At 35.7% G+C, this 72,089-nt stretch overlaps 2 protein-coding genes and 1 long non-coding RNA gene across 3 annotated transcripts; 2 read left to right on the top strand and 1 right to left on the bottom strand.

Moving 5' to 3' along the window:
* The first annotated feature begins 13,903 nt into the window (after positions 1-13,903).
* On the top strand, positions 13,904-17,024 carry LOC136821476 (uncharacterized). The gene is made up of 5 exons (XR_010848748.1): positions 13,904-14,532; positions 15,139-15,188; positions 15,585-15,645; positions 16,048-16,120; positions 16,692-17,024. It is a non-coding gene; the product is annotated as an uncharacterized lncRNA (long non-coding RNA).
* A 24,696-nt stretch (positions 17,025-41,720) lies between these two features.
* On the bottom strand, positions 41,721-61,669 carry LOC136821490 (uncharacterized). Its single transcript, XM_067077722.1, has 10 exons — positions 59,787-61,669; positions 59,139-59,260; positions 52,736-52,930; positions 52,264-52,377; positions 50,155-50,190; positions 49,664-49,782; positions 47,929-48,178; positions 46,866-47,085; positions 43,482-43,628; positions 41,721-41,734 (listed from the first exon to the last, which is right to left on the bottom strand). The coding sequence occupies exons 1-10, from the start codon at positions 61,513-61,515 to the stop codon at positions 41,721-41,723; spliced, it is 2,946 nt and encodes a 981-aa protein (XP_066933823.1). The 5' UTR covers positions 61,516-61,669.
* Positions 61,670-63,202: 1,533 nt separating this feature from the next.
* LOC136821472 (uncharacterized) lies at positions 63,203-69,281 on the top strand. Its single transcript, XM_067077707.1, has 3 exons — positions 63,203-64,842; positions 65,050-66,350; positions 66,575-69,281. Exons 2-3 carry the CDS (start codon positions 65,528-65,530, stop codon positions 68,602-68,604), a joined length of 2,853 nt encoding a protein of 950 aa, XP_066933808.1. The 5' UTR covers positions 63,203-64,842; positions 65,050-65,527; the 3' UTR covers positions 68,605-69,281.
* Positions 69,282-72,089: the final 2,808 nt, after the last annotated feature.

Below are 72,089 nucleotides of genomic sequence, written 5' to 3'. Positions count from 1 at the left end.
AATAGCAAAAAAGTTTAAAGAAACAACAATATAGAAACAAAGCAAGTTATTTCCGTTGTAAAGAGTGCTCGATGTCAACAAAAAGTCGAAGAGCTGTATCGATATGTACTAGTTATCGCACGACTTCGAGTGCAATACGAGAAATATTTTACGAGTGCCGAGATTTTTCCGTAATATTTTTCCGAGCCTTTAGGCGAGGAAAAATATCGGTAAAATCTCGGAACGAGTAAAATATCGAGTATTGCACGAGAAGTCATGTGATAACTAATTTATTGTCGACTCAAAAAAATTGTCCTGATATAAATCTCTTTTTGTTTTTGTTTTAAAACTTACTTCCGCCTTGCTTCTTTCTTCTGTGTAGTTTCGAATGTTTTCATTCGAAAATCTAATTCGAACGTTAGATTCGAACAAAAAAATTCGATATATTCCCGTAGAAAATATTCACACAAAAACAAAACAGAAAAGCATTTTTCGATCATTTTCGATCCAGAAGTCTTGTTTTGAAGAGTTGCAGATTTTTCAGAGATGTAAAGTTTCTAGATTGATAATTCAAAATGCAGATGGTGTACAGTATTGTTCAGGGCCGGCGAAACCGGGGGGGCTAGGAGGGGGCTGTAGCCCCCCCACTTTTTTGCAAAAAAAAAAAAAAAAAAAAAAAAGAGTAGGAGAGAGAAAGAGATGGCCCGAGAAAAAGAGGGCGAGAGAAAAAAGACCTGGCTACGTCCAACAATGAAGCCAAAACGGTTTAACAATCTTTCTTTGCTCCATATCCATAAAAATCTAACGGATAAACTTGATTTGGATGAAGTTGGTAGAGAGTTTGTGTCGACTCGAGAGCATCGCTTTAATTACTTTGGACAATTTTAATTTTTAATACTGTATGCTTACTGTCTGTTAAAGCATACTCTCAATCTAATTTTACTTGTGAATTTTGAACATGTAAAAGTCCGCTTTATTTACTTATAGGTTCATTTTGTAGTAGTATATTCTTTGGTGATTATCAGTATAAAAAAACGCCTAATTTCTTTGATTTTTTCATTCCAATAACTTCACAAAAATTAAATTTAGACCACTTCTGGGCCAATGTAGAGTACCATAATTTCAAAAATTTTCCGGCCCGTCGGCCCCAACCATGATGGGGCCTCCTTAGTCACTATATCATTTAGCCCCCTCACTTTTAAAACCGATTCGCCGGCCCTGTTGTTTCGATAGACAAGAAACCCTTCATCATTGGATTAATCAGATTGATAACATTCAGTCTTTTTCTATGTTTTTGTTTCGATGCATGGAAAAGAATAGCAGAGGAAAGGAGTCCCATGATGGAAATGTATGCTTGTAATAATGGTTAATTAAAGAACAACATTTTTTCAAGAGCAATACAATTTGGATACTTTCTTGATTATCGTCAAGCTTTAAATGTTTTGAATTTTAGAAGGAAGATGTAATGATTGTTGAGTTGAAAATTCAATGACGTACCTCGTCGAGAACGAGAATTAGGAGAGAACTTTTATAAAAATCACTCGTCATTTGGTTTAATACAAGACATTTCACTTCCCTTGTTATGTTATGAGAAATTTTATTGGAAAACATTCAAGAATCTCTTTTTTTGTATGCATGGTCCATGGATAAAAAACTGTTTGGTTTTATCACACGAACGAATTTTATACGAAAAGCTGAAAATATTTTGGTGGTCTCAAGTAGTTTTATAATTTCTTAGTTCATCAGATTTGATTTTAGTGTCTTTTATGGAAGAACTCCAAAGTAAAAGTTAATCTGAAAATATTTTTGTTGCGTTTTCCCTTTGACTCCCAAGTCAGTTTCTCCGAAAGTTAGTTCTTTTCGGCTGTTTTGTTTTGATTTTTCTCCCGCCGCTTACCCAGTCCCCCAAAAGTCAACGCGGTCATATTTCCATACTAGAGAAATATGAAATATCGCAAATATCTCGATGCTCTCGACCAATCAAAACGCTGATATTTTTTTGGGTCGGCAATAACATAATTTTATTTGTCAGTAAAAAAAAAATAATTAAAAATTAAACTACTGTCAGTTTCACGCTGAATGATTGTCAAGAACAACAATATAAGAAGATGAAAACACTAAACACACTCAGGGCATTTTGAAAATAAAAACAAACTGTACCCTTATAATCATAAAGGTTGGTGAGTCCAGTCAAAACACAGATTTGATCTGTAGCATCACGCTTCACCTTTACAAAAAGGCGGATACCATAAAATTTTCTCTTTGAAAACTTGACCTCTGATACTCAGGGTACCGGTTTGCGTCAATTCAAATTTTTGGAAAAAAAATGAAAATTCAAAAAAAGAAGAAAGAAATCGTGTTGGACGGTGATGGATGAAGTTTGATCGCCATCAAACATTTCATCCAACATTTGCGGCGAGATCAAAGAAGCTCTCTCATTGGATTGTGTAATTTTTCGTGTTGGATTGGTTTGGTGGTACTTTTTTCTTTACTTTTTGAATTTTCATTTTTTTCCAAGTCATGTTGGTTTGCCCCGGCCTTGATTTTTGCTTCATCCAACGCAAGTTTTTCCATCAAACATTTCATCCAAAATTGGAAAATCATGTTGGATGAAATGTTGGACTGGTTTGCCCTGGCCCTTAGTTTAAGTCAGTATAAAAACAGCAAGAATAGGAACTGCCCCCTCCTCACAAACCCACTGGAAAATTGGCTTACTGTATCAAAGAACGACATATCACACATCCACAACCCCGACAGAAAGTGACTGTACCACACAGATTCATTCATCATTGTTTGTCACGGGAATTAACTACCGTTAGATTGGGTAACTTGCTTGCATCAGTGGAGGCTAACATGCATTGCCCTCAAATGAAAGACCTGGCTGGTCATTAAAATACAAAGTTAAATCAAAACAAAAATTGTAGAGTAAAGATGCGCGAGCAGAGCTGCGTAGTTGTATTTTAAAGACCAGTCAGGTCATTCATTTGAGGGCTATGCATGTTAGCCTCCACTGATGCAAGTTACCCAATCTCACGGTACATGTGGTTTAAAAGAACGCAAAACTATGAATGCGTACAAGTCTCTATTAGGGTGAGCTGGTTGACAAACAAAAATTTTCCATGTTTTAAAGGCTTGTCAAAAGTGTGTTGACAACAAAGGTTTTCCACGTTCAAAATGCACAAAGAAAATTTCCAGACGATGTCAATCGAACGGAATCGAACGAAAATTCCAATCGAATCAAGCGAACGCAATCGAACGCAATCGAATGGTTGCGATTCGATTGCCGAACGCAATCGAATATCAATCGAACGTAAAATTCTGGGTAAAATTCGATTGATTCGATTGATATTCGATTACGTTCGATTGATATTCGATTACGTTCGACTGCGTTCGACGGGTGGTCGATTAAATTAGATTCCAATTTACCTCAATTCCTTTCAATTTCGAGCGCCTCTTATTAAAGTAGGTTAAGTATCGATTCGATAGATAAATCAACGCAAGGAACGGGCTTTGACACACAACCTGCAGTAAACATGTGGGCCTGCATGATCTGCATTTTCTAGAATCCAGGCTAAAATGATTCATATCATCTCGTTTAACTCTTCAAATCAAATGTTGAACGAGAATCATATCAGCGTTAATCAACAGAATCAATTAGTCGAACCAGTCAAATGCATAAGCCAACCGAACGTAGTCGAATCAATCGAATCAATCGAATCAATCGAACCAATCGAATCCAGGCACTAATCGAACGCAATCGAATCAATCGAGAAAATCGCGGTAATATTCGATTGGCATTCGATTGCGTTCGACAATCGAACTTCAATCATTCGATTGCGTTCGATTGCGATTGCGTTCAATTGATTCGGCGTTCGATTCGTTCGATTGACATCGTCTGGAAATTTACTGTAAGAAGTTGTGCATAATCTGGGTTCTGGGTTCACCTCGATTCAGCCGGTTTACCAGATGAGTTCACCTCCGTTCTCCTTGGCTCCCCTAGTTCACCTTTTTCTAATTCAGTTAAGTCAATATTGCAGAAGAAGAAGATTTTGATCTAAGGTTGAGTGAAAACTAACCTAAGTCAGTGAAAATTACAAAATTGTCCTTTTTTTGCAAGAAATTGGCATCTCTCATTCCAACCATCAAAATGGGAAATATTTGATTCAGGAAAGAATGATAAGTACACTACAACATAAGCCATTTCTTGTGACAATCATACAAAAATCTTGATCTAATTCAACTCATTAATAGCATGAACACCAAAGACAACAAAGTAAAAGAGAATAGCAACAACCTTCCAAGTTCCATGTTTGTTTTGATTTTTGAAAAAGTATAATGGCATCACTTTCGCTTTACAATAGATTCAAATAATATCAATTTACTATAACAGAGGTAATTTGTTTTATCATTTCCCGGGATGTTCTTCACGTTTGTTATCTCCTAAATAATGACTTAACGGGTCACGGAGGGTTAACTCGTTCTTCGTATCATTCTGACGTATACGTCAAATTTAATATGACGGAGATAATTTATATTAAATTTCCCGCATTATCCTACATATTTTATCCCCTAAATATTTTGGTGTCGCGCGACTCGGAGATACGAAACGTTTTTCCCCTCTCCCTGCCTTATAGAGAGTCGAAAGGATAGATAGTTAAAGGTACGCCCACACGATAGCAAAACTGCTTCGCTCATGTACATTCGCTTCGCAATTATGATGTTACAGTGTGTGCAAATCACACTTCTGTATACTAGGAACAAAAAGTCTATTGACGGGTCACGTGACGTTAATCAACCGATCAATTCTCTCAAAGATGGAATCACTCGAATTGCAGGGCTTTAGGTGATTATTGCACTTTTAGTGTACCTCCTGTTGACGTCAACACAGATTGCTAACCTTCTAATGGGCTATTCTAAAAAAAATTATACAGGGGTATTGACGAACTTTTTTCACTAGCCCCCCTGGAAATATTGAATAGCAAATTATCCCCTGGAAATTGAGATACAAACCCTCTGGAAAACTAAATTTTGTGAAAAAGGGCTGGAAAACAACTGATGTCAGTTTATGAGGGGAGAACTCCCTATAAACCTTGAATAACCCCCTTGGAAAAGCTGAAAAAGGAACAAAAACCCCTTGGAAAATCAAGGCTTAGACCCCCCCCCTTGAAAATTTCGTCAATACCCCTGTACAGTTTAAAAATGGAATAGCCCAATTTATTCATACTTAAAATTTAAAAACCTCTTTTGGCACTTTTATTACGTCGATTGGGGTATAAACAATTTTTTTAATTTCAAAATTTGAAAATCAAAATTTTTTTGTATTTTCATTTTTCAAATTTTGAAATTTGAAAATTTTTACTTCTTTTGAAATTCATTTGGCACTTTTGTTACTTCGATTCAATACACATGACGATATGCACAACGCAGAACATTAAAATACTAATTCTTCAACGCAACATCATCTTTCACAACCAATTAACTTTATCCAAAACATATGTTATTCTTAAACTTGTAAAGAGTAGGCAATTCCTTCAAATTCCTCAATTTACTCATAGTTACAATCTAAGAAAAGTTTGAAAATCTCTCATGGATCAGAACACTACCCTCAACATAATCTCAGCAAAAGCTGAAACATCATCACACCCCAATTGCTCGACCGACAATACCAACAAATATGATACAAAACAACAAAACATTCAAACAAACAATTATACAAAGAAAAAGGAAATGGCAAGATGAAGACAAAGCCTAGAGTCAGGTGTGGTACCAAGAGTAAGCACTCTCTGGCGCCCGCGAGCCACCCGTCATCTTTACCAAAGAAGAAATAGTGTTGATCAGACACTATTTCGTACATAAGAAACAGAGAAGAGGGATTAAAATAAAACAAATTGTAAACAAAAAAGTTTAAAATTTCTGACCATACAGTGAAGTACAGCAGAAAGAAAGAGAAAAAGTTGAAAGGTCGACCGAGAGCCCGGTTCGGAACCCCGTAACTGAGTGGCCGTACACATTGGAAACGAATTAGGAAATGAGACAAACTCAACAAACTTAGACATAAACTACAAATATACTGGACAGAGAAAAAGATACAACACATTGAAATATAAAACGACTCTATCGATTAAAAAGAAATGAAAATTAGTAAATTAGTAAAAGAAACAGTGACAAGTCCAAAAAGAAATGAAAATTAGTAAATTAGTAAAAGAAACAGTGACAAGTCTGGAATCGCTCGGGCCGTCCTTAGTGTTTTTGCCTACGGCTCGTAGTGATGTTGAAAATCGAACGACGGCCCGATGAACATACAAAATCAAAACAAAAAGCCAAGCGAGCGGTAGGCAAAAAGTAGTAAAATGGCTTCATCAGTATTAATTAGTGCATATGATTTGGATTTTTTTGTTAAATTTTTAGAAGAAGGCTTGCAAGACTTTGAATTTGCTTTGGAGGAGGATGAGAATGATTTGGTAAATTCTTTTTTCTTGATATGGCAGAGATAGTGGCAATGTTTGTATAAGGAAAACATTAAGTGTAAATTTTAAAAATATAGTCTCTTCTTATGTCTTATTCAAGTCCTCCATATATAGTAAGTAGCTTTTTAGAAATAGAAAAAACAGGTAATTTATTTCTGCTTGTACCTATTTAATATGGAAAGATTGCAAACTTCAAGTCAAGACAGTAAACAGTTTTATTTTTGCCCTCTTAGATTGGTACCCCAGATGAGAAAAGCAGAAGTATTCTCATTTGTAAAGATTGTCAAAAACAGTACAAAACCAAAGGTGGTCTTGAACGCCATCTGAAGGCAAAACACGAAGAAACTATTCCAAATATGGACATTTTAATTTTCAAGTCAATTTTGATCAATTGTATAAAAAAATTGTTATCTGACGAGGTGACACCAGTAACAGCTAAAGAACAGTTGTCCCAATTTAATATTTCTTCCGAAGAGCTTCAACAAACTGGTTAAAATTTAAACAAACTATTTTGTCATATAATGGAAATGCTGAAAAGTTCTTTTCAAAAATGTTTACATTCACACTACCTTCTTCCACAGCTCCAGTCTTCCCAAGACTGACCAAAAGAGTCGCAAATGTGCTGTGCAACGAGCTGTCTAATCAGTGTCTGGAGTATCTTAACAAACCTTGTGCTTTTGCCAAGTCGATTCCAAAATTCCAATGGACTGACAAGGCAAAAGAGGTTGTAGAATACCTGGCTGGGTATTGTTTCCGTGAACTTTATTCAAGACTTCACCGGAAAAAAAAATCATTAGAAATCAAAGAATTTATGACAATTCTTTTTTCCGTGAAAATTGACCCTGAGAGCTATTTTGGTCAAAAACAAAAACTTATCAGAATTCATGACAGGGGGGGTTTATGGATGGTTGACAACAAAGCATATAGAATTTTTGAGATCTGTGAAGAGCATTTTCACTATGCTACCTATGGGTTTAAACGTTTCATTGACGCTAATCAAATGACAAGATCAATGATAAAAAATATCCAAGTGTCAATAGTAACTATCGTAACATTTGTATTCAAGCAAATGTTGTCACCAAAAAAGAATTAGCAAAAAATTTGCTAGAAAAACTGATCCAATTATATTTTCGGGTGCGGTCACATTCAAAAGCCAGACAGAGGAAAGAGGTTGCAAAGATCGAAGCAAAAACATGCAAGCAAAAGTCATTAAGAACAGAAATGAAGCGTGAGGAGGAAGACAAAAAGTGAATGTAATTTAGTATTTTTTTTGTAGAAAACTAGAAAAAATTCTAAAAAAGTTTCAACTTATTTTTATACGAAAATTACCAAATAAAAAGTTTTTCTTGAAAACAAAAAGTAGATTTAAGTTAGAGTTACTTATTAGAATTTTTATTAGCTATATTTTTTAGTGTCCTGTGCAAGGTTCACGCAGGAATCACACTGTAGTTAAAGTTGAGACTTGTTAGAAGCAAACTAACTTTGTAGAATGAGTAAGTAATTATTGTAGTAATTGTTAGATTTTTTATTTTTTGATGTTTTATATTAAATTAATGTTTTTATATAGTCTCCTGTGCTAGTTTACACAGGTATAGATTCTGATGTATTAATGTGCACACAATTTTATATTTTGTGTATGCCTTTACCAAAGAAACTTTTAATTTTATTAAAAAAAAATTGTAACTATATTTTCGCACTTTGCTTTAAACAGATTCAATATTGTAATATTTACAAGATTAAGAAAGATATGTTATGTTATTTCTCATGCAATCATCCTTGAAAATTTTGAAAACTTGCAAGGGTGAAAGACACTAGAAATATATTAGTACAAATAGATTTTTGTATTATTTAAAATAAATTCATACAATTACAAGTGTATTCATAATCTTCAAAACAGTTTCTAATGTGATCCATTCAATATTATCATTTTAATAACAAAATAAATTTATAATTTAAAATGCAAGTAATGTGATTAAAACTCTGATATATGTGATGACAGACTTAACTGAACATGCGTGGTGATGAAAGCATCATGCACTAAAAATCATGCATTTTAAACAAAAACTAACCAAAAAAATATTACGCAAAACAAAACCAACAAATTTTAACAGCTTCAAAAAAGTATATTATAAAAGATGGATAATATTCTCATAAAATTTCAATATAACAAATTATCAACCTTTAATTGACAGTGCTAATAACAATAATGACAATTAAAAAGTGTAAAACAATTATGTACAAAATATAAAAATATGACAAAATATAAAAGTAGAAAACGTTCTAAGTACGAGGTTTCTTGGGGACAGGCTCTTCGCTGATTGACCATCGTGTTGTTGTATTTTTTTCACAATTTGTGCCATTTGGTGCAACATGTAGTGATGATTTTATAATGTTGTCATTGATTCGTACTTGTTGGTGGCTTGGATTATCTTTCCTTCTTCCAATCGATCGTTGCCAACCAAAGTAGTTTTCTAAATCGTCTTGATTGAATTGTTGGTCAGAACATATTTGATTCCATTCTTCAAAAGATACTTGGTACAATGGATAAGAGACATGGTGGAAATCTGAAATCCTTCGTAAGTTTGCCAGCTAATAAACATTCTACCTTTAATTTCAGGTTTCATGCCTGGGTGTGTGTTGTTTATCCACTTGAGCCAATCTTGAAAGTATTTCAAAAATTTATTCTCCAGCCAATCAAAACGTGCATCTGTTAACGAGTCAAAAGGCTTCTGATCAGGTTTGATATTTCGTTCATGTTCATCAGGGTGTCTAACATTACCACAATCAAACCATTTGTCAACTAACTCACAAAAAACAGCTGTTTCTTTTGAGTCGTCCTCGCCATATTCTTTAAATGTAGTGTCTACTTTAGCACTCAACAATTGTGCAGCCAATTTTACATTCATTTTTGAATAGCTTGTCAGAAAAATATGGTCTGGAGTGATTTTATTGAGATCTCGGTAGCAAGATAAAGAATCCTCCATGTAGTAATCTTTTATGTGTTTCCATAAAATGTGTCCACTATCTTTAAGCATAAATCTAGTGTGTCCTTCAGATCCAGAGTGCAATAAATTATTTCTAAGAGTTTTCAAAAGATGAGGTATATCAGAGAAAAAATAAATGAAGGTTGTTAGGCGCACGCGTCCCTAATGACTGCAAAAAGTCATCTCATTTTAATTGCATACGTCATTTTATTTAAACGCACAAAACAATTAAAAATATTTATTCATTTCTTTGTATCATTTATATCATTTATACCTTAGGGATTTTTCTAGCATTTCAAAATTACATTCAGATTTTTTCGTATCAGTTCAATTTTTTCATAATCAATTAAGTGTCTGCTGAGGCATCATATGAGGAAAATGTGAACTCATCTCTAATCAAACTTTTCAAAATCAAGTCTTCAAACTTTCAACATCAATTTTCAATTTTAATTTATTGGACAGAATTTACACCACATTTATTTCTGGCAAGTTGGTAAGAATTTATTTAATTTATTAACTTAGATTTCTTTTATTTTCCTCTAAAATACTTTGTCAATATTTTCATTATTCTTCATTTTTCTCACTTTGTCACATAGATTAAATCTTGTCATTTTTTTTTATTCATTCAGTTTGAACTCTATCACTAAAGTTACGAACACTTGTGTCCAATCATTTTCTGTCCGACTACAAAGGTGTTCTCATCTTCAGCGTAGATGTTTGGTGTCCTATAAACCCCTGTGTCTCCAGAAACAAAGCCTTTGTGCATTTTGAAAAAGTTTCTATTTGGTGAGGCCCCATCAGAAGTTGCTGCAACAACACGTAAGTTACAGGACATCTCAAGCAAACATACAGCCTTCCAAAATAAAGGAAAGATTTGGAATGAAGTTACTCCTTTTGTTGCAAAAGTTGCAAAAGAATATGATAGTGGGTTGATCACACTTTTCACAAGAAAAACCAAAACATGTGTGGCAAGATCATCACAGTTTTTAAGAGTGGCTTCATTGAGTGATTCATCCCCAAGGTCAACATAACCAACAAGTTCCCCGGTACCAAATCTTCCTGGATTTTCATCTCATCAAAAGATAGAACAACAAAATGCTCTTGATCACTGAATTTTTCTGTTAATTTAGTCAATCTCTCTATAGTTTGTAGCCTGGATATCCAGACCGTAAACTATTTCACCGTCTAGTTTTATTTAATAATTTGTCTCTGGTTTACAGTCTGGTCCAAGTAACTCGTCTGCAGGGATATCTGTCCCTGCATATGCGAGTGTCTCTAATTGGTCAGTACGCGCCCAGTCACTGAGCAGAATTTTCGCGGGGTTTTTGATATTTTCCGATGCGCGCGCATCATTTATGGAAAAAGCTGACCTTGCAAAAAAAGATAAACAAATGAAAATGAAAATGCAGGTTCATTTCTAAACAAAATGGCCGTTGGAAAGGAGCCTTTATAAATGTGGCTGATGTTTTGATGTAGCTTAAAGTAGTTTTGAAAGTTTTTTGAGTTTGTAAAAGAGGTTTTATAGTAAAGTTAATTATGTGTGTCTGCCTGGGTTTACACAGTTTTGATAGTCTGTCGACAAGGGTTCACTCACAGGCAGTATCAAACAAACTGTACCCAACTTTTTTAGTTGCACTAGACTCTAAAATTTTAGAAACTTTGTATGTTGAGGTAAGAGTGTTTTTTTCTGAAATTTTGAGTCAGGATACCCAGGCTAGATAGTTTGCTAATTAAAACCGGTCTTAGGACGGATGTAATTACGATAATCTCTCAGTGTCCTCTGTGAGGGAAGGATGAGTGCCCCAGTTCCATTTTCTCATCGTATCGAAAATATTCGTAGGCTGAAGGTGACTTGGCATACATCGTTAGACAATATTTGATAATCATGGGATGGTACCTCACCTTTAAAAGTTAAATGTTTTAGAGCTTCATTTCATAAAAAAAAATTTTAAACAAAATTCATGTATGCGAATGATAAAATTCTAATCTTGTTTCATTACAACTTGAACATACAGGTCTAGATAGTGTATAGCCATGAAAAAATAATCCAAGAGGATACTTTTATCTGAAATATAACATCAATTATTGCAAAAATAACATAACTTACTTGAGTTGGGTGTTGCTTTAAATAATTCATTTGCTCTTCCCAAAACAATCTCATAAATGGAGAAATCCTGCGATGATCAGTTTGATCGAATATAGATTTTAGATCTTGATGCAATTCTTTGTTAACAATCACAGATTTTTGATCAAGTTCTTTTTGTAAATAGCTGATCTGGTTTGTTAGATATTTATTTAGGGCTCTTTGTTCTAGAATTGTCGCTTTCAACCTAGCTACTGATGTTGCGGTTATAGGAGCTTTGGGTGGTATGGGTTTCGCTTGCATATTTTGCTTCATTGTTAAAGCATTCAATTCTTTCTTCTCTAAAGAAGTACAGTGTGCAAATTTTAAGTTGGTGTTCAACCAATAGAGAGCAAAATGGGCTTCTGTAAAAGTGTCTTTCAACAAGGTTTTCAAAAGCATCAGGAAGGTCCGATTGTTTTATTGTTTGTATCTTTGAAATTGTGTGATGCCTGATTGTATCGTTGTTGACCAACTCCAAATTACTGATTCCCACACACAAATTCATGGCTGCAAGCTTTGTTAACACTGTGTTGATTGGCATAGACATTACAGAAAATGGGCATGTTACCTAACATTAAAAATATAATTTACTAATGATTGGTCATGCATGGAATGATTTATATATATACTTGAACTCAAAATTGAACATTCTGGATCTCGTGCTTCTTTTTTAAACCTAGATATTTCCATCAACGACGGGATTTTTATTTACAAGTGTTTGATAAGCGCGACGCTTTTCCACATAAAGATAGCAACATGCCTGAATCCATTTTTTATTCTTCGTTTGTTGGTGAACTTCTCAGGATTGCTCGATCAACGTTACTTTTCGAGGACCTGAAAGTTAAAGCTAAAGTTTTCATTGAAAGAATGCGCCGTCAGGGTGCTGATAACGCAAAGCTAGATTGCAGTCTTCGTAGGGTGATTGTCTGTCATATTTCAGAATTTGCAAGATTTCAACTTTCTCAAGATTCAGTCGTTCGCCAGCTTTTGCGGTGAGCGGTCACGGGTGTACGGGGCTTCGAACCGGGTTCTAGTCCGACTTTTTTTTAAATTCTCATTCTTTTCCAACTCTTTCCATCTTCTTCTTTGAACTGTAAAATGTGTGTGAGAGCCACAGGGTTGGACAGTGGCGATCCAATCCCAGTTCCTTCCCATTTAGTATGCTTTCTACAACGTTGTGGCAGAAACGTGTCAAAGGTGTGGCAACTTTGTCTAGTAGAAAGTACACTTCTTTTTTCATTGTTATTTTAGTTTCTTCGGCTGGTTCCGTGGAGTTTAAGTTTTAGTTTATTTTATACTAGCCGTCCCGGCGTCGTCCGAGACGACTCTTTGCATGTAGGTTAAAGCTCGCTGCGCTCGCTTCTATCAGTAAAATTGGAGTTTAAGGGAAGCGTGCAATTAGGTAGAGAAATTTGGGCCATAGAAAATTTCTAGGTTGATTATAAAATAGCTATCTCATTACATCCTTTTAACCTTCAAAGGAAAATGACAATAATGCGAAGGGAAACCAATCAAGAATGAGAAAATAATAAAAAAACAACAACAGAGTAACTCAAAAAGAGGGCAACTCTCATACTAAAATAAGGCTCAAGTTGAACAATAACAAAAGCTTGAATTGACGATATTGGCAATAGAGCTAACAAAAGCAAGTTTGTTAGCTCATGTTGAGAGTTGCCCCCTTTTCGACAGTTATAGAATAGTGTTTTGCGCCTGGCCCAGGACGCGAATAAACTTGAGATCTGGATCTGGATCTGGATGTTGAAGTCTTATTATTTTCAGTTTTCAGTTTTCATCGGCGACGTTGTTGTTGTTGCCGCCGCCACTTCTGTGCATAACCGAGCTCATCCTTGCCGCCATTTAATCGCCAAAAATGATGAGCATTTTCAGACTGACTTCCCGGATTGTTCCTACGGTATCTTTGAAATGCTTGGAAGGTCAAATCCTGAAAAAGTAAAAAAATGACATGAGTATATTAAACATCAGTGTTCAGTGCTCCAATAACAGCATAGGGCCTTTCTTTGTGAAAAAACTTTCTCTGGTTTTAGTGCATTTGGCCTCAATCCGCAAAATGAAGTTCCCGCAAAATTTCTAAATGCTAAAAAGAAAGGTCAAATAATTCACATAATGGCTTTAAGTTTTGTTAAGGTTAAAAATCTGCAAAAAAAGTTGTACGAAATCTTGAACTGAAAACCACAAATATTAGTTATCTTAGGAAGTAGCTAATGTAATAAGCTTACAGGGTATTGCTCATCGTCGCTATCGTCGCTAGATTGGTGGTAATTGGGCTGAGCCGAATCAATTTGATTGTCTTGTTGATCGTCTGGTTGATCGTTGTCCTCTAGCATACCCAGTGGGCACAGAAAGTCCGGAGGACGACTATATGACGTCCATATCACGTCCGCCCGTCCAAAGCCCGTCCCCGTCCAATTGCGACGTCCTTAAGACGTCTTTAACGGACTTGATTTTTACAGGACGTCTAAAAGGCGTCCTTAGAACGTCTAAAATTATGTTATTGAGACCAGCGATTGGAAGTCTGGTAACGAGTGAATACAAACATGACTGTAGCCGGGGTGCAATATTTCATGACTTTGATTTTGTAAATGCAAATAATGGAGCGTTCAGCAAGAATTTCACAAATATAACAATTTCATTTTCATATCTTTTTAATTCAGACATAAAAAAAAATTTCATATTATTTTTACTAACTGTCAATTAATAAACAGTTAGTTCTAATAACCCCCCGACTACTTTTTGAAAATAAAAATGAAATACAGCAATCTGATTGGCCCGTTATAAAAGTTCTCCATAATTTTTTTTGAGGCGACAGAGTATTTTTCAAAGCAAAACTTCGTGAGCAGGTGAAGAAAAGATGGTCATGGGCAATCCTTTTTCAATATTTCTGGCAATTTGACATCTTCTTTTTATGGTTCAAAAGATTGCTAAAAGTGGAGGATGCAAGTAAAAAGATTATAGAAGAGTAAGTGGCAAAAAATTTCTTCTTTCTGTTTGTTTTCATACAGTAGTAGCGTAACACAGGCTCGCAAACCTACTAGCGTCCTAAAGAAAATTTGTTTCTTGTTGCATTTTGGTTTCTGAACATCCTGGTTTTTTCTTCCACCGCTGATTTTGTCCACCGTTCATTTTCCATTTCGAAGTTTTGAGTGTTCTCTTTCCACTTTTGGTTTAAGCTTTTCATTCTATTTTGCAAACAATAAGACACAAGAAATCAAGACTTCTTGAGATAGGCAATAAAACAAGGCCTTATTTTCTCAAAACGTTTGTCTCTGTAGTTTGTGTTTTTTAGGCATTTTTAATTTGGTTTAATTAGCTAGCGTTTGGCCTTTTCAATTTTTAGAAAAATATTTTCTCTAAAGTGCATTTCGAATGTTTTGATTTAGAGACGTTCTTTTTTTTAAAACATTCGAATACGAAATTCGCTTTGAACATTCGAATCGCAAAATTTCGAATGTTTTGTTTTGATTCTTTTTATTGAAACTTTATTGTGAGCGAAGCATGATGTGGTGCTCTTCAGTTAATAAAATGTTGGGATAAGATTATTATTTTTGCCACTTTCATTTTTAAGGAGCTTATGCTGAAAAGATGTAGCAAAGACTATAGATTGATCATTTTCAGGTGAGTAAAATTTCTAAGATTATCTTTTCTCTAATAATTGGCTCGAAATTTCTGCAAATTAACTCGCATCATAATGAGTTTCTAAAGTTTAATTTTTTTGATAAGTTCTTTGGGAAGCAAGTACAAAATTTCCTTTTTTCTGAAAGAACAGAGACACAAAAGTGTTTTGTTCAAAAAGAGACCGGTGAATTGCAATAACTGTGACTTTTGATTAGTTGACAACAACCCATTTCTGTGGTGGAAGACAAAATCAGAGAAAGATTTTTGATCAAAAGACGTTATTATTTAATCAAAATAAGGGTCTTATTATCGTGTGGTATTGTATGGGTTTTCTTTGAGAAACTTTAGTTTCATACGTATCAGAATACCCTGATTGACTGTTACTTTACCTTTTAGGTTCGTACCCATCCTACTGGCCCTCTGGACAATGCAAAAATAACTGATTGTTCAAAGCAAGGTATGCTATTCTTTGGTGTGTTTTAGGTACCACAAGTCAACTTTATTATTGACGAATAATACACCCCTCTTTCAGTGATCCGGTGAGAAATTCTTAACCACTTAGGAATGAAATGAAGGAGCTAATCGAGATAACATCAGATTAAAGTTTTTGGTTTCTTGACCCTCAATAGTCAACCCTGCTTTCTGTTTTTATTTTAGGACAAGATTGAGATATTTTAGGCTCTTTATCCAATTTTACTCTTGAATTTCTTGCAACTCAATTTCAGCTTAGCATTGTTCTTAAATTTTTGTAGCTTCATTACTATCTATTATAAAAAAGAGCTTGTATTTATAAAGTTTTTGAGGGGTTTTCTACTCTTTCCCAAAATCAAAACTTTTCTTTCCTAATTTTGTTTTCCAGATTCGATGAGCACTAATTGCGTAAATCTAACTCGTCAGTCCAGTTGAGCCAAAATATCATCAACATGTTACAGGTAAACCTCATAGATACTCATATGATAGAAATGCTTAGATTCATCCATCGGATTGGGATCATAGTTTCTAAATACCCTCTTTATTAAGTACCGAGATTTTGGGTAAAACCTTTCAAGGGAGGCACCTGTACCCTCAACTGCATATCAATAAAGGTGAAATGGAGCTTACATCATGATCTCAAAAAGCTTGCTTTGTAGAATACATTTTTTCAGCAAGTGGGGATAAAATTAATGGACTAAAACTCGATGGGAATTAATATTCCCATATTTTTTATGGTTGGGGATTTCAATTCTTTTGTTTTTAAGTCAGAAAATTCAGTGAGGATGAGAAAAATAGCATAAAATTTTGCAGTGAGGATCGGTTTATTTCATTATCTTCAATGGGGACAATAAGTCTCTACTTAAAACTGTGACAAATTAACACCCTTTTTGTCCCATAGGTTAATAAGTTATTATGGCACACTGCTATCCGGAGGGTTACAGTCAATAATTATCCCTAAAGAAAAGACATTCCTTTGATTTTGTCATACTATTTGTAATTATTTTCATAAATTATTATTTTCCTTTCAAGGTTGTGCATTAAGGAGAAAGGACTTTCAAACGTGTGTGTTCGCAGATCGATTTCATCAATGTCTGACTGAGTCGACTTGAAGGAAAAGAAGATAACCAAATTTAAAATTAAACACAAAGAAAAGCATGTCAAACTTTAATGTTACCAAGTATTTGAAGACGTCCGATGTATTCACAAGTAATAACCAGAATAGAAGTTAAAGACTGTTATTAGACTTTTTTAAATCATATATATAAATTATCAAGGCGTAAAATTTGTATGTAGTTTTTTTTTCACCCTGTTCCGATACTTGTTTCAGTTGTTTGCTTCAGAAAATAATATTTTTGACAAAGTACAAAACCTTTCTGTCTACTTATCTAATACCTTTGTTGTTATTTAGTGATATATTGTCAACTTGGAATAATTTAATAAACGAAATTGAAATTCTTTTGAAAAGAGACATAAATACTATCTCTGAAGGCCGTAAGAGAATTTTCAATGCTTTAAAGAGGAAAGCTGACGATAAAACCTTCCAAGGAGAAAGTTCTGACATCTAAATTAAGTCTGTAAAAAGGTCAAAGTAATGAAGTCACTCACTCGTACTGGCGTCTAAATGAAGTCTGTAAAACGTCCTTCAGACGTCCAATTAATTAAGTGGCTCACTTCAGCGTCCATATGACGTCGGTAAAACGTCCTTTAGACGTCTAAATTAAAAACAACGTCCAAATACCGTCCATTTCACGTCCAATTAGGACGTCTTTTTCGGACCAAACTCGGACGGACGGAAGTGACTTCATTTTGCACGTCCATAGAACGTCCAATAGACGTCCCCGCTAGACGTCCTCCCGTCCAAAATGGACTTTCTAAGGACGTCCATAGGACGTCTTGTGCCCACTGGGTATCATCATCGTCAAGGAGATCAGGATCTTTTGCCTCCCTCGAATCTTCAGTGAAAAGATTCTGTAATGCTAAAGGGATTTCAAGTAAAGGGGGCAAAGAAACTTTACCATTGTGACAACAATTGAAATGTTTCTCATTGGGAAATTTAAGTGCCTGACAAAACATACATAAATTATCAAAGGTACCTATTAAATGAGTGTCAGGAAGAGTTGATAATTGAGGCCTTAAGTTCAAAACAAAGGGTTCATCCGCCGGTTCAACCTCTAACTCATCATTGAGTTCAAGAAGTGCATTATATCTATCCTCACTATAGGGTACAACCGCAGGTTGCGCATAAGCCTGTTCAGATACTAACCTGTTTCTATGTACAATATACAAAAGACGTACAATCTTTTGCAAGTGAGACACTTTAAAAAAAAGCAACCCCCCCTCCCCCAAAACAATGTTGTTTATGGAATCAAGCTGTTACTGCACTCAACATTGTTTTGGGGGAGGGGGGTCTTAAATTTGCTATATTTGCAAGGTGTCTCATGATATTTTGCAGAAGATTGTCTGAATTTTTTCAGATATGGACTTAGTAATTTATGCGAAAATTTTTTTTCAAAACTTGAACTTTTACACGTTGCAGACTCTTTAGGTCATATCTATAGAGTGTTGCTCTGCAGAGGGGGCATGAGAATACCTCTGCCACATTGGTCCCCAGTGTGTTGTAGAAGTCAACTGATGGGGACTACAAATGGTAAACAGATGTGTATTGTATAATAAAGTTTCTTTGTAATAAAATACCTTTAGCGATTGGAAAAAAAATCAATTCATGAATTCGTAAAAAACATCAAAATACTAGAAAATTTCTGTAAATAAAATGCTAATACTTATACAATGCATTATTTTGTTTACAAAATATTACAAATAACGCGACTTAAACAATTTCCCGTAAACAGTATTTTTAAACATAAAAATGTTATAAATAACGCTACTTATCAATTTCCTGTAAACGATACTTTGAAAAAATTATAACGCGACACGACACAATACACATCTTTTGTCATTTGTTTTTAAACTTTAATGCGGAGTTATCATTTCCTTAGTTATACTGTTTGATATAAGAATTTCACTTGTTATAATGTTATATTCTTTTCACATTAGAAAAAAATGAGTACTGACACAAGTAACAAAGTAACTGAAAGAGAATCACTTTATATGAGACTTTTGTACAAAGAGCAAAAACTTTCAATACCGCAGATCAGAAAACAATTTCCTCAGTATAGCCGCGCTACAATATATCGCCATGTTAATCGCTCGTTGGAGGACAAAGCTGACAAGCGCCATGAAAATAAAGGGAGACCGTCCAAAGTTACCGACCATGATAGACGTCAGATTCTCCGGAAGGTGCCCCAGCTACGACGAGATATTGGAACATTCACTGTAAAGCGACTACAAGTGGAAGCCGGAGTTATGCATATGTCGCCTGATACTGTTAGAAGAGTCCTGAACAAAGCCGGTTATAAGTATTTACAGTCGCGGAAAAAAGGCTTGATGACAGCCAAGGACTTGCGCAAACGCCTTAAGTTTGCTCGTCAGAACATGCGCAAGAGCAAAGAATTTTGGAGGGAAGAGATAGGCATGTTTATCGATGGAACATCATTTGTTTTTAAAACAAATCCACATGACCAAGCCCGTGCACCCGGGGCAAGAAACTGGAGAAAACGGTCTGAGGGCCTTGATATTGACTGCACAACTAAAGGAAGGAAGTCGGGTAACGGAGGAAAGTCAGCCGCCTTTATGGTTGGCATATCGCACAACTCAGGTGTCGTATTATGTGAACAATACGAGGGAAAGCTCAACGGGGCTAAGCTCTCACGGATGATACGGAGAAAATTCCCAGAAGCATTATCACGCTGTTCTAATAAATCAAAACTTATATTACAGGACAATTGTCCCGTGCAGACCTCAAAGGCAGCCGGAAAAGCCTTTGCTCATATCGGTTCAGAGTTATTTCCAATACCTGCACGGTCACCTGATGTAAACGTTATTGAAAATTGCTTTAAGATCTTGGCGACAAATTTAAAAGAGGAAGCACTTGCGAAAAGGATTGTAAAATAAACTTTTGAAGAATTTAGTACACGAGTAAAGAACGCCATAATGAACTTGAGCCCGAACTATATAAACAAAACTATTGAATCACTAAACAAGCGGATGATGGAAATTGTGAGAAGAAAAGGTCAGAGAATATGTTATTAGTTTTTTTTTAACTTTTTGTTTAGTGCTCTCCCAACCAATGGGTAAACGCCTTTGCGGTCTCCGTAATTCTTTAAGATTATGTTTTGAGACAAGTCTCAAATCAGAAGCAGAGAGGACATTTCTCCAAACATTTCTCCAAACATTTCTCCAAACATTATAACACTGACAGAGGGCAAGTTGCAACATTTCTCCACATTTCTCCACTGCTATTTTTAAGTAAGGTTCCAATTATAAGGTTACTATATTTAATGTCGGAGAAATGTGGAGATATGTCTGTGAAAGGTTGCAGTACCAATACTTTTAATGGAGAAATGTATGGAGAATTGTGTGGAGAAATGTATGGAGAAATGGGATGAGAAATAATCTTTTTATAAGTTACAAACAACAGAATTAAAGTTCTCCCGTTAAAACAAGTTTTGCAAAACAAACACCACACGGTGGAGTGACAACTTGCTCATGTTTAGAAAAAATGTGCGTAAACGTAATGTACTTCCAACGGCTGTCCATCATATCCGTTGCCATTATGTCCAACCTGTTTGCACGATCCACTTTTTCAATTTTTACCCCGGATGTTGCAAAGACCGGAATATCTGTAACAAAGAATTCATCCTTTGCTTGCTGATTTTTTGGTGCCGGTAAGTGAAGCTTGGCACCCTCTAGCAGTAGTAAAAAAGATTTCCAAGTAATAAGTTTTTCAGTGAACTCAAAATCCTGCATCAAAATGCACTCCTTATCATTAACCCCTACCCAAGCATATTTATCAGCAGCAGGATTCAAAAAACAATCAAATAAAACATCAAGGGGCTGCAAAATGAAGGATTTGGCGGTGTTCGACTCACCAAGTATCATTAAGTTGTTGAATTTTGACCGTCCAGCTATAAGAAGGGTGCGAACGGCATCTGCAAAAATAACTTCATGGATGTGATTTTTATGTAGCAGGTCCAGAGCGAGTTCTAACCACCTGCCATTACATTCAGGAGAACAAGCTTGAATTGCTGCTAATCTAATCACATCCATGCGGTTGCGCTTCTTCTTGGCAATTTTTGCTTTTGCATTGCGCGCACGCCAAGCCTGCTCAAAAATGCTTTCAAGCTGTGCTGAGGTTTTCCCTGCGCAGAAGTCAGCGAGATCTCTCTGACCCTGTACTCGTTGCTCCTCACCCAAAGCAAGGAGTTCATCTGGGCTATTCATCCCACGGTCACAAATAAGAACCTGGACATCTAAAGGGCGCAATGCATTTCGGCGACTATTTCTATGACGGGTTCTTTTGGCCGGTGGATCAGCTGAAGTTGATTTGGATGAACAAGGAACTTGTCCATCTCCTTCCCGCCTTTTCTTTCGATGCGCAGCTATGGCCTTTTTGGTTTGCGAAGGGCGTACGGGTTTCTCGGGGTGATCATTGCTCGTAATAAATTGGTCGTCTTCCTTCGTTACATAGTCATACGTGTCCCAGTAATCATCATGACCGTCACTAAAATGAAGTACAATTCCATTGTGCTCCATCAATTGGTTCTTCACACTAAGCCACCTTTTCTTTGTAGAAAGTTTAAGAACCAAATGATAGTGGAGTCCAATTTCTTTGTGGGGTTCACGGCAACAAGCCCACTGCATCACACTGATTTTAGACCCAAGGGCAAACGCATGGACAACTGTCAGTGCAAAGGATTCTCGGCTTGGGAATTTTTCCAGGTTTGCTCTTGAATAGGTGACAAGATACACTTGCCGTTGAGCTCGGTCATCTAGTGATTGTGATTGAAAGCGGTCGTTGGGATCCATTTCTAAATTTTGTTAAAAACGCCCCGTTAACCTCTCAGCCTCTGGATGTTTTTACTGTACTTTACATTGTAAATAATAACGCATACTTTATTCATATTTACATTAGGACATAGTATTCTATTTATAGGAGTTGTAGGAAAGTGTCTTCTGCTTTTATTTTATTTAGGATAGATTTTAGGAAGAGTGTACATAATTTTATTAGGAGATTTTATTTGTCTTTTTCAAAGGTTCAGATTTTAAGGCGTAAAAGTATTGTTTACTTACCTTTTTGCTGTGATTTCTCTGTGGTTTGTTTTGAACTTCCCGCTATTTTTGTATTTGTTTTGATTCCATGTAATTTATACACGAAATAAGAAAACGGAATAAGATTTGGATAAATTCGGGAAATCGGGAAAATCGGGAAATCGGAATAAACAAACCACGTGGAAGCTGCAGGCAGGCCCCAAATTGATGCCAGAGTGTAAATGAGCTATGCAGGCACTGTAGAAAGCGTTTTCAAAAATTTTTGGACCAATGGTAAGGGCCTGCCCTTTTCAATTTTTTTTTCAAAATCAAGACAATCTTTTGCAAAATATGTGAGACACTTTACAAAAAAGCAACCCCCCCTCCCCCAAAACAATGTTGTTTATGGAATCAAGCTGTTACTGCACTCAACATTGTTTTGGGGGAGGGGGGATCTTAAATTTGCTATATTTGCAAGGTGTCTCATGATATTTTGCAGAAGATTGTCTGAATTTTTTCAGATATGGACTTAGTAATTTATGCGAAAATTTTTTTTCAAAACTTGAACTTTTACACGTTGCAGACTCTTTAGGTCATATCTATAGAGTGTTGCTCTGCAGAGGGGGCATGAGAATACCTCTGCCACATTGGTCCCCAGTGTGTTGTAGAAGTCAACTGATGGGGACTACAAATGGTAAACAGATGTGTATTGTATAATAAAGTTTCTTTGTAATAAAATACCTTTAGCGATTGGAAAAAAAATCAATTCATGAATTCATAAAAAACATCAAAATACTAGAAAATTTCTGTAAATAAAATGCTAATACTTATACAATGCATTATTTTGTTTACAAAATATTACAAATAACGCGACTTAAACAATTTCCCGTAAACAGTATTTTTAAACATAAAAATGTTATAAATAACGCTACTTATCAATTTCCTGTAAACGATACTTTGAAAAAATTATAACGCGACACGACACAATACACATCTTTTGTCATTTGTTTTTAAACTTTAATGCGGAGTTATCATTTCCTTAGTTATACTGTTTGATATAAGAATTTCATTTGTTATAATGTTATATTCTTTTCACATTAGAAAAAAAATGAGTACTAACACAAGTAACAAAGTAACTGAAAGAGAATCACTTTATATGAGACTGTTGTACAAAGAGCAAAAACTTTCAATACCGCAGATCAGAAAACAATTTCCTCAGTATAGCCGCGCTACAATATATCGCCATGTTAATCGCTCGTTGGAGGACAAAGCTGACAAGCGCCATGAAAATAAAGGGAGACCGTCCAAAGTTACCGACCATGATAGACGTCAGATTCTCCGGAAGGTGCCCCAGCTACGACGAGATATTGGAACATTCACTGTAAAGCGACTACAAGTGGAAGCCGGAGTTATGCATATGTCGCCTGATACTGTTAGAAGAGTCCTGAACAAAGCCGGTTATAAGTATTTACAGTCGCGGAAAAAAGGCTTGATGACAGCCAAGGACTTGCGCAAACGCCTTAAGTTTGCTCGTCAGAACATGCGCAAGAGCAAAGAATTTTGGAGGGAAGAGATAGGCATGTTTATCGATGGAACATCATTTGTTTTTAAAACAAATCCACATGACCAAGCCCGTGCACCCGGGGCAAGAAACTGGAGAAAACGGTCTGAGGGCCTTGATATTGACTGCACAACTAAAGGAAGGAAGTCGGGTAACGGAGGAAAGTCAGCCGCCTTTATGGTTGGCATATCGCACAACTCAGGTGTCGTATTATGTGAACAATACGAGGGAAAGCTCAACGGGGCTAAGCTCTCACGGATGATACGGAGAAAATTCCCAGAAGCATTATCACGCTGTTCTAATAAATCAAAACTTATATTACAGGACAATTGTCCCGTGCAGACCTCAAAGGCAGCCGGAAAAGCCTTTGCTCATATCGGTTTCAGAGATTTATGTAAAACGTTATTGAAAATTGCTTTAAGATCTTGGCGACAAATTTAAAAGAGGAAGCACTTGCGAAAAGGATTGTAAAATAAACTTTTGAAGAATTTAGTACACGAGTAAAGAACGCCATAATGAACTTGAGCCCGAACTATATAAACAAAACTATTGAATCACTAAACAAGCGGATGATGGAAATTGTGAGAAGAAAAGGTCAGAGAATACGTTATTAGTTTTTTTTTAACTTTTTGTTTAGTGCTCTCCCAACCAATGGGTAAACGCCTTTGCGGTCTCCGTAATTCTTTAAGATTATGTTTTGAGACAAGTCTCAAATCAGAAGCAGAGAGGACATTTCTCCAAACATTTCTCCAAACATTTCTCCAAACATTATAACACTGACAGAGGGCAAGTTGCAACATTTCTCCACATTTCTCCACTGCTATTTTTAAGTAAGGTTCCAATTATAAGGTTACTATATTTAATGTCGGAGAAATGTGGAGAAATGTCTGTGAAAGGTTGCAGTACCAATACTTTTAATGGAGAAATGTATGGAGAATTGTGTGGAGAAATGTATGGAGAAATGGGATGAGAAATAATCTTTTTATAAGTTACAAACAACAGAATTAAAGTTCTCCCGTTAAAACAAGTTTTGCAAAACAAACACCACACGGTGGAGTGACAACTTGCTCATGTTTAGAAAAAATGTGCGTAAACGTAATGTACTTCCAACGGCTGTCCATCATATCCGTTGCCATTATGTCCAACCTGTTTGCACGATCCATTTTTTCAATTTTTACCCCGGATGTTGCAAAGACCGGAATATCTGTAACAAAGAATTCATCCTTTGCTTGCTGATTTTTTGGTGCCGGTAAGTGAAGCTTGGCACCCTCTAGCAGTAGTAAAAAAGATTTCCAAGTAATAAGTTTTTCAGTGAACTCAAAATCCTGCATCAAAATGCACTCCTTATCATTAACCCCTACCCAAGCATATTTATCAGCAGCAGGATTCAAAAAACAATCAAATAAAACATCAAGGGGCTGCAAAATGAAGGATTTGGCGGTGTTCGACTCACCAAGTATCATTAAGTTGTTGAATTTTGACCGTCCAGCTATAAGAAGGGTGCGAACGGCATCTGCAAAAATAACTTCATGGATGTGATTTTTATGTAGCAGGTCCAGAGCGAGTTCTAACCACCTGCCATTACATTCAGGAGAACAAGCTTGAATTGCTGCTAATCTAATCACATCCATGCGGTTGCGCTTCTTCTTGGCAATTTTTGCTTTTGCATTGCGCGCACGCCAAGCCTGCTCAAAAATGCTTTCAAGCTGTGCTGAGGTTTTCCCTGCGCAGAAGTCAGCGAGATCTCTCTGACCCTGTACTCGTTGCTCCTCACCCAAAGCAAGGAGTTCATCTGGGCTATTCATCCCACGGTCACAAATAAGAACCTGGACATCTAAAGGGCGCAATGCATTTCGGCGACTATTTCTATGACGGGTTCTTTTGGCCGGTGGATCAGCTGAAGTTGATTTGGATGAACAAGGAACTTGTCCATCTCCTTCCCGCCTTTTCTTTCGATGCGCAGCTATGGCCTTTTTGGTTTGCGAAGGGCGTACGGGTTTCTCGGGGTGATCATTGCTCGTAATAAATTGGTCGTCTTCCTTCGTTACATAGTCATACGTGTCCCAGTAATCATCATGACCGTCACTAAAATGAAGTACAATTCCATTGTGCTCCATCAATTGGTTCTTCACACTAAGCCACCTTTTCTTTGTAGAAAGTTTAAGAACCAAATGATAGTGGAGTCCAATTTCTTTGTGGGGTTCACGGCAACAAGCCCACTGCATCACACTGATTTTAGACCCAAGGGCAAACGCATGGACAACTGTCAGTGCAAAGGATTCTCGGCTTGGGAATTTTTCCAGGTTTGCTCTTGAATAGGTGACAAGATACACTTGCCGTTGAGCTCGGTCATCTAGTGATTGTGATTGAAAGCGGTCGTTGGGATCCATTTCTAAATTTTGTTAAAAACGCCCCGTTAACCTCTCAGCCTCTGGATGTTTTTACTGTACTTTACATTGTAAATAATAACGCATACTTTATTCATATTTACATTAGGACATAGTACTCTATTTATAGGAGTTGTAGGAAAGTGTCTTCTGCTTTTATTTTATTTAGGATAGATTTTAGGAAGAGTGTACATAATTTTATTAGGAGATTTTATTTGTCTTTTTCAAATGTTCAGATTTTAAGGCGTAAAAGTATTGTTTACTTACCTTTTTGCTGTGATTTCTCTGTGGTTTGTTTTGAACTTCCCGCTATTTTTGTATTTGTTTTGATTCCATGTAATTTATACACGAAATAAGAAAACGGAATAAGATTTGGATAAATTCGGGAAATCGGGAAAATCGGGAAATCGGAATAAACAAACCACGTGGAAGCTGCAGGCAGGCCCCAAATTGATGCCAGAGTGTAAATGAGCTATGCAGGCACTGTAGAAAGCGTTTTCAAAAATTTTTGGACCAATGGTAAGGGCCTGCCCTTTTCAATTTTTTTTTCAAAATCAAGACAGTCTGAATTTTTTCAGATATGGACTTAGTAATTTATGCGAAAATTTTTTTTCAAAACTTGAACTTTTACACGTTGCAGACTCTTTAGGTCATATCTATAGAGTGTTGCTCTGCAGAGGGGGCATGAGAATACCTCTGCCACATTGGTCCCCAGTGTGTTGTAGAAGTCAACTGATGGGGACTACAAATGGTAAACAGATGTGTATTGTATAATAAAGTTTCTTTGTAATAAAATACCTTTAGCGATTGGAAAAAAAATCAATTCATGAATTCATAAAAAACATCAAAATACTAGAAAATTTCTGTAAATAAAATGCTAATACTTATACAATGCATTATTTTGTTTACAAAATATTACAAATAACGCGACTTAAACAATTTCCCGTAAACAGTATTTTTAAACATAAAAATGTTATAAATAACGCTACTTATCAATTTCCTGTAAACGATACTTTGAAAAAATTATAACGCGACACGACACAATACACATCTTTTGTCATTTGTTTTTAAACTTTAATACGGAGTTATCATTTCCTTAGTTATACTGTTTGATATAAGAATTTCATTTGTTATAATGTTATATTCTTTTCACATTAGAAAAAAAATGAGTACTAACACAAGTAACAAAGTAACTGAAAGAGAATCACTTTATATGAGACTGTTGTACAAAGAGCAAAAACTTTCAATACCGCAGATCAGAAAACAATTTCCTCAGTATAGCCGCGCTACAATATATCGCCATGTTAATCGCTCGTTGGAGGACAAAGCTGACAAGCGCCATGAAAATAAAGGGAGACCGTCCAAAGTTACCGACCATGATAGACGTCAGATTCTCCGGAAGGTGCCCCAGCTACGACGAGATATTGGAACATTCACTGTAAAGCGACTACAAGTGGAAGCCGGAGTTATGCATATGTCGCCTGATACTGTTAGAAGAGTCCTGAACAAAGCCGGTTATAAGTATTTACAGTCGCGGAAAAAAGGCTTGATGACAGCCAAGGACTTGCGCAAACGCCTTAAGTTTGCTCGTCAGAACATGCGCAAGAGCAAAGAATTTTGGAGGGAAGAGATAGGCATGTTTATCGATGGAACATCATTTGTTTTTAAAACAAATCCACATGACCAAGCCCGTGCACCCGGGGCAAGAAACTGGAGAAAACGGTCTGAGGGCCTTGATATTGACTGCACAACTAAAGGAAGGAAGTCGGGTAACGGAGGAAAGTCAGCCGCCTTTATGGTTGGCATATCGCACAACTCAGGTGTCGTATTATGTGAACAATACGAGGGAAAGCTCAACGGGGCTAAGCTCTCACGGATGATACGGAGAAAATTCCCAGAAGCATTATCACGCTGTTCTAATAAATCAAAACTTATATTACAGGACAATTGTCCCGTGCAGACCTCAAAGGCAGCCGGAAAAGCCTTTGCTCATATCGGTTCAGAGTTATGTAAACGTTATTGAAAATTGCTTTAAGATCTTGGCGACAAATTTAAAAGAGGAAGCACTTGCGAAAAGGATTGTAAAATAAACTTTTGAAGAATTTAGTACACGAGTAAAGAACGCCATAATGAACTTGAGCCCGAACTATATAAACAAAACTATTGAATCACTAAACAAGCGGATGATGGAAATTGTGAGAAGAAAAGGTCAGAGAATACGTTATTAGTTTTTTTTTAACTTTTTGTTTAGTGCTCTCCCAACCAATGGGTAAACGCCTTTGCGGTCTCCGTAATTCTTTAAGATTATGTTTTGAGACAAGTCTCAAATCAGAAGCAGAGAGGACATTTCTCCAAACATTTCTCCAAACATTTCTCCAAACATTTCTCCAAACATTTCTCCAAACATTATAACACTGACAGAGGGCAAGTTGCAACATTTCTCCACATTTCTCCACTGCTATTTTTAAGTAAGGTTCCAATTATAAGGTTACTATATTTAATGTCGGAGAAATGTGGAGAAATGTCTGTGAAAGGTTGCAGTACCAATACTTTTAATGGAGAAATGTATGGAGAATTGTGTGGAGAAATGTATGGAGAAATGGGATGAGAAATAATCTTTTTATAAGTTACAAACAACAGAATTAAAGTTCTCCCGTTAAAACAAGTTTTGCAAAACAAACACCACACGGTGGAGTGACAACTTGCTCATGTTTAGAAAAAATGTGCGTAAACGTAATGTACTTCCAACGGCTGTCCATCATATCCGTTGCCATTATGTCCAACCTGTTTGCACGATCCATTTTTTCAATTTTTACCCCGGATGTTGCAAAGACCGGAATATCTGTAACAAAGAATTCATCCTTTGCTTGCTGATTTTTTGGTGCCGGTAAGTGAAGCTTGGCACCCTCTAGCAGTAGTAAAAAAGATTTCCAAGTAATAAGTTTTTCAGTGAACTCAAAATCCTGCATCAAAATGCACTCCTTATCATTAACCCCTACCCAAGCATATTTATCAGCAGCAGGATTCAAAAAACAATCAAATAAAACATCAAGGGGCTGCAAAATGAAGGATTTGGCGGTGTTCGACTCACCAAGTATCATTAAGTTGTTGAATTTTGACCGTCCAGCTATAAGAAGGGTGCGAACGGCATCTGCAAAAATAACTTCATGGATGTGATTTTTATGTAGCAGGTCCAGAGCGAGTTCTAACCACCTGCCATTACATTCAGGAGAACAAGCTTGAATTGCTGCTAATCTAATCACATCCATGCGGTTGCGCTTCTTCTTGGCAATTTTTGCTTTTGCATTGCGCGCACGCCAAGCCTGCTCAAAAATGCTTTCAAGCTGTGCTGAGGTTTTCCCTGCGCAGAAGTCAGCGAGATCTCTCTGACCCTGTACTCGTTGCTCCTCACCCAAAGCAAGGAGTTCATCTGGGCTATTCATCCCACGGTCACAAATAAGAACCTGGACATCTAAAGGGCGCAATGCATTCCGGCGACTATTTCTATGACGGGTTCTTTTGGCCGGTGGATCAGCTGAAGTTGATTTGGATGAACAAGGAACTTGTCCATCTCCTTCCCGCCTTTTCTTTCGATGCGCAGCTATGGCCTTTTTGGTTTGCGAAGGGCGTACGGGTTTCTCGGGGTGATCATTGCTCGTAATAAATTGGTCGTCTTCCTTCGTTACATAGTCATACGTGTCCCAGTAATCATCATGACCGTCACTAAAATGAAGTACAATTCCATTGTGCTCCATCAATTGGTTCTTCACACTAAGCCACCTTTTCTTTGTAGAAAGTTTAAGAACCAAATGATAGTGGAGTCCAATTTCTTTGTGGGGTTCACGGCAACAAGCCCACTGCATCACACTGATTTTAGACCCAAGGGCAAACGCATGGACAACTGTCAGTGCAAAGGATTCTCGGCTTGGGAATTTTTCCAGGTTTGCTCTTGAATAGGTGACAAGATACACTTGCCGTTGAGCTCGGTCATCTAGTGATTGTGATTGAAAGCGGTCGTTGGGATCCATTTCTAAATTTTGTTAAAACGCCCCGTTAACCTCTCAGCCTCTGGATGTTTTTACTGTACTTTACATTGTAAATAATAACGCATACTTTATTCATATTTACATTAGGACATAGTACTCTATTTATAGGAGTTGTAGGAAAGTGTCTTCTGCTTTTATTTTATTTAGGATAGATTTTAGGAAGAGTGTACATAATTTATTAGGAGATTTTATTTGTCTTTTTCAAATGTTCAGATTTTAAGGCGTAAAAGTATTGTTTACTTACCTTTTTGCTGTGATTTCTCTGTGGTTTGTTTTGAACTTCCCGCTATTTTTGTATTTGTTTTGATTCCATGTAATTTATACACGAAATAAGAAAACGGAATAAGATTTGGATAAATTCGGGAAATCGGGAAAATCGGGAAATCGGAATAAACAAACCACGTGGAAGCTGCAGGCAGGCCCCAAATTGATGCCAGAGTGTAAATGAGCTATGCAGGCACTGTAGAAAGCGTTTTCAAAAATTTTTGGACCAATGGTAAGGGCCTGCCCTTTTCAATTTTTTTTTCAAAATCAAGACAATCTTTTGCAAAATATGTGAGACACTTTACAAAAAAGCAACCCCCCCCTCCCCCAAAACAATGTTGTTTATGGAATCAAGCTGTTACTGCACTCAACATTGTTTTGGGGGAGGGGGGATCTTAAATTTGCTATATTTGCAAGGTGTCTCATGATATTTTGCAGAAGATTGTGGTTTAGACTTTATTCAGCCTTTGTTTTGAAATTTGAGGCCCGTCTACATTTAGATTTAGTAATTTTAATTTCTGCCTAGGCATGCCCGTTTTTTGATTTTCTCTTTTCTTTTGTTTAAATTCTTTTTGAATGTAATTAACGATCATATTTATTAATGACATTCGAATTCTTTTCAAAACAAATTCCTTTTATAGAAAAGAATAATTCAAATATAAATCAAAACATAACGATCAAAAAGTTTGTCCAAACAACGACAGCATTCAAAAGGCTATAAAAACGGTTAGTGTAAAACGCAGGTCACAGGTCACAGGTCGCAGGTCACAGGTCACAGGTCAGTGATGACAGGTTAACTCTAATCAATGTCATTGCAGAGGAAAATGTTTGGAAAACACAAAGAATTATCAAAAACATAATTCTCAAGCAATTTCATCCATATAAAACCATTTCAAACATCAAAATTTAACCATGTGCTTTTATCGATCTTTCAAAGTTTGCGCCGTGTATAACGCAGACCAGAAAATATTTGAAACCATATTATACGTATAACAGGTATATTACATATTGCAATGTTTGTAATGTTATATGATGGTTACATATAATAAAACAAATCGCTCTGAAACTACCTTCTCAGAGAACTCACGAGCTTCTGATTGGTGTAATTTTATATCCAGCCATATTGTTATCATCACATTCGGCATGCTGAATATTTTTGGTGTTTTTTTCTTGTAAGACATGATATTTTGTAATTCTGTCAATATTTTTTGTCAAAAATTGTCATTAAGTCATTAAAATGACAATTGAATAATTAATTAGTTTCATCCTTCTAAAAACCGCTCTCTTAGGGACCTCGCAAGCTTCTGATTGGTGCCGTTTTATATCCGTTCACACTATCTACATCACATTCTGTATTATAAATATTTTTCGTTTTATTGTCTGTTCTTGCATCATATTTTATGATTCTGTTAATATTTTTGTCAAAAATTGTCATTAAGACATTAAAATAATAACTGAATAATTAATTAGCTCCATCCTTCTAAAACCACTCCCTTAGGGTCCTTGCAAGCTTCTGTTTGGTGCCATTTTATATCCATTCACACCATCACATTTTGTATAATTAATATTTTTCGTGCTTTTGTCTTGTTAGGCATCATATTTTATGATTTTGTCATTATTTTTGTAAGTAAGTGTCACAATGTCAGAATAGGTTGTTATTCTATTCAATTGTCATTTTATAATATCTAAATAGCATGTATTACTTTTTTGTAATTTAATGCGCTATGTATTGATGTTATGTTATGTATATGTTATGATCTTATTTTTTTTTCCGGTCTGCACTTTGTTGACCTGTGACCTGTGACCTGCGACCTGTGACCTGTGACCTGGGTTTTACACTAACCNATAATTACCGTGTTACGGTTGTAAAAAATATTAATGACATTTTGCATCGTAAAAGTGCAATTAAATAAAAACTGCTTCATTGCAACCTTCTATTGGACAGAATCGATCACGTGATGTATATTTTTCCAAAATTGGGTTAGAAAAAAGTGTATTTTCCTATAGGCAGCCTCACAGAAGGAATTTTTTAATTAGAGATTATTGTTCTATAAACATTCATCTGTTTATTTTGTATCAGGCACCTTCATGCACTTTTCATTCGTGAGATATCGCACTTCAAATCACACATATATTTTTCAGATAACAGCATTTTATGAGCGTTTATTTATCCAGATGAAGATAAGTGGTATCAGGCCGATCCGTAGTCGATTTGTCTAAAGATTGGTACCTTTATCTTTTGAAAACAATTCCAAAATTTGCAGTAAATAACAATTCAAATTTTCTATCAATTCAGTGGATGTCAAAAAGTGTGTCAAAATCTAGCTAAAAGCATAACACGCACTGCACACAGAGCTTTTTAAAGGAGTGCTCATTTCAATAGGAAAACAATGGTTGTTCTCTTGGGAGGAGTGCCTTCTAGAGGTAGTTGGTTATCTATTATTTTTACATCGTTGATTCAAGTCGTCGTTACTGTCAAAAAGTGTGTACGTCATTTTACATGTTTAAATTTGAAAAGTGGCTGCGTTTAGACCAACTGGCATTTGTAGTGTGGCATTTGCTCATGAGGGATTCGATTTTAATGGCTTTTCCATTGTATTTTCTGTCATGGCATTTAAGGAATTTTTAGAGTCATTACTGAAAAGGTGATTCCCTCAAGTTCAACTTTGACAGATCAAACAATGAAAAGCATGGAATCTTTCAAAAACTGCAGTCATTAAGACTGAAACTTTTTGCCGTAGGGCTAGGCTATGGCAAATCTTGCAAATTTTACAATCTATAGAAAGAACTGAATAAAAAACGTGCAAATACTTTAAAAAATCAAAAATGTCATTTTTTCTCTTTGTTTGGTTTCTTTGTTTGATTTGAAATGCCAGAAGAGGGGATTCCTTTGCTCAAAATGGCATTTCAAATGCCAACGACAAAGGCATTTGACAAACCGAACAATTTACAAAATGCCAGGCTGGTCTAAACGCAGCCAGTTATGAAAAGGGTTTAAAAAAGCAACTTAGAATTGTCTTATTTTTTCCATCTGATAAAAACAAAGAGTTGCACTATTCTTTGTGACTTTCCCACTTTTTCCTGAAGAATTGTCATTTCAACTGGACGGCATATTCAGAGTTGTTTCAGACGACACTGGTACAGTAAACGATTCTCTTCCTGATAACTTTTGACTTAAACAAAAAATCTATCTACATCCAAAGGACTTTTATTGCGTTCAGCTACAGCTTAACCGGCGTGCGAGGTACGCCGGGTACCGGCTAGTTGATTTTAATAAGATAGTAAAACGTTCAAAAATGTCATGAAAAGAGAGAAAGACTGAATGAAATACCGCTTGTTTGCTAATTGGTGAACGACATACCATATATTTAACGTGAAAAATCGAATATTGAAATTATTCGATATCATCGCAAACTCGACGTTATCAGAATCAATTGATTGGTCATTGATTAAAAAATGTATCAAGTGGGCGAGTCTGGTTAATGAGAAATGGAAGTCAATCAAAGTTGATGATCGACCGCTCAAAATTGTTAACGTTAGTATAATTCCATGTCTCAACGGTATGGATCCGAGGCAAACAACAGCAGTAACTAAGTTTTAGTTTTAAGGAAGGAGTTTATGCAGATAGAAGTTGGCCTTAAAATTTACTTGAAATCCAAACTTAATTTCCACCAATTCAAAATATTTTATGTACTTTCCAAATATCTGTGCTCTATCAAGCTTAAACTAGTCATAGCTTTCACTAAATGCCCCCACATAAAGATCATGTCATGCACTTATAAAGCTTTAATGCTTTAAAGATTAAAACATTAAAAAATAATCAGGAATAATTGATTGATTTAATTATTGATTGATTGGTTGATTGATTGATTGATTGATTGAGGCTGATTTGCTTGAAAAAAAATTATATTCCATTAACAAAATACTTGAAGAATTCGCAGCTTGATAATTTAATAAAATTTAAGGAAAAGCTGGAAAAGCTTCTCAAAAATATATTTCAAAAATTATGGTATCATTAGCTTACAGGTTTTCACATCTCCTGTTTGTTTTTTTCTCCTAGTTTCTTTCTTACGACAATATATATCGTGATTATTATTCACTAAATAGACCTTTTCTGATAATGCCGCAGACATCTTAGATTGTAGGCAAAATATATAGTGGTGAATAAATCAACAAGGTAACCAATCAGAAATAGCTTGTTTTTTTCATTGGCTGCTACACGTTTTTTTTTTATAAGAACAAACTATATAAGAACATAAGGGTTCGAGGCCCAAAAATTTAAGAACATTCTAAGAACATTCTAAGGCTTTGGAGACTTAAAAACATGCATTTTCTTAAGAGATTACATCAAAATGCTCAAAAAATGCTGAAAATAAGAACATTTTAAGAACATTTTTAGGCTTCAAATCCAAAAAATTAAAAACATCCGAAGGCTTCGAAAATTTTTGAGGTTCTTATAAAAAAAAAACGTGTATATTTCAACAATTCTCTATTGCAACTTTGCCTAATAAAATATAGTCAAGAGGATACTGCGTATGAAATTTATCAAAAAGTTCTGCACCATCTTAAATAGGGTGAAATAGAAACCAATCCTAGTTAAGGCCCGGCCTCCACTTGCGTACGCTGTGATTGCACTTCTCAAACAAAATCTTCTATTTTATTGGTCAAAAGAAAAATAAAGGAATACCATTGTGGTCCATTCAGACGTACAGTCGAGAAAAGTTGAAATGCGCCTAAATTTTTTTTCAAGTGCACAGTACTTTTTCATGATGCAATCTTTTCTCCGAGCAGCGCAGACAATGAAGAGATGCGCCTTCAGGAAGCTAGACTTTTTGAGTTTATAGCTATATATACTTTCACTTTATGGTGTTTCTGTATGACTGTCTGTGTACCTAGTCTAACCAGCGTTAAATGCCTTCGGGAAGGTCCATCTCTAACTTGGAAAGCCAGAATTGGAGCTATTTCACCAAACCACTCTGGAGCGTAAGTTATTTAGGCTATCACAACTGCATTAAAAAGTTGAATGTGCGCATGTAAAGTTAAACGAATGTAAACAAACTTTTTGCAGGCTTTTGAAAAAGATCTACCACACTGAAAAAACAGTGAAAAAACTCTACGTGAGGTAAATCTATTTTGAAGACCAAAAGAAAAAGTTTGTTTACATTGATTGACATTCAACATTAATTCAACCACTTTTGGATTCAACTTTACATATGCATACATTCAACTTTTTTGTATTTAGCCGGTATCTTGTTGTAAGAAGGACTTTCTCGAGTTACGACCATATGATGGTATTTAAAGCTTAAGAAGCTCTATAAACAATGGTTGTTATTAATAAAATAAAAGACAAAGATAAATTAGAGTTTTCAACAAAAATATCAAATGTATATACATTTGAAAACTTGAGCAAATTTCTTTAAAGATTCCGGAAAAAGAATTGAAATCATTGCTGAAGTGAACTTCTGACTAAATTACAGTAGTTAGTATTCAGTTTCAAAGACAAGAAACAAAATTTGACATACAAAACACTTTTTCCAGTCAATGAATCAGCTCATCATCATCATAACCAGTCTGCCATTTTGTTTGTTTTGATTTGCAAGTAATATTGTAATTCGTGTTATATCATACACTGTTATGATTTGCATCGCGCACTGACTATCGTCGAGGCAAATTTTTTTTCCGTATACGGGCGGAAATATCTTTAATGGTCGGAAATATCATAGCGTAATGGTCGGAAATATCATTTGATGGTCGGAAATATCTTTTGATGGTCGGAAATATCCAAAACTCTGAAAATTTGAAAATTTAATGGTCGGAAATATCATTTGATGGTCGGAAATATCATTTAATGTTCGGAAATATCTTTTGATAGTCGGAAATATCATTTGATGGTCGGAAATATCATTTCATGGTCGGAAATATCCAAAACTCTAAAAATTTGAAAATTTAATGGTCGGAAATATCCCGCGCTTTTAAAAATGCTTCATCAGCAAAAAAATGTAAACAAAGATGGTAGCAAAGGTGGTGTTGTGTGGCCAACTTGTTGTGTGTGCCAGACAAGCTTTTTAGGGAGATAAAGTGGTATTGACCTTTTTATTCAAACACGACTCTTGTCTTTTTTATATCCTTTCCTCCTCTAGCCCCCAATGTAAGGGTCATTTTTTGGCAAAATTTTCTCTGCATTCACTGCCAGCTGGATGCACTGCCAGCTGGATGCACTGCCAGCTGGATGCACTGTAAGGGTTCGATTTTGGAAGCCACACAACAAGTTGGCCACGCCACACCACCTTTGCTACCATCTTTGTTTACAATTTTTTTGCTGGATGTGCGGGATATTTCCGACCATTAAATTTTCAAATTTTCAGAGTTTTGGATATTTCCGACCATCAAATGATATTTCCGACCATTACGCTATGATATTTCCGACCATTAAAGATATTTCCGCCCGTCTACGGAAAAAAAATTTGCATCGTCGAGGTCAGACGTGCTCTTGCGTACGCAAAAAAGCTTCTTACTTCCTTGAGTGGGTTGAATATTTTGATTGAACTTTTGTTACAATGACGAAAACCAAAGAACAGCAGCAAAAGAAAAACCCAGAAACTCTCTTCCTCTTCAGTAGACGATCAAGAAGTCGATGATTTAGCTTCGTGGATTAATACTAACAGCGATGAAATTTCTTCTGATTTTTCCAAATCGACCATTACACAAAAATCCCTTTCAGATATTATAAAAAAACTCAAAGATGACCTTTCTAAAGAAATCAGTAATGCTAAATCCGACATTATATCTCAACTAAAGAGTGAAAATGAAATTTTGTTAGCTGATGATAATGAATCTTTGAAATCAAACATCAAAGATATCAAATCTCGACTTATCAAAGTGGAAAGTGAAAACCTTAACCTTCAACAATACGTCCGGAGGAACAACATTGAAATCTGTGGAATCCCTGATGATATCGAAATCGATAACCTTGAGTCCAAAGTAATCGCTATTGCAGAAAGTATTGGTGTTAAAATAGAGGAAAATGACATTGAAGCCTGCCACAGACTTAAAAGAGGTAAAAAAGATAAATCTGCCAGAACAATCGTAATATTTTTGAACAGGAAAAAGTGTGATAACCTTCACCAAAACAAAAAAAAACGTAAATCCGCTTCAGATAAACTGAGAAAGGCTAATCTAGAAGGCAAAATTTTTATCAACTGTAACCTTGCTCCCTATTCAAAATTTCTTTGGAGTTCCTATAAGAAATTATTTGATGAAAGATTGATTGACAGATTCTGGGTTTATAATGGAAGTGTTTACATTGCGATCAATGAAAATAACGTTGATGTTCACACTAAAATAGAACATTTGTCAACTCTGGAGAAAATTTTTCCTGGATATGACTTTCATACTTTCTAGATTATTTCTTGAATTTTGTTTATTTTTGATAATTCATCTTACGGGGCCACTCCTTCTTTTTTTCCTTCCCGTTCGCTTGCTCTGTGCTTGGCTGTGATTACCCATTTTTTAGTTTAGATGACAACCACGCAAGTTTCTTTTTACTTTCACTTTCGTTTTTTTTTTGTTATTTTGATTTTTTGCTTTCTCAATCAAAATTGCAGCCTAGCTGTGCACACTTTTTATCGTTTACACAAATCTTGTTGGCTCTGCTCTGGTGTTTATTTTATTTTTGTCTTGTTTGAGACTCACCGTGATTAAGTAAGTTTACTTTTATGCCTACACTATTTCCATTCTCAGTAAGACAGTCAAAGAAGAAGGTAACTCTATATTCTGTGACTCCTGCAAACTTTGGACTCACCTAAAATGCTCAGGCTTAACTCTTGCTGGATTTCAATTTTTATCTACCAGTCCTAACGACTGGTACTGCCCCAAATGTCTCCTTGGGGCTCTTCCCTTTAATCATAAGTCCCAACCTTCCCTCTCTGGTGCCCTAAACCTTGAACTTATTGATGTTGCTCGTAATCTTCACCTAATTTCTGACCACTGCCAAAACAACTGTCTGGACCTTGATAATCTCATGGCTGCTGACAGTAAGTACTACAAAACTCCTGACTTCCAAAAACTTGCCCGTGAAAGCGGGCCCTTCTCTTTTTCTTCTCTTCACCTTAATATTGCTTCATTAGCTCTACACATAGATGATCTAACCACTCTTATTTCTAAACTCAATTTTAATTTTGATGTTATGGCGATCACCGAAACCCGTATTTTGAAGGGGAAAAAACCATCTTTCAACTTCAATCTTGAAAATTTTCAGGAACCAATTTACACGCCTACAGAGGCTTCTGTTGGTGGCACTATGTTATACATTTCGAAAAATTTCTCTTTTGAACCCCGCAAAGATCTTGACTCTATGTTATATTGCTCAACCCTTCTTGAATCTACTTTTGCAGAAATCCAGCATCCAAACTCTACTAATATTATTGTTGGATCCATCTATAAACACCCTCTTTTTTCGCTTGATGAATTCAATAAACTTCTTGAACCACTTTTGAATAAAATCAACAAAGAAAATAAACAAATTCTTTTGCTAGGTGATTTCAACATTAATCTTTTGAACACTTCTTCTGATCCCAATATCTTATCTTACTTGAACAACCTTGGATCACACTTTCTTATACCTAATATTTTTCTTCCGACTCGAATTACTGACCACTCCATGACACTTATTGACAATATTTTTTCTTCAATTTCTGAAAAGCGTACCTTTTCAAGAAATTTTCTTTATTCTATCTCTGATCATCTTCCTCAATTTCATCTTGTCTGTGGTCCCTCTGTAAAACCAAAGAATGAAAAAATCTTCCGAAAGGACTGGAAAAACTTTAAACAACAAGATTTTATTTTTGATTTTCTTAATATTGATTGGGTAAATAAATTATATCATATAACAGATGTTGATCAAGCTTTCAAAACCTTTTATGATCTTATCCAAGACCTTATTGATCAACATGTCCCAACTGTTGTTGTGACCAAACGCCAACAAAAAACTCGGGCTAAACCATGGATCACCCCCGGAATTATTAAATCAATCTCACAACGTCAATTTTATTCTAGAAAATATATTCAAACCAAAGGACCCTATTAAAAAATCTTTTTACTATCAAAGATATAAAACATACAAAAATCTCATAGTTACTCTTACACGTAAGAGTAAGAATAATTATTATTCCAATTTTTTCTCTGTTCATGCTACAAATATTTTGAAAGTCTGGGAAGGGATCAGAGATATCATTGGATCTGATTCCAAATCTTCTCCTTCATCTGTTCGTGTCAATGGCCATCTCAACTCTGATCCAAACGTTGTTGCCGATGGCTTCAATGACTTTTTTTTACTTCTATTGCAGATACTGTCCGTTCCAAAATTGGTCCAACCAATCGTCACTTCTCTCACTATCTCAAAAATCGCATTAGGAACTCTATCTTTCTTGATCGTGTTAACCCTGCTGAAGTTTTACTAACAATTAATTCTTTATCCTTTAACAAATCATCTGGCCCTTATAGCATTTCCCCAAAAATTCTTCGTCTTCTAAAGTTTGACCTCTCTGGACCCCTTTCTTTTCTTTTAACCTTTCATTTGAATCTGGTTGTTTTCGTCCCTCAATGCTTAAACTCTCGAAAGTTATTCCCGTTTTCAAAAACAAAGGCTCTCCACTTGAAATATCCAATTATCGCCCTATATCTCTTCTTTCCAACATAGAGAAAATTCTTGAGAAACTTATGTACTCTCGTCTTATTACTTTCCTAGATTCTCATCGAGTATTTTTTGAGCGCCAGTTTGGTTTTCGTAGATCTCACTCAACCATCCATACCTTACTTAATATTGTTGAACGTATTGAGAAATCTCTTGATGATGGTAACTTTGTGTGTGGTGTTTTTGTTGATTTGCAAAAGGCTTTTGACACTGTTGATCATTATATTCTAATTTCAAAACTGGACCACTATGGGGTTAGAGGAAAGGCTAATAACTGGTTCAGATCATATTTATCTAATAGATCCCAGTTTGTCTCTATTTCATCCAATAAATCTTCTATTAAAATAATCCCTCATGGTGTTCCACAAGGCTCTGTTCTAGGACCTCTCTTATTTTTAATCTATATTAATGATCTTCACAATGCAATCTTTTCAAGTGAAACTTTTCATTTCGCTGATGATACCCATATTTTACATTTTAATGATGATCTTCTTTCCCTTTGCAACAGAGTCAATCGTGACCTAAGATCCCTCCAAACTTGGCTCAAAGCCAATAAAATATCCCTTAACGCTGGAAAAACTGAATTTTTAATTTTCAGACACTGTCGAAAAATTCTTCCTTTTGTTCCTTTTCTTAAAATTGGAGGTAAGAAAATTTTTCAAAGTTTAAATATCAAATATCTTGGCGTTTTGATTGGGGGGGGGGGGGGGGGGGGGGGGGGGGGGGGGGGGGGGGGGGGGGGGGGGGGGGGGGGGGGGGAGTGACATGCACCTCAACTGGAAAGCCCACAATACATCTTTATCAGCTAAACTTGCCAGAGCAAATGGTATTATATCTAAGCTTAGGCACTATGTTTCAACAAAAACCTTAGTTAACATTTATTATGCTCTTTTTCATTCTCATCTTCAGTATGGTTGCCAACTCTGGGGTCTTACTGACAATACCACCTCCAAGCCTATATTTATCGTTCAAAAGAAAGCCTTACGTCTTATTACTTTTAACAACTCTCGATGCCCTTCTTCTCCACTCTTTTCTGATCTCAAAATTCTCAAGATTTTTGACCTTGTCAAATGCCTTAATATATCTTTTTTCCACAGATTCCTAAATAACAAATTACCCTTTGACCTTCTGGAGTTTTTTAACTTTATTCAGCTCGATGCTGAAGACGAAAACACTCAAAGTACCAGAGGAGCATGTTTGAAACTACTTTTTGTTCCCTCCTACAACACCATTACCTTTGGGAACAAATCTTTCTCTAAGTTTTGCATAACACATTGGAACAGCATCCAGCGATCTTACCCAAATATTACCCTGAGCTCATCTGATTTCAGTTTTGTTAAATCTCTCGCCCTTACTCACTGTCTTGGGAGATACTGAGCACACCCCTCCCCTACCAAGAAAGGTTAGCAAACTTTCTTTTAATTTATTTTTCATTACATAACAAAATTCTTAAAAATATATAAATATTTTTAACTAATTTACAATGTGTTATAAACGCAGTCTGTACTTAGGTGGCCGCATCTTTTTGATTAGCTAGACTATAAGGCGCGTCTCCTTCCATATATTTTTTGTGCATATCATCACTTGTATCTTTTCTGTAGTGTTAAATGGTAAATAAATGCTTACTTACTTACTTACTTACTCTCGTATGTTTTTATCATGACCTTACTGCTCGGCAGCAGAGAACAGGGTTAATTTCCACCCTGAGAATCTGTAGGCCAGAACCCTTATGGGTGTAAATCAACCATTTTCTTTGTTCCTTTGCTAATTTAGTCTCGACATTTTCGGTAACGTTTTTACTATAAATTTTAACTTAAAATATTTCATTTGATTTTAACACAATTTATTGTTTTAATCCTTGCCCTTCAGACGTCGGGCCGGAGTTTTTATTGTACATCTATATAATAATTTTAAATATATTCTCGAACCCTTACTTACTTACTTGCATTTATAACACTCGCTTTAGCTTTTCAAAGCTATATCAAAAATAAAATTGTAATATGTAATAATGGTAATAGCATATAACGTAATATGAAAATATGTATACTACCGTCCCGGAAAAAAACCGAACATTTACGGAAGAGACTAACTACGGGGATGCTTGGGCGACAAAACAAACAAACACACAAACACGCGCAACAAAATTTCGAGATTCCAGTCCAATATCTATGCGTGAAACTATGAGTGCCTCCTCGTCGCTACGCTCCTGCGGGGGCAAAAAAACAGTTATTTCTCTTAAAATATTTTGCCAAAAATACCCCCACAATGGCTTAACTAAGCTCCTGTCATATTTATTTTCCAAGGTATCAGCAAGATTGAGCTTTTCCAGAAAAAAACTGTGCATCCCCTGTTGAGGAGGTCCAACCTTTTGTGACCTACCCCCTTGGAATTCCAGGCAATTTAAGGATCATACCCCTCTGGAATTACAAATTTTCAATCATTACCCCCTTGTTGGAATTCCGCTTATTTTGGACGGATTTTCGTCTACCCTTATGGAATTCCACTGCATTTCAAACCTTACCCCCATTGTGTTTTTGACCTTCCTAAGTATTTAAGGTACGAAAAGTCAAAAAAATCTCTAGAAGGTTTTAACATTTGAGAATGTGCTCTAAGAACCACTTTTGCCTTTTCTCTGTAAGAGTAAAACTTTGCTCTCCAAACAACTTTCTTCTTTATTTAGGGCCAGTTTTCTCAGGTCCGAACTGACATTCTACAACCGTAGTACTTCCCAGTCGTTTATTTCATTTATGAATAATCGAACATTATGCGAAATCTTCGACTCATATTTCATGTTATTTCAAAATCTAAAATTTCATATAGTCGAACGTGCGCAACGCACTGGGCTCAACTTCAGTAGCTTCAAATTATTTATAGGCCCAATTGTAGACCCTAGATATTCATCAAAGGAATAAGTGTGCCAAATTTAAGCCAAATCTGACAATCTTTGAAGTCTCCAGGCTGCCCCAAAGTTTTAGCCTCCTTTTGGCGAAAAACTCGTCCCCAATCCCCAAAAACCGAAATTTTCAAAAAATGGAAAAAATCCCCCAAGATATTCACCCAAGGAACAAGTGTGCAAAATTTCAGCCAAATCCGACCATTTTTGAAGTCTCCAGGCTGCCCTAAAGTTTTGGGACATACACACAGACACACAGACAGACATTCTCAGTTTCTAGCTCAACTGAAGTTGAGAATTTTCAAAATATGATGTTTCAATGAATTTCAGAATTTTCCACAACTTTGGAAATATAGAAAAGTCATATTTTCATATTTACAAAAGTATATGGAAATATCATATTTTCAAGATATTTCCAGGATTGGAATTCTCTTATTTCGCCCAGTGCCAGTGTTTCACTTTCCAAAAAAACTCCGATCAAAGATTTAGCTTGACTGTGATTGAGAAATTTCGTCCATAGTAAATACAGGTCAGTGCTCATATGGTATGAAGTGGAGGTACAATCACTTGTCAATTAAATTGCAGCACCGAATGAGAATTGCACCCTGACCTCATGTACACTGGAGTCCATAAACGAAAACAAAAAAGCATTGCGCCTACATCCATGACTTATCTATGGTAATATAGATTCCACCCGCTAGAGTGTCGTAAAAACGGTCACAAACGATTTAAAGTACATACCTAATTTTCAAGCGTGGATTTTTAAATAACACGAAAGAAAATTAATTTATAATCTTTTCTAGGGTGTCTACTAATTCTATATAGTATACCTGTGGGAGTAGATTGACTCCATCTTGATGATATCTGTCCTTTCCCTTCGTGTTCAATATTATGTCTTCGTGTCATTCCTCGTATCGAATCATCATCAAGATAAGAATCGACACTGTCAGCTTGCGAATAATAACCAGACGTTGAGTCTTTGAAAGAAAGGAAAAAAGATTTAACTAACAACTTTATGAACTAAAAATTGCAAAATATCGAGCTCCTTTCCCCTTTCCCCTCCTCAAATCAAGTATTTCATTTCAAATCCTACATTTTAAGGCCCCGAGAATGTAGTAAACTCCGAGAATGTAGGTTTCTCATTTTTTAGCATTGTAGCCCTAACGATAGTTCAACTTCATAAATTGTTAACCGGTTACTTTTTCGAAGCGGGCTACACGACTTTTTGCGCAATGCAATTGGTTCTTTTTGCATGACGACGGGCCTACATTGTCCAGAGTTGCCCGTCGTCAGGAAAATTCATTGTGACGTCACTTTTTCAAAGGAAAATGAACAATGCGTTGACATCATTTCTCTCATTTTTTATCTCTGTTCGCTTGTTTTTTTTTCGCTTTATTTCCCTATTTTTCCTGGACAAAGCGCTAAAAATCAATCGAAGCTGCAGGAAACGGTTAACAAATACAATAATGACCGTTTTTTTCGGGCTGTACTGAAAATATTGCCCGAGGTCAAGTAACAACCTCGCAAGCTCGGTCGTTACTTGACCAAGGGCAATATTTCTCAGTACAGCCCTCACTAACCGGTCATTATTGTATTAAAGTTGTTTCAGGGCATACTGTAACATATTACTTGTTATTTATAGACATCAAATTTTAACTTGAATTAATTTTTTCCAATGAAAATCTGAATCGAAGTTGATTGGATACTACTCGAATTGAGACATTTTTTAAATAATCCTCTCTAAATCGAAATCTATTGAAATTAAGTTATGACGATAGGGTATTTTCTTACTCCTAATGAACAAAGAAAATGGAGAAAATGGTCCATTTTAATATTTATTGTTCTAAGTTAGATATTTTGACGAAAATGTTTGACCTACTTTTTGGGGTTAGTTGACCTACAATTTAGGGGCCTTCATAACCCAACATAAAAAGTCTGTCGAATTATATAAAACTTGTTTGTTGTACTTCCATTACATCAAAGTACTACCGGATGATCAATGTTGACATTTTGAGCTTTTACGACGTGTCCTAGACCCCAGCCCAATCAGAAAATTTGCCTAAGTTTGGAACAATAGAATTTCTATCCCCATTGATTGGACTAGTAGAAACTTTTGTCCACCTTGCCGCGGTTGTGAGGCAGGGGTGTTGTTACATTATTCACTTATTTTAAGACAAAATTTTAAACCTACAAAACAACTTTCTTTGACTCTTCTTTTCGTCCTTTCTTTTACTTTTCCTCGTTTGTAGCACGATCAAATTGATATCTTTGTTAAATTTTTGTCAGAGCATATTTCAAAAGTATGAATGATTTTCACCTTCATTCTGGGGGTTAAAAATCCAATTTTCAGAATAACAAAATGCTCTTTAGAATATTTTTTTGGACCAAAATATTTCTAAAATTTGCTGTTATAATTAATCCAAATAATCAACATTTTACTATTACTAGATTTAAAGCCATAAAACCAAACCTACATTCTGGGGGTTATAAAAATGGGAGTCAACTTAAATCCTTAAAGGACCAAAGAAATTAGCCTATCTATCAAAAGTAATGAAACTAACCCCTGGGAATGGATTTTGGGAGTTCAAAATTTCGTTGAAAACATTCAATAATTTTTAAAATGCAAATCTACCTCTTTCAGGTCTGATTCAAATTTCACCTACATTTTTGGGGTCAGGTGATGTACACTTAATAGCCAGAGAAAGGATTTTTTAAGAGTAACATGGAGTCAAATTAAAGACTTTTTGTTAGACTGGATGGCGCAGTTAAGTGAAACTCACTTAATACTTACATATATTCTTAAGTCCTTGACGATTATATATACTACCGGGTGCACCAAAAAAAAGTATACAGGTTTGTCGAGATATTGCGTGCTTCAGGATTTAAATTTTTAGTTCATTAATTTTGAATTTCGAGTTATCATACATTAAATTTGAAAAAGTAGTTCATCAAAACTTGTAACGAAATTTAAAAATACAAGCTATTCCCATGTGGAAAAAAAAAGTTTGTGTGTACTATGTGAGAAAACTTTCCAAAAAATAGATCACCACCCAGCTGGCACACAACGTTGTTTCAACGTTCATCTAACGCTATATGGACGTTGTGAACATGAGATAAACGTTGAAACAACGTTGTGTGCCCGCTGACATCTAACGTTATATGGACGTTATGAACATTAGATAAACGTTGAAACAACGTTGTGTGCCAGCTGGGCAAACAAGCCGAGGAATGCTTGTTGCTCAAAGAACTTGGGTGTACATTGAGTTTGCTCGTGTTGGAAATGTTCATGACGTGAAAATAAGTAATAGATATCACATGGTATCGAGTACAATATAGACTATAGGACAGTAGTTTTTTCATACTTAAAAAATCGGGAAATAAGTCGAAAAATGATAATAGTAATAGTCGTAAAAAAAGGAGCGCAAAACAAGGAAAAAAGGCAAAAAGGAAAAACGTTCACGACAAAAAAGGAAAACTTTTACGGCAAAAAGTTAATACTTTCACGGCAAAAAGAAAACTTTCACGACAAAAAGAAAACTTTAACGACAAAGAGAAAACTTTCACGGCAAAAAGTTAATATTTTCACGGCAAAAAAAGAACTTTCACGACAAAAAGAAAACTTTCACGACAAAGAGGAAACTTTCACGGCAAAAAGAAAACTTTCACGGCAAAAAAGAAAAACTTTCACGGCAAAAAAGGAAAGTAAGAAGAATCTTACTAAAGTACATTTAAATAAAAATAAAACAGCCGTAATGACGGCTTCAAACTCCGGTAATTGTCATTTTTGAATAGTGAACCATTATGCAAACATCTTTATCGTGGTCAGCCTTTCTTAATATATCTAACATAAAATTTAAAAGAGTATATCCTAGTAAGTGCGAGCGCAAACGCAAACAAAATCGGGAAATCAAACCGGAAAGATCGGTAAATCGAATCCGACTATCGCGATTAATCGGATTTACGCACAATTACAAATGAAAAACACTGATTTTAAGAAACTCCTTAACCGGAGTTTAATAAAAGAAATAGAAAATAGTTAGCTTGATTTCTTTTTACATTGCTATGCCTTCCTGGTGCTGCCAAAGCTGCCTTTTTTACATGGATGAACAACTAGACCAGGACAGCAGATAATTAGAGGTCATGAAAATTGACTTGAATTATGAGGATTTCTCTTCTGCCGCTCCCTTTCAGGTACACTGTGTGTATTTACTCACCATCGATTGAGGAATTTCGACGGCGCCCCCTCTGAACCCCGTCTAGATGTTTATTTACGGGTTCGTTGCCAAGTGCAGGCACAGCCGTCATAATCTCATATTCGTTAATCCTCTTTTTGGTAAATATATCTCTAGTGATGGTTAAAGACAATTCTTTATTGCCTGTGAGCTTTTCCATCAAACGCTTGATTGAATAATTTTGGATACTTTTCCCATTGATCTAAAAAAAAGTTTTTTGATTTATTTAAAAGAGGTTGGAATTTTTTCCAATGGAATGGAATGGGTGCAATCTTCAGCCTCCCCTAGGCAGAAAATGAAGCCTTAAGATCAAGATTAAGTCACTTTAGAAATAACGGCCCGGTTTAATAGCTTTTTTAGTTTTGACGCTGCACATTTTTCCAAATTAGGAGGAAGGTTATCAAGCGGCTAAAGAGTTAGTGGCTTCAGTTCTAATCCAAGAGTTTAATTCCAACCTCTTCGGGGCTTTAAACTCGATGAACTTAATGCATTCTACAGACCAAAGTTCTTATGTGAGGATCGCTCTTTTTTTTTCTTCAAAATAAATCATTCACAAAGTTTAAAAGAATTTTGATCACAACTTCTACCCACGATGACTTGTATAAAATCTACGAAATCATTCAGCTTTTAATATTATTGAGGCCCCCCAGCGGACCCTTAATTCACACAATCACGCAATTTTTTTCGAAACTCACGCATTCACGCAAATTTTTCTCGAATTTCACGCAATAACCCGATTTTTCAGAAAATCGGATAATTTTCGGGAAATATCGGGGAAACATTGGAAAATCGGGAAAACTGCCCATTATCGGTGGAAAAAGGGAAAATTCACGTATTCATGCACAAAATAGCCCAGATTCACGCAATCAAAAAGTGGATTTTCACGTTCACGCAAGTTTTTTCAATTCACGCATTCACGCTTTTTTTTCAATTTTCACGCATTCACGCAACCGAAAATGCCCATTCACGCATTCACGCAAACCGCTGGGGGCCATTATTAGCCGCTATTAGTTCTATTAAATATTAGTTGTGTCATTGATAATACCTGCTCAATTTTGTCTCCACTCTTTATATCGTCATTTTCTTCTTCGAAAAATACGACTACTGCTAGTTTCATTTTTTCATTGTTTTTCTTAGCGGTAAACTTCACATTTAACTTTTTTTCGACAGGCTTTGACCATCTTCTCACAACCAATCTCAATTGCAAACCACTTTTGTCGATTATCTTTTTTATATGGTCCTCGTTACTGTTCGTAACATTTTTATCATTAATTGATATGACAAAATCACCAACCCTGAAAAAAAAAGCCTTATTAGTAAAATCATAGTATAAGAAAGCCGCGGCTGGAATATCTACCGCATTGTCGTTTCAGTTAATTGCTGTTCCATCTCTGTCTCCGAGCTTTATAAAAACATCAAAATGCTAATTTTATCATTGGTAGATAGTTTTTGAAATTTTCCTCTTACTTTCCTTCACAAAAAGTCTTTTTGTTGCTAGATATCTTTGAATCTGTACCCAATAGAACACTTGAACTAATTTTGGACATATTTTAGGGGTATTTTGTGGAAACAATAGTTTTTCGCCAAAATTGAAATTATAAGAACTATATTCAAGATGACAACTTTCTTGTCAGTTTGAATGATAAATTTTGAAGGTTCTGGCTTGAAACTTTCACAGTATTATCTAGATGTACTTTTTCATTGATTTCTAAAAAGATTTCACTAAAATATTGCGAAGGCACTCGAGGCACTTTGTTGATTTTTGAGTTCTTTCAGCCCGGCTATTTTGTGCTTGTTTAAATTTCTTATTGTTGATCTTTCCTTTACAATGATTTTATAATGCAAGTGTATTATCAAAGGTATATCATTAATGTCTAAAACACACTGAGAAGTAAGTATTAACGACAAACCAATAAAATTTACCATTAAAGATGCTACATTACTGACCACTTGATCAAAAAATAGTCATCAAATACGACAGAGATAGAACAACAGAAGTTCAGATGTTATCATTCCAGCCGCGGCTTTCTTATACTATGGTAAAATTGATTAAAAACATTAAAACCTAAGCAAGCGTTTTCTTGAAGTTACTTCCACAGGGCAAGTTTTTCCCTCATCATTCTAACCCGGAAGAGGGTGGCACTCGATTTCTAAACGACGGCATGTGTCGCCAAGAAATTGGCTTTAAAAATCGGACCCTTACTGGGAATCCAAGCGTTAAACTTTTATTTTTGCTGCTTGTTTAACGCTTGGCGCGGGTAGCAATACAGGTTCAGTCTGATTGGCCAGATGTTGTGCGTATTACTTAGCAGTACTTTTGCGCGCATTTTGCAGAAAAAAGTAAAGCAAATGAAAATAAAAACAGAGATTAATGAGGCCCCCCATGCCTCTCTGCTTGATACTCAGCAATTAAGAGAAGGATCAAGGGTAAGTGGAGAAATCCAGGGAGAAAGAGTGGCGCCCTCCCCTACCTTCGGGTAGATAGCTATCGAAAGAGGAGCCTTTGGGTCGCCTCCGACTGCGGTCGCAGACTTACTTACTTAGAAGAGGTCCTATTTATTTCGGCATTTTCAAAGAGTGATCAAATTTTGACTAAAGATGCCAATCTATATATTTGGTGCACACTTACAAAATTTCAAGTCAATTGGATAAATATTTCAAAAGTTTCCAATGCTATCAACAGTCTTCATTTTTTAGGGCCTCGAGGGTAAATTTCTCAGGCTTCCCTAAATTAACGGAAACAAATTTGAAACATTGTGTAACTGAGAATGAGAATATACCTCAGGTCAACCTCGCCTAAATGCTGTTCAACGGCTTTGATTGTAACCCTTGATTGGTCGATGAAGACTGTACCAGTATTCTCTTCAAAAGTGACTCCGTAAGATGCATTACTTGCTGGCTATAGATTGATAAAAAGAAAACTTTCTCATTTCAACTGAAAATGTTTATCTTATAGGAGACATCTTTATCCGACCACAACGTCTCTCCAAAGAAGAACGTTATACCTTATGTATAATTCAAACTAAAGAAAATGCATAATCCTGAGTTTTTAGTTGTTTTCTATGCTTAATTCGTCTAAAAAGCCAAAAAGGAAATTTTTTGAAAGTTTGCAAAAAAAAACAAAAAAACCCAAGGAACAAGTGTGCACGTTTTTGAAATCTCAAGGCTGCTCCAAAGCTTTGGAACATTCACACCCAGACATTCTCAAATGTCGAGAATAGAAAAAAAAGTTAGAAAACAGTTTTGAAAATAGAGTAAAAAATTTTGTTACCCTTTCTAAGGTCCATGTTATGTCTGAGTCATCAAGCTGTAAAATGAATATAAAATTTAACGGAAGCGTCAAGGTTTTTTTCTACGCCGTAACGAAACGGAAAAACCCCGGTTTTTGGTGTGAGGTGCTCGCTAGCTTTTCCAGAGCCTTAAATTACTTGTTCTCTACCACGAAAGATCCATTATGACGGTTATATTAAGGGGAGGACGAAAACTATTGATTAACTCACTAATATACGTGCAATTACCATTACTGCGGAGTATATTATTGTATACACTGCGTATTGTATTATCATGGTGCATGGCCATGTGATTACATTAAAAGTGCGCATAACAATGGGATATATTTTCCTAGTTCCGATTTTTAGTAATATTTCCCAAGCTTTTAGGAGAGGAAAATATATAAAACTTTGAACGAGTAAATGATATTCAATATTTTACAAGTAAAAGTTTGATAATAGGTTGGTTCAACCGTAAACTTGGAAAATACTTTTACGATGCTTTGTTTTTACCATTCCTGTTTTTTTCTCTCTCCCCAACATCAAAACAATAAAAAAAAAATCGAACGCTTATTAAAAAGATAACAAGACGACTTGAAGTCGAAAATTTCGCCTGAAGTTTAAAATGCACGGGAAAAACAAGAAGTAGAGATCGAAGCTAATCTGAAATCTATTTTACATCGAGCCATGATGAAACAATTTTATAAGAACAACGAGGCTCAAAATCGATAAAAAATTAGCCAATTTAAGAACAATGTTCGTTTAATTCTTAAGAACTAATAACCGAAGGGTATATCACCGTCTACCAAGAGTTATTGATTTAATTCTTATAAAGTATATGCTTATGAGAAAAATAAATATGCTCATATTGTGCATCATCCCTTGTTTACTTTGTCAAAACTAATTCCTGAAGAGTATATTACCGTCTATCAAGAGTTATTAGTGAGGTTAAGCATACAAGGATAATCACGACGACGGACGAAAAATGTATAAGGCTAGTGAAAATACGAAATTTGATTGGTTGAAACTCACTAGCCTGTTAAATTTTCGTTCGTCGTCGTGATTTTACCGATTTACTTAACCTCACTATTGATTTGATTCTTATAAAGTACATGCTTTTAAGAAAAATAAATATTATCATATTTCACGCCATTCCTTTTTTACTTTATAAGAACTAATAACCGAAGGGTATATCACCGTCTATCAAGAGTTATTGATTTGATTCTTATAAAGTATATGCTTATAAGAAAAAGAAGATATGCTCATATTGTGCGCCATTCCTTGTTTACTTAGTAAGAACTGATAACCGAAGGGTATACCACCGTCTATCAAGAGTTATTGATTTGTTTCTTATAAAGTATATGCTTATAAGAAAATAAAGAAAAAATCCAAACTGTGAAGCTAAAGACACAAAGATATATGACGTGATCCAAAGAAAACCCGCGAAAATCGACCGTGGTTATACGAGCGTGTAATTTGTAAATTAAATTTAGTAAGTTCGTCCACCATATCAAGTACTTTCGTTTTCTAATTTTTTTTCCTCACCGCCGCCGCAGAATGCTGATTGTAAGAATTTCGCTAAGGCAAAGAAAACATTTCTGAGCATAAAAGTGTACAAAATATGATCTCTCGCTTACCAGACCCCGGATGCTGAACGCGGTCTTGTATTTTTACTTGTAAAATATGTAATGCAGCATTTATATGTGTTTTTAGTCAATCAGATTGCTCATATTTTTCAGGCTGAGGATAAAAATAAATTATTAATAGACTACGCGCTATTAGGCGTAGGATTATAGGAACCAGCTCGGAAATCGGATGGAAGGCTTTATTGTAAATTCTCGATCCCCTAAGGGCCTAAGCAGTCAAAATTATTGAAAATTTTGACTTTATGAAATAACGCGTTTTAATGTTTAATCTTTAAAATTCTTTAAAAAACTCTTGGCTACATCTCTGGTGATATAGAAACCAATCGGCAGCTTGCGCAAATCTATGCAGCGCGTAGTCTCAAAGCTATCAGGCTTTCTTGTTTTGAATGATAGCCACCGTGATATACAATTCTGACTTCATCTATGAATGCTTAAGTTGATTAAAAGTGTGGGAATTTCATATACCTGTCCTGTCCTGTTCATATCCTGAATAAATGCGTGCAACTCGTTGTTTTCGGATTGAAGTAAGTTGTAATTTGATAAAGTACGTTCATAACGACCCCGAATGACTGGATCATTCTGTAAAATAAGATGATGCAAAGTGATATGTTTCCGTTCAACAAAAATATCATCTTATCCCATCATAACAAAAAACATTTTTATGTATCGGAGGGGGCACTTAGGCAAATGGAGGGTACGGGTGTGTACCGCCCTTAAGGGTACATTATTTGGTTCAAAGTTCAAAGTGCCACTAAGAGCTGGAAAAATCAACTTGTTGCCCCTAAAAAGATCAAAATTTGGTCAAATTAGTCCCAATAAGGGTCCAAGGTTCGCAACCCTAGTACCCCCTAGATATTGGAGCTGTTTGGAGGTATAGCTATGTATAGTGGTCTGTGAGTCAGATAAGTAATTAGTAATCTTAGTTTGAAGAACTTACTACAGTTTCACAGTCTTTTCGCAATTGATCGATTGTGAAATCTTTCTCCCGTAACGAAGATGAAAGCTCTTCAATTCGACGTTCATAAGCGTCTATACTATCTTGGCCTTGGTTTTCGTATGGATATTGGTATGTTCTTTCCGAAACTCTTTGCTGATTTTCATACTTTTCAATTTTCTCTTGCTGGAGGGATATCTAAAGAAGAAAAACTGTAAATCAACTTCCAGAAACTTTCCCGATTTTTATTGAAACTTTCCTTCAAATTTAGCAAAATCATGGGATCTTAAATACAGTAGCTGGTACCAAAAAGCGCGCAAAATGTATGTCAGGTGTATAAAATGTAGGCTTATTTATTTTCTTTGTATATTTCAGTCTAGCCTTAGAAAGATCTTTGTTTCCACACTTTCAGAATGATAAGAATCAAATCATTTTTTAGATTTTTCAGGTGGGCCATATGAGATAGGGTAGGTCATATGTCCGGGCCACAGAGGTAGACCAGGCTTTCGACTAAGCCTAAAGAAATGCAGAATTTTAAAGTCCAAAATTCTGTCAATTAGAGTACGATTGACGTTCTTTATTTTACAGGATTTTAGGAATGGTGTAAATCTATTCATCGTGGATATTTATAACTTTTTTAGGAAAATCATCCTAAAATATTCTTACAGCATTCTTCGGTTTAGGATCCTAATTCAGGCTAGATTTAAAATTTGGATACATTTGTCTTACTATACTAAGTGAGTTTATGAAAAATGTGTGGAACGCAAGATGGAAGCAAAACTGCGGTTTCGAATGGTTTGTCAGGGGGTTGATTCGAATATGAAAATGGGATTTCCTGCAGTTTTTTGACAAAAAATATCTTATTGTCTTTCGAAAAATGATACGTCTTGGTTTTAATTTTATGTTAAAAATGTAATTTTCATCTGTGATTGAGCGCGAAATTTTCCCATATGCCAATGATTATTTTGAAATCAAAGTATTTATTATTTTGTCTTTTAATGGTCATGTCGACCTCAAATTCGTAAATACAGCAACATTTTTATGTCTTTTCCACCCTTATACATATTGATGATACATTTGACGCTCTCAATTTGACGTTTTACTGCTCAATAAGCCCGGGGGGGGGGGCAGTCAGGAAAATTGACCGACGGGTATGTGCGGCGGTTAAGGGTATGTTTTTCAAAATATCAGAAATGCACTGTATGGGTGGAAATTTCAGCAAATCTAGGAAAAATTGCAAATTTTTGCTCGAAAATCTTGATATTTTTGCTCTAAAAGAGTTTAAAATTTGAAAAAATGCACTGTAAGGGTATGAATTTCACCGATTTTTTTCTGCACTGTAAGGGTGCAATTCTAAAAGCCATTTTTTTCGCCGCACATACCGTCAGTTGGTAAACCCACTGCCCCCCTTGGGCCCCGAAAAAAATTACGTGGGTAGTTCGTGGGTCCCGTCTTTTCGAAAAAAGTGACCCAGGCTGGGACTTAAAGAGGGATATTGTTCTCCTTAAAAGCAATACTTCGAAACAACCAAAACTAAATAAAGATCTTTTCTAATTGGATGAAAAAAAAGAAAAATGTGAGACGCGTGTTGCTGTTGGCTTTCTTTTTGGCCCAGCGCTAGCGAAGGGGCCTTTCAAGAGGAACTTTCCGTGTGTCTGTCCTGTCCTGTCTGTCCGCAGTCCGTGCCGTGTTCTGTTTTTCTGTCCTCTCTCACTCCTGTCCGTGCCATGGTTGCTCTTTTGGTGCGATTCAATCGGGGGTATTCGCATAAAATTTAATCGATTTGCTCGGGTCGTCTTAGGCTGCGTGCTGTAAAGAATATCGATTCTACTGCGGCCGTGGGTTTATTTGCTCCGAAAGGAATCCAAGATGGCGCCTGAGAATCACATTTTGGTTGTCGGTCAATGTTTTGATTTTTTTATGGACCTTGAGACTTATAAAGGAAAGTTTACTGTTTCAAATGTTTTTCAATTAGTTAAGTGTAGCTCTGACTTGCACCCACAGAAGTGGATGCTCATACTTATTGACATAAAAGCTTTTAAAGACTATTTTGAAAGTTGCATTTTTTACACTGATTTTGCTTGAGGGTTTTCATCGATGTTTTCTCATTATTATTCAAAATGAAGGTTCAAACACCAACCAGATTATTACAGGTATGTTCTCTTATGTAATGTTTACTACTCTCTTGCTATCTCCTTGATGATTAAGAGGAATCAGGCATTTTATCAGAATAATTATTAATATCTCACATGTGAGGAAAATTTTGGTAAGGGATTTTGGATTTTTTTGTTTTTTCATGAATAAAATATCAGCTTGGATTCCCAGGCTAACTTAACGTGTGCGAAATGTGTGTTCAGGCTTTTATATTCGACAAAAAAATTTATTCAAACAGCAAGAGGTTGACTAGAATATTTGTATTGTTGGATATTTTGATACTTTTTCTGCATAAAATTATGGTGAAATTTTATATTTGTTGAGCTTTTTTAAAGGAATCTCGATCATGCTCAGTTTTTTTAGTTTACATCACCAGCCAGACGGTGTCAATCGAACGAATCGAACGCAATTGAACGCAATCGAATAATTGCAATTCGATTGTCGAACGCAATCGAATCGCAAACGCAATCAAATCGCAATTGAATATTACCCAGGATTTGCTGTTCGATTGCTTTGATTACGTTCGATTGTATTCAATTACGTTCGATTGATTCAATTGTATTAGATTTTATTCGCTTTAGTATGGTATACTTAAGCGCTCGGCTGCCCACGCTAAGAAGCTCTAACAGAGTGATCCAATTTAATTTAATCGCAATCAAACTCATCGTACATAATCGTAATCGAACGAAATCGAAGATTAATCCAATGTAATTGACAATCAATTGAACCAATCAAACATAGTCAACTCAACAATCAATCGAACCAATCTAACCTTACTCGAACGCAATCAAATATTACCCAGGAATCGGCCGTACGACATAATCAATCAAAATTTTCAAAGGTTGCTGCACTAAAATTGTGAGTATTCGATTAAGTTCCACTTAAACTTTGACAACAGGAAATGTTCGACAAATTCGACCAAAACTCTGTTCAACAAAGTTTGACAACAAGAAATGTTTGACAAATTCGACAAAAAGTCCGTTCAACAAAGTTGAAAACCAAACAAATTCTTTCAACGGTCACACTCTTTAAGAGAAAACGCAAGTTCAGAAATATGGTTTTTATTTTAGTAAGTGAGGACAGCGATAAATTCAAATTTCCCACAGTAAATTTTTTGTGCAATATACCGTGAAGTCGGGTAACTTGCATCAGTGGAGGCTAACATGCATAGCAAAGTGAAATCAAAACAAAAATGGTAGAGTAGAGTTGCGAGCGAAGCTGCGTAGTTCATTTGTTTTGAAATTTTGCTGCTTTGATTGGTCAGTCATTTGAGGGCTATGCATGACCATGTTAGCCTTCACTGATGCAAGTTACCCGATCTCACGGTAGGGGTAGGAGTTTGTAATTTCAAATTTTTGCAGCGGCTTGGTAGCACATGCCGGGCTCAGAATCACTGACAAATAACTTTGGTGGTTCGAGCCGGGCTCAAATCTACTGTTTTGAAAAAGTTGTCGCAAGGCATTTTGAGCATTCTCCATGTTGCAGCTTGTATTGCGGTTTTGTCTGATTTTGCAAGTTTCTTTTGCCCATTTCTCCTGGTAAAATTGAACTAAAAAGCTACAAAAATTTTGTACACAATTTCAGCATATCATAATGATTAAAGAAATAAACAATAAGGACATTTTAGATTTATCTAAGAAAATTAAGCCATTTCAGTCCAAAACGGTCAAAAGGGCTTATCGGCACCACCCTGTCAGACACCATCTTGAAATAGCCTCATCTTGGGAAAAACACTTACTGAATTATGATCTGCATCTGAAAGTGAGTCACTGTACAAAATTTCAGCCAATAACTGCAAATTGTTCAGTTTTTATGGACATTTTTATATACAAATTTTGCATTTTTTGAGTGCTGCTGTTGAGGTTGCAGCCGCTGTGGTTGGAACCACACATATGTGTGTGGAAAATTTTTTCGAGGCTAGTTTCTTTTTAATTTTACTTTTTATCATTTGTTTTTGCTCCCTTTAGTTAGAGCTTTAACACAATCATGTTTGTTAAAGATTTTTCAAAAGTTTTATTTTTACATAAATAAGTGTTCCCGTTTCATGTTAGACACATGTTTCATATCAGTTTGTTATATTGTGCTAATATAAGCAAAAAAATGTTTTTCTCTTCCTCTTTCTGACCAATGTTGCTCCACATTCGTGCCAATTCAATATAAAAAAGCTTGTAAATTAAAATTGATGATTTTAAGCAAACTTTATCACTCTTATTTAGAAACAAAACTTTTAATGCTGGGCCTTCATGCCCTTGGGCTTCTTGTTTATTATAAGTGATGGATATAGTGTTAATTATAAGAGCTTTCTGAAATAGGCAGGGATTTTTTAATATTTTAATTGAAGTTTGGCATTAGAAATCCTCTCATATTTCAAGCATCACACTGAAATAAAACTTGAAATTTTGCACAAAGACAGTCTGATAGTGCCATGTTTCCCTAGTTTAAAAATTTTTAATATTCAATGTCAATTATTTTTTGGAAATTTGTACTCAAAAATGGTGTTTTCATTTTGGCGAGATCGTATGTTGTCTCAAAGTATAGCTTTAAGGAGAACAATATCCGATTAAACTCTCAAATTTATCCCAACAAATTCTTCAAAGAAGATTCCACACTATTACAAGGACACATGTGACTACTGAACCCACGAAATCATTTTCTGGACCCACGAAATCATTTACTGGACCCACGAAATCATTTTCCGGACGCACAAAATCATCTTCAGGACCCACGTAATTTTTTTTCAGGACCCACGTAATTTTTTTCAGGACCCACGTAATTTTTTTCGGGACCCACGAACTACCCACGAGGGCACGAGGGCACGGGACTCACGTAATTAATCACACTCCTCAATAAGTTCCCGTTTTCGATTAAATTGAAATCGCCTTCAAACTTCTTGAAGAAACTCTAATGATTGACAGTTTATTGTTTACTAAGCTAATTTTATTGTGAAGATTTCATAGAAGTCATATTCTCACATTCGATTTATAGTAGGGGGAAATTTGTAAAATCGCTCAACTTTTTTAGTCAAAGCACTTTTTATACATTTTTGGAAAGGTAAGGGGTAGATGAATCAAAATAACATAGGTTCCAATTTTTTTTTCGGACACTTTGGTGTGTTTTTCGGACAAATATGGCAAAAATCATAGTGTTAAAATTTAATGAAATTGTTCGCTTGAGAGAAGAAAGACCTGTTGTAGATTTTTGGAAAGCTCTCAAAAAATTTAAGATTTTAGAGATATATTGCGAGTATATATAATTTCTCTACCTAACTCGAGATCTTGAGCTTCAAAAAGTGCAAAAAGTGGACAAAATAGCTGTTTCTGGCTGAAAAACACTATTTTCATTAAGGGTCAATATCTTTAGTATGTTTGTTCATTCAGCCTGTAATGCAAAGCTAACGATGAGGCGTCTCCAGGGCGGCCCTCACCGACCACACTGTGTTTGTGCCACAAGAAAAGATAGTGGACGTAAATGATGTAAACCAAAGAGATGAGAATAATAGAAAACTGTTTGAAGAGAATAAAACATAGCCCCGGAAAAAGAAATACAACAAGCTGAAAGCACTAGTGAAAATCCAAAGGCTGCTGAAAAAGGCTTCAAACGTACGGTTATCGTGGACCATTCGATCAGGTTCGGATACAGAGGGAGGCTATAACCAATGGAGGAGAGTGCACTTTATTATCGTATTACCTTATAGGGAAACTAATTACTCTCCATGAATAAGATAGCCTACCTCCTGTATCCGACCCTGTTCGATGGCCAAAATATTAAGAACAAGTTGAGAACATTTCAAGGACTCTGTCTAGAGCACCAAATTTCTTAAGAACACAAAAATATTCAAGAAAATCTTTAGGTGCAAAACTAGTTAAGAACATTTCGTGGTTTCAAAATTTTTGGATGTTCTTGTAAAAAAACGAGTACTTTAAATGGAGATGAAATCAAAGCCAATTTCCCAGTTGGGCTGAAATTGTAAAATTTTTTTATAAGAATAGAGTACTTTGTTTCGGTTTTTTGCACATTGGAGGCTGAAGTTATATTCCTGCAAAAAACCTAATTTTTTTGTTAACCAAATAAAAGATGACTGTATTCTTATCAAAATCTGTGAAACTCACCCTAGAGGGTATTTGATATTATTACGATTTGACCAATTTTCACCCTAACATTCTTATAGAAGATATTCTTATAAGAAAAGCCTGTATGTTCCCCCCCTGGGGACGAAATTACAACCCACTGGGGTTGTAAAAGAAATACTTGCCATCCTTTTTGAATTTTCCAGCTCCTCTTTTAGTTCTTTGATCTTTTGCTCGTAGAAAATATTTGGTGTTCCTTTTTCTTCAGTGGTTAACACTGCTCTTTCTTCTCTGATGACATCCAAATCTAAGAAATTCATAAATATGCTCTAATGGGGCCTTTTGAATATTAGAATGGGTCGACTGCAATGGAATTTTCCAGAAACAAAATCATATTGGGGTGTTGAGAACATCGGACATCTCTAGGGGGTGTTAAAACATCAAAAGGGCTGGATATCGAGGGTGTAAAATAGCTTAAAAAATAAAAAAATGATGAAAGTTTTTACTATTTTTGACAATAAAGGAAACCTAATATGATTCAGTCCTAAATCTGTCGAACCTTTCAAAGAAAACACAAATCAAAAAATTGTGCCTATAATAACCTGGACATGCTTCTATTAAATTTATTTTCTGGAAAAACCAAATACCAAACAAACCTGGACAAGATTTTCATTCATAATTGGAGATTTATGATAGAATACGGAGCAACCTTATCCTTCCCGCCTTCTGAATTAGACATTTTTATCATGGACATGCTCTTTCCATTATCTGCGAGGGAAAGGGTGCAGCATCAGATTAAATTTAACGAATACAATATAATGAATTATGCCTACTTTTCAATTCGATGTGCTTCTCCCCTAGAATTCTATTCATGGAAGCCATCATCCATTCCTTGTCAAATCTTTTCGCTGACTGGATGCAAAGGTCGAAACCAACTTGAACGACTGTTTGACTCAACTCTGAAAGCTCATCAGCTGATATTTTCGGCTGTTCCACTCGTTTACAAACACATTTTACATTATGTATATACTTTTCAACACCTTCTTCAAAGGTCACCAGCAAATGGTCAACAAACTTGAGCTCCCAATTCGTCCAATTAACATTCCCTTCCTTTAAAAGAAGCACTTTTATAATGATAGAGCCAGGCCCCCAGCTCTTTGGACCGCTAATCTGAGCTCCAGGTAAACTTTCTTGCAACATTCTTTTTATTTCAGCCCAAAGAAGGTCTGCCTGTCCCTCTGGATAATATAGGTAATCTCTAAGGAAAATCTCATTTGACGAAGTTATCGTAAATTCGATTTCAATAGTATTGGCTGGAAGATTATTTGTTGATATAGAATCATAACTAGTTAAGTTTCCTTTTGCGTCATCTCCGAAATACATGTTAACCGAATTTTTAAATGCTTCTCGCAACTCGCCAGCTTTTGGCGAATCTAGATCACAAGCTTTGGCGACGGTTCCTCCTAAGGAGACTTTACACTTGATCTTAAGGTTTTTCTCCTTAACAGCACTCTCGATTTTCTTTAACTTTTCATGTAGGCCCACCAAGCTGTCTTTTAATGTCGTCAATAAAAAGTTGTTCTCAGGGTCTCTCTCAAGTTCTGCAAAGCTTTGAATCCTCGATTTATAAATAACAATGGAATCTTCATTTTTAGCGTCACAGATAGACGATAGCATTTCAGAAAAATCTTCCGTAAAATACTGGCTGTTTTTCAAAAATGACAGTAAATTTTTTACGGCAAACAATAAAGTGTCTTTAATGTATTTCCAAGTTGTACAATATGCTGGAGCATTTGGATCAGAGAATGTTCCATTGTCCATGCTCTGACACCTAGGTATTGTCAAGTGCATTGTTATGTTACGGAAGATTGAAATAATTGAAATTGATAGCCGTAGCAGCAATACTGGACATACATTATGCACTTGTTGTGTTTCATCAACGTGAGCTTTGATGAGTTGATGCCAAGAATCATATTGTTGTGTTTTTAAGACACAACCAAGACATAAGTGAATTGAACAACATTGATACTTATTTTCATTGCAGTCATCTGTTGTTGTTTGACAATGATTGCATGGATGTGAGCAATGATACTTTTTCGTCACACAACATTTACCTTGACATTTTTCTCTCCCGCATTGAGGACAAGGATGTTTGTTGTTACACATTTGACAACATTTGTTCAAATGGTTTTGGGCATTAGTGCAATTCCAGTGTTGTGGATGATCTTTAGAAGATTGGAACACTTTGATTCTGCGTAGGATTTCAGCACATGTGTTGGTGTCCAATTTATCAATTTCAATCTCATCTTGAAAAACATGGTTAACAGTGTCTTTGTAAACTGCATTTGTGACAATAGGGTTGACGAATATATTGTTAATATTCTTTACCTCCCTTTTCTCGTCATTGAAGATCTGACTCAATGCTTGCTTCTCGTTTACAGCATCTGGTTTCTCCTCCTTCGCAAAGTATCCAATCAGTTTTTGTAAAGCAACTTGTCCAACCGAACTTAAAGCAAATAGCTGAAAATGATGTAAATGAAACGGCAAATTGTTTGCAGCCATCACATACTTTTTAATGACCCAATTTTAACCAATTAAACCACACTATCTGATAAATCATTTTCAAATCAAACGTCAAATTGTTCACAGGAAAGATACTCAAACCATTATTTTTCTATAATCCTTCACGAAATTCTTAATTGGGCGAGGGTTTCTGATAAGTATGATAGAAGTCATAATTTGAGTAATTTAATTAACAATCAAGCAAAAGAATTTCTTTTAAAACAGATCATGTGATGGTTTCTTTATTGCCAGATTTATTTACATAATAGAGAAGGATTACCAATAAGCTGACATAGACAAAAATTTTAATTAAAGGAATCAAAAAGGATCTATTTATCATCATTCACTCATTAAATTTAATACTTTGATTGCATACACGTTTTTTTTATAAGGAACACGTTTATAAGGAACTCGAGGCTGAAAATGGTCCAAAAAATAAGGAATTGTTTAGGAACTGCTCAGGCTGAGAATAAGAAAACAAGTTTTAAGGAACAGTAAGAGATGGTTATCCAAACTTAGCAGCTATGTAAATAAGGAACTCGATAAGGAACTTTGAGGCTTAAATTCTCTGTAAAAATAAGGAACTCTAGGCTCAGAGCAAAGTTAAGGTTCCTTATAAAAAAAACGTGTATAAGCTTTTCAATATAATATTCATTGACAGCATTTTATTTTACTCACCAAATGAACCTTAGATTTACTTGCCTTGATTGAATACACGTTTTTTTATAAGAAACCTTAACTTGGTTCTTAGCCTGGAGTTCCTTATTTTTCCAGGGACTTTCAGCCTCACAGTTCCTTATCAAGTTCCTTGTTTACTTAGATACGAGTTAGGATTTGTTAAGTATGTAACTTCTGTATAAGTATAGTTTCTATATATTTTCTCTTTTTGACACATTGAATGTAGTTTCAGCAATATTTTTATCATCTTTTGTTCAGGTTATTGTAAATGTGTGCAAGTTTAAGTTCAACCGTTACTGTTCCTTATCCTGTTTTCTTATTCTCAGCCTGAGCAGTTCCTTAACCTTAACAATTCCTTATTTATCGGACCCATTTCAATCTCAAGTTCCTTATAAACGTGTTCCTTATAAAAAAAGTGTAAAGCCCGAGCTTCTTTTTTCTTTTAGAAATATACTATAAAAATTTCTCAACCCTTTAAGTTTCTTGTCTAAGCATTTTTTAAGCTCGTAGTTTAAATCATCATATCTCGTATTCTAGAAAAAATAGAATCTCGTTGAAAAGCTGATAGCTCCCTTTCATTTTGGTCTCATCTGGCGCATCTGATTTAGAAAAATGCAGCTGGTTTACGGCTAAAGGGAGCAGTAGCATGTCCAGCTTCTAATAAAAAAAAGATTTTACCCCCTCCCTTCTGTATCGAAATACGCTGAAATCGGCAGGGAAAGGATTAGCTAAGAACACTTTCATTAAAGCAAAGACTTAGAAAAGCAATTTCACATAAAGTCGTTTGAATGAACACTCTCTCTAATTTGATCTTCAAAGGACCAAAATCTCCCTTCGAGATATACACGTTTTTTATAAGAATTTAGTTATTAGCCTTTAGTCAAACACAAAAAAACAAAAACGGCAATAAACAGAACACAAAAGAAAGATAACCAATTTTTTTTTTTACGTTTTGTTTACAAAGATCAATTGTTCGTAATGTAGAGAAGGGGCTACTATTTTACTCATTTTCAGCACATGCATGGTTTTTACAAAATAATTTGATAGTGTGATTATCATATTGATGGGTACGTTGGGGGATCGAAGATACATTATAACATTCTTGAACACATTTAAGCTTGAAGATTCAAGGGAGAAATCAAAGGAACATGGAAAAGAGAAATTAAATTTAATCAGGCATTAAAACATACCTTGATTTCAATTTGAGAACGGAAGAACTGTATGCAATTTCAACTGAAATTTTTTTTCATCTAGATGTGGAACCATTTCTCACTGTTATGCTTTTTCGCAACATTATGTATCTTTGTCAACTGCAATTTATATTTCCCCGAACTTTACGAAGATTCCTTATACAAACCGAAAAACCTTGGTCCTAACCCGATGTCCTATCAAACAGTATCCCATGGAAACACAACAGTTGTCGAATGGGCGTTACTTGATGATGTAATGCAAGCAAATGCGATATTTTCTGAAGAAAGTGGACCCTCAAATTGTGCTCTTGTTAAAATCAATCTTAAAAATGTAACGGGGGATTCGTGTATTTCAGTACAAAGTGCTCTATTAGTGCAGCCTTTTGTCTACTTGGTTGCTTTACAATGCAAGACTAAAAACCGAGCTTTTTTGGTTCGGCTCTCAAAGACTTGTCTAACGAAAGAGACAGATGACTCAGATTTAGAGCTGGTTTACACTGCGTTTGATAACTTGCGAGAGCTCCATGTACATGTTATCGGAAATAAAACTTCTTCTGTTCTTGTCTGGCTAAAGAAGACACAACTTTATTCTATAATTAATGTTCTTGATTGGCCAGACAGTAAAATACAACTTGAAAGTAATCTTGTGATAGGTGACCTGCAAAATGAATTGAAAGTAACAGACGTGGCTGCATCATATGACTTCCTGTACGTTTTCTCTGACTCGTGTTTATATTCATGTCCGTTAAGAGCGTGTCGTGAATTGGAATTGGTTGTCGATAGTTGTGTTATTAACCCGAACAACGAGAGTGTTGCCGGTCTTATGTTTACAGCCGAGGATGGGGAACGAATGTTGTCACTGGACAAATACATTGTTTTGAACGCAGACACGCATTCCTTCAAAACCTTCTTTTCTGTCTACTGTGCCGGACGTTTGACACATCATTTTTATAAATGTGGAGGATTTGTAATACAAGACCTTGTAATGACTTTTAACATGTTGACTGGATCGTTAAGCGAACATTTCCCATGTAGCGTTTCAAACGAAGGAAGTTTGATTGCTTGCTTAATTCTTGGTAGGGTTTGATTATTTTACACCCTTGTATCAGTTCCCCAATCCATTTTGTCATTTTCTAATATAACTTTTCATATTGAATTTCTCTGATCATGAATGAAACACTACTACTTCTGTTAATGAACTTAAATAACGATAACGACTTTTATCTTTATATTTTTTCATAGGTGAACCTCGCATCTTCGATATCAGTGACCGAAAGTCTGCATATCCGATTTCCACATTTACCGTATCTGCTTGGAGACTGGGTGTAGCTATCAATCGATTCGGTTTTGCATCAAGTGATACATTTTTCTTCGAAATTGTACCTAGTGCAACAGCTGATCCTAAAGGATTCATTTTCAATGTACGCGCTGAACTACAACCAGCATTGATTGCATCTAGGTAAGCAGCATGTGTTGCCAAAAGAATGATTATAACCTCCTCGTTTTACGAAGTAATTGAAAAATCTGTCCTTCATTTTCTTATTAGTCTTTTAACTACTACCTCGTAGTAGATCCAGTTTTATAAGAAAACTCACTATCATGTTCAGACACCATCTCCTAATCAAATGAAGCAACTAATTACACTGTTAAAATTCCTTTCTCTTAGGTTACTTTACCCTTCACTTGCAACAAGTATCACACCTGCTGAGTCCTTCCTATTGGTCAATCACCAGTCACGTGACATCTGGCTATTCTCACACGGAGGACGTCTTTTCTTCCGCGACGGTAGTAAAGAAAATGCACTGAGTATTGACTTCGAGTACGCAGAAGCTTACTCCTTCTTCATCGCCGATACTTTATCAACTGTCGGAATCAATCATAATTTTGAACACCCGTTCGCTTTCTTTTCACCTGATGGTAAAACATTCGCTTACCTGTCATACTACCGCTCCCCGTATGGCGCGTTCAGCGCTTCTGCTATAACCGTAACAAACACCAGTTCACCGGATCTACGTTCCATCGTTAGTGTCAGTGATAAAGTCTTCGTCATCCAAGCAGGAATCAACCCAAAGAATGATCATTTATTGGTCGTCCAAGAACTTTCGAACGACTATTTAACTATTCAGATTTTCCGTATTGCGGACATGGCCCGTATATCATATAACATGTCCGGTATTGTTGCGCAAGCAGAAGTTAAAGGTAGTTGGACATGGGACGATTTCGATGCTACAGAATCAACTCGTATTTGGGTGATCTATTTCACGAATGTTGATACCTTCTTGTTGGCTTCTCATAATACGACTGATGTCTCTACTAAAATATTGGAATACAAAATCGCTCAAAATTACAAGATAGAACTACAACGTGAAGGCAAAATATCAAATTGTCTCGCTGTTACGAATTATAACGATTACGTTCGTGCACAGATGGTTGTCCTATGCGCTGAAACACCGTTAGCCAATGTTGTTAATCAAACTTATCATATTTCCTTCATTTCATCGATCACACTACAGCCTGTATGCACGCAAAGTATTGATCATAAATTCGGAAGTTTATTATCCAAATATGACGATTTATTTGTCACTAATATCCCGATTCTTGATTTCAATGAAATCGCACAAAGACTTGTGATCAGTTTCGAGAAAACTGTTTTGATGTATGCAACTGATTCGTGCCCATTTCGTTTACTATACCGGTTCGATCATACGGATTTGATTGCAGGAATCGGGATGATACACAGCGGTCAAGACACTAAACCATTCGGTATAACATTCGTAACGTATCTACAGAAAGTGGATTTGATAGGCGACTGTATTAACGGGTATGGTGTAGATACAGTCTTACCTAGAAATTATTTTTGCTCAAGATGTACACCAGGTCATGCTGGTTTGGGATGTCGTTTATGTCCCGCTGGATTTTACTGTAGTGATTACAGTCAACTGCAACCAAGTGGTGCCTGCCCAGAAGGTGACCAAATATTCTTTGTGCAATTTATAAATTTGTCGTTCCCTCGAATTGACTATTTTCAAGGTGTTATTCCTTAAACTTTGTTCCATTTTTGCATTTTATAGAAGGTCAAGAGGCCACTTTAACCTCAATCTTTCAATCACCCATTCAATCAAATTGTATGATGGCATGTGCAAAACCATAAAGGATTCTTCTTAACTTTGTTCTTTTATAACATTTTTTAGGTTTTTTTTGTCAAGAGGGTACATCAACATCCAACCCACTCGCAGATGTTTTAGACAAGACGGCGACGCCACCTCGCTTATGTCCAGCTGGCACGTATTGCCCTGCTGGTACTGCTCAAAGTTTCTCTGGCGACGAAGCAGCAAATGCTCCACAAACGTGTCTATCTGGATATTACTGTCCAAAAGGATCAGTCAAACCAACTCAAGAAAGATGCCCAGAGAATGCAACTTCGAAGGTTGGCGCAAAGACTATAGACGATTGCTACTGTAAAATCACCTATTATGGGTCGGCTACAAAAAGATGTGTTCCTTGTTTGCCTAATGCCATGTGTATTGGTGGCTCAACCAACCTAACTGATGCAGTTTTATACGTTTCTAAAGGATATTGGCCAGACACACCTCGTAATTTACAGGCTGTTATAAAATGCTCAACGACTATGTCTCGGTTTACACCATGCACTGGCTCAGTCTGCCATCTACATTGTCAAAACCGCACGGCTTCAGATATCGATCCAAAATGTACAAGCTCATGCTCAAACCCTTGTGCAATCGGACATACAGATCGACTTTGTTCGGCCTGTGAGAACGGCTATTACCGGAAAGCACCTTACCATTGCGCCCCATGTGCAATGGGTTTACGCCAAACTGTTTGCGTCATCGCAGCTCTTCTTACGTCAATTTTCATTCTTGCAGTCTATTTCATACGTAAACATAAATCGGCGAAAGCGTTCAACGAATTTGCCGTGACCGATCAAAACCTGTTGGAAGTTTTAATCACCGTTTTATTGGTCCTTCTCGGGATCTCCTCCACAGCGTCAGTCTTATTCATGGTCTTCATCGTAGTGATTGTCTACATGCAACAACTTCGCTCTCCCCCACATGCCACACTCACTTTCATTTTCTACATACAAACACTACAAGCGTTATTACAAGGAAACTTCGCATGGCCAAATTTCATGAAATACCTTCTACAGTTTTTGGAAATGATGTACGCACCCGTCCCTGGTTTAGCCTGTTTACCGAATTTTTACACTGGAACGAACTTAGGCTGGGAAGGTGCGTTTGTACTTATTTTTTGTCTACCGCTTATACTAGGAATACTACTCGTACTGTACATGCTGATTGTTGGTTCTGTACAGAAAATTCCAGTTTGGAGGAGAGCATTTCTTTCTTACTGTTTATTCATGTCAGTTCTTCAGTTTCCTTTGAGTAACATGAGCTTAAGTACGCTGAGTTGTAAAATGGACCCAGTAACTGGCATATGGTATATGTCATCACAACCATGGAAGAAATGCGAACTAAAATCCATAATCCAAATGTTGGGTGTATTCGGGTCTTTCTTTTATTTCCTTGGAATACCATTTACATTGCATTATATCTATTTCAAACAATTATTCCCTGATGATGTTAATAACGAAATTGGGATTATGTTCCTCCCTGATGGCGTATATAATGGCCACTCAGTGTTTGTTGTTTTCTTGACGTTACGTTGGATGCTGTTATCTGTCATTTTATCCTTTATACCGATCACTTGGGGGCTACAACGACCCTTTATTATCGCTTTACTCGTGATTAATATCGTACTAGTACTTTACCTGGATCCCTATGAGAAATATTTACCGAGACGTCCCGAAATTATGACAGCGATTGAACGTAAATGGTTTGAGAAACTTTGTACTACAATGTCTGGTAATTTTCTCAACTTGATTACACTTGTGCCTATCATCCTCTCTTATACAGCTTTGGATAACCGAGATAATTTACTCGTTTTACAAATCAAGTCATTCGTGATTGGAGTTGGAAATTTGCTGATTTGCTTATACTTCATCATATTTATATTACTGGAAGATCGGTTTACTTTGTTCCCGAAATTAGCCCGTATATTAGCCCGTTTAGAAATCGGGTTTGGCTATGTTTTCCCATGCTGTAGATGTTCATATGACTTGATAGAGGAGGTCGGGCAACACACTGAGCATTCGAACAGCATTCTGGGGGATGTAGTGGATGTTGGGATATCGGACGAAAAATGAAAAGAAATTCCATAAAAGTGAGTTGTTTCCATAATGGAAAAGCTGACCTCCGAAAGTATGTTTGACAAGTTCTCTGGAATAGACGATATCGGCTTTGCCGAATTCTCCCCGAATGATTAACCATGATGCATTGCGCAAAAAAATTCACGGACGATAACCCTAACCCTAACAATGCATCATGGGTAATCATTCGGGAAAATTCGGAAAGCCGATATCGTCTATTATCTCTGGTTCTCAATATAATTTCTTTGCTTTGTAATTAGACTTCTGTTAGAAAATGGCTTTTTGAGTCTTGATTTATTCACAGCAAGCATGCATAGTTAAAAGACATGGTTTTGATAAATATCGTAGATGACTTGCCCTTGAAATTAAACCATCTTTTAGTGTTTTTTAAACAGTCTCGCAAAGCGTGTTTTCGTTACCTTTTTGGTTGAATTTAAGAATATCATTGCACTTTAAGGGAGGAAATAAGTCGGCAAAAAGTATGTAACCGAAATCTTGAAGGGGTTAAACTATTGTGACCCGGAAAAGTGACTGAAACGTCCCCTGATGGCAAAATGTTTCCCCGAAAATTTTTTAGAAACTTTCTTTCTCTGATAATTAAGGTAGAAGAAAAACTTAGAAATCAATGTATAAATATATTTTATAACGAAAATAATTATTTTATTTTTTTAACGCGAAAATTTTAATATCTATGTATAAAATAAATATCTCTATCTCGTTTCTCCTCCCTTCTACCGCTTTCTCACCCCCTACCGCTTTCTCACCCCCACCCCATCCCCCCTCTTTTTGCTTTTATCACCATTTGACCCTTGTAAATTACCTTAGAAGCAATTTTTGCGAATTTAGCGCATTACTTTTTGCCAAATTTAATTAATTTTCAATTTTGATCGTAAACAGTACAATGTGTACGGAAAAACGGAAATTAGAAAAAGTAAAATCCTTTTGATGTCTTTGAAATTCTTCGTTCATTCCATAGAAATCCACCACTCAAAGGGATAATCAGATGGTTTGTAATATTTGGCATGTTCGGGATCCTTCTATTGCCCTGAGCAAAATCTCAAAATATTTTTGCCTAACTATTTTCCAAAGTTGAGATATTTAAGTTATATAATTTTGTTTATAGGATGAAAACAAAAAATTTCAACGTAAGAACCGTGTAAGAACCCATTTTTAAAAATTTCAAATTTTGATATCTCGATTTTGGAAGAATTGTTACACAAAAATACTTTGAGGTTTTACCAAAGACAGCAGAAGGTTTTTGTAATCTAAATTAAAATATCTCAAACCATCTGATTATCCCTTTAAGACGTAAAATTATGTATTCAATAGACAGATTGAGAAATTATACTATAAAAATTAACATAAATCATAAGATTTTTGTTCCTATGATTATGAAATATGCCGCACTTTTTTCCAGACATGCTGCAACATGTTTTTGTCAAAATGTAACTCTGACTATAATATGAGAAACAGTAAGAATTGAAGAACAGAAATTGTCCCACCTGATGATAACTGGATAGTTCCAAGTATCAATGTGAAAAAGAAGCCATCGATTTTGCAGACAGCACTGTTCAATACCCAACTTCTAGAAAACAGATAAAAAGAAATAGATCATCAGACAAGCAAAAAATAAAATAGTACAAAAAACGTTTTGGAATTTTGACTTATCCTGCCTTTTCAAGTAGAGACAACGTCTAAAACAATAAAATTTATCTTTATCTATCATTATCAAAAAGTCTAAATAGAATTAAAATTTCATCCTTACCATACTTTTGAAATTCTTTATACTTGTCAATTATATTAATTTTCTAAAAAAATGTTGAAATCAAATTTATGATCTTTTTATATCAAACAAAATATCATTTTGGTCTCTTTGTCAGCTTTGTCATTTTGGACAAACCGAGAATCGTTATAAAACCGAGTGAAGTTTTCAGTATACTGTGAAAAATAAAGTATTGAACTTAACAAATTTCATAAAACAGTTTCATGAATAGTTTCGAATTGTTCTGGAATCCTTTACTCCTGACTCCCAACCTAGATATAGTCCCATTATGTCCTGTTGTACAGAGAGTTCCTTTAACCCTTTCAGTCCCAGAGACCCGTAGAGCGGGTTACCGGGCTAAATCTCCTGAAGTAAGATATTTCCGAGACTCTCGAAGCTACCATTGGAAAGAGCATAAAATTTTGAAGAAAATAGGGACGGTGTCACTTTTTAGGACAAAATCCTCAGAAAATATATCGTGACAAAGTGTGGGATCATGAAAAGTAAACAAGTGATACTTTTATGGACCTACCTGGTTATGCATTTAACACATATATAATTGATATCTACGTGAGCGTGACCATTAAACAATCATTCAGAACACAAATAGTGACGATCTATCAAAATTAGTCGTTTGTTTCTTATTAAAAAAACGTTTAGAAACCAAAATTTCATGCTCTTGAAATATTCTTCCATATTCAAGACTTTATGAGCAAAAAAAACATCTATCTCATCAAAAAATTGAGTAATTTGGCTAAGAACATTGATGTATGCTTCTTAAAAGTGATTCTTATAGATAAACATGCTTTTTTTGAGCCAACAAAATTTTTTTGAAAAAATCTGCTTGAGCCATCTTTTACCTATGATGGCACCCTACTTTCATGCAAAAAAATCAGAAAAAGTTAATAATCCAATTTTTCACAAAGACCAAAAAACCCGTTTTTTAGCCCTTTTTGGCCCAAATTTGCACCAAAAATTTTTTTTCGAAAGTCGGGCTCCGTCACATTCGAGGGTTAGGGGATAGTTATGCATCTTTGTGCAAAAAATCATAAAGAATCAAAGAGCCAATCTCGAGAAAAGCTAATACCTAAGTAATTGATAATGTGCTTATAAATAAATATCGGATTTGGCCAGTTTTTCTATAAAAACACGCCAAGAAACTAAAATTTCATGTGTAAACACACACATTCTTCAAAAGTAAGCCCTCATTAACAAAAAAAACATATATCTCATAAAAAAATTGAGTAATTTAACTAAGAACACTGATGTATGCTTAGTAATAGTGATTCTTATAGATAAACATGCGTTTTGTGGGCCAAAAAAATTTTTTTGAAAGAATCTGCTTGAGCCATATTTTACCTATGATGGTACCCTACTTTCATGCAAAAAATCAGAAAAAGTTAATGATCCAATTTTTCACAAAGTCCAAAAAACCCGTTTTTTAGCCGTTTTTTGGCTAGAAAAAACTATTGAGCCAATCACGAGGAAAGCTAATAACGAACGTAACGTACGAACGAACGAACGGACAAAGGTTAATTTATAGGACCTCCATCCCACCGGGGTAGGTCCAAAAAAGAACGGTTCCCTTTTAAATATTTATCAAAAAATTTGAAATAAAAACAACAGCAAGCTTTACCAGAACGACAAATAATTTACCAGTTAATTGTGTATTTGAAAATGTGATGACAATTACAAGGATTGTTACAATAATAGAACAATA

The sequence above is a fragment of the Clytia hemisphaerica genome, unplaced genomic scaffold (genome assembly GCF_902728285.1).
Source record: "Clytia hemisphaerica strain Z4C2 unplaced genomic scaffold, Clytia hemisphaerica genome assembly, whole genome shotgun sequence".
NCBI classification, from domain to species: Eukaryota; Metazoa; Cnidaria; class Hydrozoa; order Leptothecata; family Clytiidae; genus Clytia; species Clytia hemisphaerica.
Note: the sequence above shows the minus strand (reverse complement) of the source record. Positions and strands in the feature narration are given on the sequence as shown.

Bases quoted from the DNA above. Each gene is read 5' to 3' on its own strand.
- LOC136821472 (XM_067077707.1), top strand. From the start codon at position 65,528: ATGGCCCGTATATCATATAACATGTCCGGTATTGTTGCGCAAGCAGAA. The intron at 66,351-66,574 runs GTGACCAAATAT...AACATTTTTTAG, and splicing joins AAGTGGTGCCTGCCCAGAAG to GTTTTTTTTGTCAAGAGGGT.
- LOC136821490 (XM_067077722.1), bottom strand. From the start codon at position 61,515: ATGGCTGCAAACAATTTGCCGTTTCATTTACATCATTTTCAGCTATTT. The intron at 49,783-50,154 runs GTAACAAAATTT...ATCAATCTATAG, and splicing joins TAACATGGACCTTAGAAAGG to CCAGCAAGTAATGCATCTTA. The intron at 47,086-47,928 runs GTATTATCAATG...ACTTTTTTTTAG, and splicing joins GTGGAGACAAAATTGAGCAG to ATCAATGGGAAAAGTATCCA.